The 60948-nt window shown below is 40.0% G+C and overlaps 2 protein-coding genes, 2 long non-coding RNA genes and 1 pseudogene across 11 annotated transcripts; 2 read left to right on the forward strand and 3 right to left on the reverse strand.

Annotated features, from left to right (window-relative positions):
* Window positions 1-7221: 7221 nt before the first annotated feature.
* Window positions 7222-23157, reverse strand: LOC143304313 (uncharacterized). 6 transcript variants are annotated; one of them, XM_076626771.1, is made up of 8 exons: window positions 23074-23157; window positions 18185-18269; window positions 17693-17844; window positions 17466-17607; window positions 17046-17147; window positions 15244-15311; window positions 14745-14843; window positions 7222-7323 (listed from the first exon to the last, which is right to left on the reverse strand). In XM_076626771.1, the coding sequence occupies exons 5-7, from the start codon at window positions 17064-17066 to the stop codon at window positions 14747-14749; spliced, it is 186 nt and encodes a 61-aa protein (XP_076482886.1). In that variant the 5' UTR covers window positions 17067-17147; window positions 17466-17607; window positions 17693-17844; window positions 18185-18269; window positions 23074-23157; the 3' UTR covers window positions 7222-7323; window positions 14745-14746. The 6 variants fall into 6 exon arrangements, 4 of the variants coding, with proteins under 4 accessions (XP_076482886.1, XP_076482884.1, XP_076482883.1 ...); XR_013061035.1 differs by lacking the exon at window positions 17693-17844; XM_076626769.1 differs by lacking the exon at window positions 17046-17147 and having other exon boundaries at window positions 17716-17844.
* On the reverse strand, window positions 9260-11921 carry LOC143304334 (uncharacterized). The gene is made up of 2 exons (XR_013061050.1): window positions 11348-11921; window positions 9260-11148 (listed from the first exon to the last, which is right to left on the reverse strand). It is a non-coding gene; the product is annotated as an uncharacterized LOC143304334 (long non-coding RNA).
* On the forward strand, window positions 19866-29804 carry LOC143304314 (uncharacterized). 3 transcript variants are annotated; one of them, XR_013061039.1, is made up of 3 exons: window positions 19866-20443; window positions 21069-27716; window positions 27916-29804. It is a non-coding gene; the product is annotated as an uncharacterized LOC143304314 (long non-coding RNA). The 3 variants fall into 3 exon arrangements; XR_013061037.1 differs by having other exon boundaries at window positions 21069-29804; XR_013061038.1 differs by having other exon boundaries at window positions 21075-29804.
* An 18870-nt stretch (window positions 29805-48674) lies between these two features.
* On the forward strand, window positions 48675-54462 carry LOC117162610 (uncharacterized; annotated as a pseudogene).
* A 3296-nt stretch (window positions 54463-57758) lies between these two features.
* LOC117162611 (uncharacterized) lies at window positions 57759-59596 on the reverse strand. The gene is made up of 2 exons (XM_033344447.2): window positions 58324-59596; window positions 57759-57896 (listed from the first exon to the last, which is right to left on the reverse strand). Exons 1-2 carry the CDS (start codon window positions 59506-59508, stop codon window positions 57759-57761), a joined length of 1323 nt encoding a protein of 440 aa, XP_033200338.2. The 5' UTR covers window positions 59509-59596.
* Between the last annotated feature and the right edge of the window lie 1352 nt (window positions 59597-60948).

Genomic DNA, 60948 nt, shown 5'->3' on the forward strand with positions numbered 1-60948 from the left:
TATCTGTCTGCCTATCTCTAACTATCTATCTCTCTCCGTCTCTCCCTTTTGTCTCTTCACGTCCTTTTCCTCTTTCTCTTTCTCGACCGCGAATGCACTCGCGAATGCACTCGACACGCACGTTCTCACACACCGACGTGTTCCGTTTCTTTCCTGCGAGACTGTGTCGTAGCCTTTCTCGTGGTAACGAGTTTCGTAACTTCCCTCGATACAAAAGTCACGAACTATCAGCTGTCAGCCTCCGTGTTTGTACCACCTGTCCTAGAGTCGATTATCCGCCTCTCCTTCCCTTTTATACTTTATACATCACAATTCTATCCCTTTTTACTCCGCTCTGTATATTAATCCATGGGACGGAATTGTTGACACAAAATTTTCATGATTCCGCGACTTTCGTCCGCGACAGAAGAACGAGAACGTGATATAGCCGCGTGTCTACGAACGGGGCGAAGTAATCGGAGCAGCAAGAGAGGCTAACCGAGTTGAACAGTCATGATATTTCGGCGCGCAGGCTTTCTGGCATGACGGCGTGACCGGTCTTGAGCCCCTCTGCGCTCCCCTCTTGCACTCTGCACCTCTATCCCCACCTCCCCGGGGTAATACACGATGCACAGTGCGGATCAGTGCTCCTTAACGCGAGATTCTTGTGGCTGAAGGTTTTCTTCTATCGCGCGCGCGCGCGCACGCTGACTTCTTTCTCTCGCAATGCGCTGTATATGGACGTTTCGTGTTCTAAGTGAATCCGTCAAGCCAAGAAGACGAGTTATCGAGCTCCAGTTCGACCTCTAACTCGTCTACGAAACCACTATGTTGACTCGTCGACGCTCGACACCTTTATGTGTTTAAAGATCGACATGGAAATTGGAATTCACCATCTCATGATGCAATTTGGTGACTTCTGTATGTGAAACGGAGCTATCGAATTCCAGCCCGTGCTTGTCTACGCATCCACTTTGTTATTATGTCGTTATAGATGTTTAACGTCTTTATGCGTTTAAACAACTACAGAAAAATTCGAATTTCGAACGTTGGAAAAATTCGAACGTTGGAGATTCTAGTATGTGGAAAGAAGGATCGTCGTGGAATAAGTAACGAATAAAAATGTGCAGAGATCATTTAATTGAAATCATTTTCATTTAAATTTTTGGTTGTAGTAATGCAGAGAAAAAAAGTAAATATTGTTTTAATATAGGGGGAAAGTATTTGTAGAGTGCTAGCAATATTTTTAGTAGTTTTAGTTTTATCTATTTGTGGAACGCTTTTATTAGTACTAGTATGTCGTGTTTCGTTTTTCTTTTAATAAGGATATCACTTTTCACGTGTATGAAATCTTATGTGAGTCGGTTTAATCGCTCCGCGTGAGGTGATAAATGCATTCTCATCGAAATGTTATCCTAACGTTATCAAATCGAAGGTCGAACGCGAAATCTAGCGCGTAGTCAAGTTATCTTCGATCAAGGAACTTGAAACGAAAGTCTGATATTCTATGATCGTATTGGATTTTAATTAATGTTCGCTAATGGAATTTCTGTATTTATTACCAAATCGTATTTTGATATACCAGAATTATGAAAACTATATAGAACGATGCAAGAATTACACTGTTATGTAGACTAAAAATTATGTAAGAATAATTAGCTGTCCTGTTTAGGTTATACGATTCTTTCATCTCAATATCGATCTTTTTTACTTTCCTCCGACCTAAACTATAGTACTTCTCATTCCCCCCTTTCACGATGAAGTTTTTATAATGGGAAGTTACTCGAATTAATAAAACACTCCATTTACAAGAATTATTTCGAAAATGTAAACTATCGTTGAATCGAATCGATTTAATATATAGTGTATAGCGTACAATAATCTTGTTATGCCAGAGTTTATAGTTTCTTGCTAGTTCATATATATATATTTATTTATTTATTTGAGTTCGTGACAAGAGAGTATAGGCAATTAGAGGGATCAGTAATAGCATATATAGATATTTAGTATAGGAGAGATAAAGAACAAAGGAGTAAAAATAGGGCTGTAGACTGATGAAGAAATTGGAAAAGAAGAAGAAGGACAGTGCGAAGATAAAGTGCGTAGCTAATTAACTAGGTAAATTAGATAAAAAGGTAAAGATTTGTGCAATAAATAATAGATAGACGTATACACATAATGGTTAGTAGTTGGATAACGTTCGAATACGTTAGATTGAATAGACAATAGCAAAATAATAAAATAGCAAAATAGCAAAATAGCAAAATAAATGTAATAGCAAGATAAGGGTAAAATAAGGTTGTGCATTAAGATAAGCAGTAAAGAAAATAATTAGAAAACGAGTTCATCTTACGACATATGGTGTACAATCAAAGTTATACAACTTTCTCAAACAATTTAATAATGCTTTCTGTTCTACAAAATGTATGTTACTAATAATTCTTTACTGAAATTGTATCGTATCGCATCGCATCGTATCGCATCGCATCGCATCGTATCGTATCGTATCGTATCGTATCGTATCGTATCGTATTGTATAGTATTTCCTTATTACATCGAGGCTTGCGCATATTACAATCAATCATTTTTGAGTATGTACACGAGCACGCTGGATGTATTTTGTTTCTGCTTTAATTTATTCCTTGAAGCTAAATCAATCTTCGTATAATAAATTAAGAAGAATTCGTACAGTAAATTCATTCTTCTTATATTCTTTATCGAAATAATGAACTAAATTGAGAAAGACAAAGGAAAACGGTTGAGAGAATAGGGAGAAGAAGTAGAAGAACACGAGAAAATCACTGACTCGAGGCTGGCTGTTACAGAAAAAAGGAAACGGGATCGAATGAATGGGGCGTTAGCCTATAGCGGTATACGTGAGAATAGCGAACACAATCAGTAATGACGTTATTGATACAAATTTTAGCACCGACATACTTTCTTCTATATCTATCATGTCGCTTGTCATTTTTCAAAAATAATACAAGGTCGTTAACCTGAGTAAAGCATTGCGAAGATTTCAATTAGATGTCGCCGTTTGTTAAAAAGTTATTGTCACATTGAAAAGTTTATATTACAATTATTTGATATTTCGATACAGTAGGATCAATATACATATATACATATATACATTGATTATTATAATTGAATATAATGATATTATACTTTATCATATATATGATAACAGTGATGCAAATCGAATTTTAAGTTAATCAAGAATCAGCTTGTATTTCAATGTAAATAATGTGCGAAAAATGATGTACTTTCGTTTAAACATTTTTTAAATAATAAGTTTTTAACGAACGGCGACACTCGAACAAAAGCTTTGTAACACTGCTCGGGTTGATGACCTTGACGACATGTCAAAGAATCATGGACATGTTTTGCGAACATTTACCAATAATAATGATAAAAATTCGCTGCATTTATTTATATATCTATTATATATTTATATCTACCTAAGGTAGATAATTGCTTTACTAAGATTACAGGAATTACGGTTGTTTACGTACTACTGCCCATTTCGGAATTAGCCACGTTCGAGCATAGAATCATTGACAAATTTTCAAAGCCGATTTTCTCGAGAACGAAGCGTCACATAAGAAAACTTGTATTCTATATGTCCTTCTTATTTCTGCATAAAGAATCGCCTCGTGTTATTATCAATTATTATTAATTACGTTATTCGGCCGAATCCTCTGTCGTATATACATATATGTATGTATTTACATGTGACATGTGAAAATAAGAAAAATGTTAAAAATTTAAAATAAGAAAAATAAATTAGTCGTGGAATTTGTAACATGTGAATAAATGTCTAGCGAAATGAACTAGTAAATTGAAAGCAATCGTATTAATCGTATCGTTTGCATTTTCAATTGTTCAGATTAAATGTAAAATCATATAGGAAATCCAATAATAACGTCTATAAGTTGTCAAATGTTGCTCATCCACGATGTTTCACGCTGCGTATCTGAAATTTCATGGAAACGCGTATTGCTATCAGACATTCCGATTTTGCAATCGCCTCTTCCAAAGCCTGCAAATCACTTTCGAGGTCATCTCGCGGATTTGCAATGAACGAACGGTACGTATTTCCTAACCTAGAAAAATATTCTGTAAACACTCGGTCGATTAAAATTTCTTCCTTCGAAACTTCAAATTCTGGATACTAGATAGATGGGAAAAAAATAAAAATGTAATGGCAACTATTACGCGATACATGCGATAGAGATAGCCTAGCCTCGTTGTATGTATCTCGTGTTAACGTAACCTTTAAGCACCGACTTGAGAATATGGCAATGCAAGATAAAAGTAGAGTTACCGTTGGAAACATTACGAAAGTCATTTTTATTAAGAAGTTTCATACGATTCTTGTATCTATCTCTATATCTTAAAGTTTTAAGGTAACGAGTAGTTTCTCCGTTAATAGAATAGAAAATACAAGATACAGGTAAAATCTATCGACAGTGGCGGCGACGGGTCTGTCCACGACAGTGGTAATCGCAACTCGAGATTGCGCAAGTTCCTTCTCGATCTTATCACGACCGCAAACTATATACTGTACATGTGTATACATTACACGTGCAATACGTATACGAATACGCGTACGCATACACGGACTGTCATGACTATATGTACAAATACATATGATCTACATACGTATGCGCGTATGTATGCACGTACAAGTAAACGAACGAACTAAGTAAATGTTATAAAGACTATGTTAAAGAGAAATTGGCATTAACAGAGAATGTTTTTTAAAATTATAACGTAACGTAGGATTGGATAAAATTTGGTAGGTATTTTCGGCGAGTATCAAAAAGGAGTGAGCAAACATTTTGTTATAAAGAGATTAAATGTTAAAATGTAAAATTAAATGTTGAAATAATTATTAAGTGGTAAATGAATGGAATTTCGAAGAAAAATTAAATTGTCAAATATTTATTTTAGATTAAGTCAATGTTTATAAGCCATCTTGTACAATTAAGGTTATTAAGAATATGTTAAACTTTTAAAACAACTCGACTCTTATTGTGATACACAGCTTATCCATTATACATTCTAAACGCACCTATCAACGCACATTTAAATACAACTAATTCGTAAATAATGATTTCTGATATAACTTGTTTGGTTTTAAAAAGCAATAGAAATACAAAGAAAAATAAGAAACAAAGACATCTATATTCGTATTATCCAAATATAAAGAGTCAATATATTGAAATTATTATGGAAAAGTTGATATCTTTTGTTTGGCTGAAAAATAGTTGTTGACAATACCGATATTACATATTATCTAGTCTCTGCGCATGCATGCATACGTTTTAAAGTTAATTATTTGAATAATTTCCTTCTAGTTGGAAATCTAGTTGGAAGAAAAATTTGCAAATGCCGTTACCGTTTGGTCAACGTAATAAAACGTAATAAAACGTAATAAAAATGATTAAAGTTCGTTATTATAATATCGAAATGTACAGGTTGTTTTGCAAAATTTTCTTATTAAAACTGAATATTATTTACATATAGAATATATACATACTATATAATATCGAAACGAATATTTCTTAATTAATCTTGGTCCTGTTTGTTTAAACGGTATTAGATATTTTTGTGAAAACGACGTAATTCCAGATACAGCTAACTTGAACGATGAGAAAGCGTGAAATACTTTAGATTCAAATATATAGCACAGCTGATATTTCAGAGTATTTGTCTTTGTTTATTTTGCGATTTTATCAGAGGTAGAAGGAGTATTGAGGTAGAAGGAGACATCCAAATATATGTTTGCCCCGACGCACACAGGGATATGAAAACGGTAACGCGATATGACAATGTCGATATAGAATGCAGTTTATGCAGTGGGAATAGGTATGCGCGCATACGTGCAATGTGCGCATTACGAAGACAAATCCGTGTCGCGCGAATGGCTTTCGTCGGGTATACGTAGTCGCACACGACACGTACATGAAAAGAGAAAAAGAGAAAAATAGAGATAGGGAGAAGGAGCGTGTACTGGAAACTCCCTGGATCCTTGAGACGTGGATAGGCCTAGTGAGACTTATGAATATTGATGAACCTTTCCCGACGTACTTACTGGCCCGACCGCACCTCGATCATTTGTTGCTACTCGACGGCAATCTTCCTCTTTTCTTCCTCCTATTTGTTTTCACAAAGTAAGTTCTTCGAGCATGCCGCGTACTTATTGCTAGCTACACTTATTCCTCCGCTCATCTACTTTCTTATCCAATCGACTTACGACGATTGTAAACGTACCGCCCCGTGTATTATAAATATTGCCAACAGAGAAGCGTTAAATACGAACGTGCTTCGGTTGCACACGATGATCGTTAATACGAATCCCTTTTAAATCTGTTTGTTTCCCATTGCCAATTTGCTATTAGCATTTAAATGTTTTTGGTGAAAATAAATTAGCCTGAATGATTTTTTAAATTAATCAACCTAACCCCAAGGGGTTCTGGAGGACAATTCTTCGATCTCATCTATATGACGATGAACGATGCGTTTGGAAATATGCAGGATAATAAATCTGTATTTTTGATTCAGCAGATACGCGACTGTAAATGCAATTAGGCGGTGATGTGGACAAGTCGAGGGGAAAGTAACGCAGAAACGCAACATTCCTTTACGTTCCAGTAGAAACGTAAGATACGCGACGTTATAATTAGTTTTTATTTATTTTGGGGTTAGGTTGACAGGACTTGACAGGATTGGACAGGATTTGACAGCATTTGACAGCATTTGACAGCATTTGACAACATTTGACAGGATTTGCCAACATTTGACAGCATTTGACAACATTTGACAACATTTGACAGCATTTGACATCATTTCACAGCATTTGACAGCATTTGACAGCATTTGACAACATTTGACAGGATTTGCCAACATTTGACAACATTTGACAACATTTGACAGGATTTGCCAACATTTGACAGCATTTGACAACATTTGACAGCATTTAACAGCATTTGACAGCATTTGACAGCATTTGACAGCATTTGACAACATTTGACAGGATTTGCCAACATTTGACAGGATTTGCCAACATTTGACAGGATTTGCCAGCATTTGACAACATTTGACAACATTTGACAACATTTGACAGGATTTGCCAACATTTGACAGCATTTGACAACATTTGACAGCATTTGACAGCATTTGACAGCATTTGACAGCATTTGACAGCATTTTACAGCATCTGACTGCATTTGACAGCATCTGACTGCATTTGACAGCATTTGACAGCATTTGACAGCATTTGACAGCACCTGACAGTATTTGACAGCATTTGACAGGATTTTACAGGACGCGTGATATAACCTGGAAAAGAAAATTGCGAATCGAAATATTATGATTTACATTTACTTATTTCTATATGAAATAACTTTTTTGTCCAGTTGTAACTCGCGTCTTGCCACACCCTATATATATTTTATATATACATCGGATTTTCCTTTTAAATAAATCATACAACAATAGGGTAGAGGCTGCGAATGTTACGCTATCTGTATATAATGGGAATCATGGGAAGGCGATCTAACTAAGCTATTAGGCGCCGCTACCGATCGTTTTCTATCGGCATCGGCGGTGTGAATTTTGCCGAAGCGCGAAACCAATTGGACGCGATCTCGTTGAGCCAGGCGAAAACAAAATGCGGTACTGTACTTACACGAGACGACGGTAGCTGGCTATTGCAGCCGATGCCAAAGCGAACCGGTTTCCCGATGCTGCTGAAAAATGCTTCTCGACCGGCTATAATAATTTTAATTGACACTCAGACCAGACCGCTGAGTATCCTCGATCGGCATGCATGTACATATAACCTCGTATAGTGTCGTATCCAGCAAATGAAAAATGGGCATTGTTCGTATTTTTATGTAATCTTGGTCGTCTTATCTAGAACGTTTTTATGTTTTTCCACCGCTTTCGATCGCTCGCCGATCAACTATCGTAGAATATATCGTAATACAAGATCGATCGCGAAAGCAACGTATTTGAAATTTACGTTGATTATAATTTTTCTTAAAATGATCTTTAGCTGTGAAAGATAAATCCTATCGAATATGTTACATTTTGGCTCGATCGCGGATAACAGTTTTATCTTTAGCGCTGTACAACGCCGATAATATATTAATTATAAAAATCTTGATTGTAGCAAGTATTTTGAAATTTGTTTGGTATTTCGATTTCGATTTCGATTTCGATTAATCGTCGTCCGTAAGTAAAAGGAGAAATCGGAGAATGCTGAGAATGGGTAAAATAAGAGAAAAGAGGAAAAAGAAGAAACGAGAAAACGAGAAAACGAGAAAACGAGAAAAAGGTATATGCGATTAAGGTTAGAAGGCGCGTTCATAAGCGCGCAGCCATGGAAAATATTCCTGTGAAGTTGTTACGTAGGAACGTATGCGCGTTCAACGAGATATTAAGCGTGTACGTATGTATATGCAGTTAGGCCTACTCGAGCTGACTGGCCCGGGTGAAAGGAAAACCCGCGCCTACCTTGCAAGTGAAGCACAGAGAGGGGGCAGAGAGATTCCACGTCGAATCTAGTACTTTTTGTACTTACGTGGAACGCGATTGCAAGGAAAGCTTCTATGAAATACCTTAGTATGCTCATTGTGTAACGTACAGTCTTTGTAAACGTGCAATTATCGCACGTTATCGTTCGGTAGAAGCAGCAAGACAATCGATCGTATGAAATTTTTCGACTCGCTCGCATGTTTCTCCTTGCTCGCAGCTTTAGCGTGTACTTTCTAAGTTGAGTAAAAGTGTTTCTTCTATCGTATTTAATTCTTCTATCGTATTCATTATTAAATAATTCGATTGTTAAAACGTCTGCTATAATTTTAAATATAAATGTTAGTTTCTCACTAAACTATCGACTCAAATATCGACTAGGCTATAAATTTATAAAATGTTGTTTCCTAGCAACCGAGTCTAGCGATTCTCTCGTAGTAAGTCTCTCGGTAACTTTACCATACAATCTGATAAAGTAACTTTAATTTAGATACGCCGATATTTTGTTATTTTGACGTAACAGAAAAATACGTAGGTGAATTAGAAAAAGGATTACATAGGATTACAAAGGATTGCATTGTGCGATACCGTTTGTACCGACATTTGCTTAAAGAAGCATACGTTTCGAATACGTCAATTCTTTTTACTTTGACATGGCAGAAAAAAATATGTGAAAAAAGTTATATGCGTTCTGTGTACGTAATTTTTGTATTAATTTTTTTATTCATTTTTGTATTCATTTTTGTTCACGGGACGAACGCATTCGTTCGTTTTATATAAATTTGAGTTTGACAGTTTGTCTGATTTATGCACTTCGTAACTCGTTGCGCACGTATATCCTTCTTTGATGTCCGTTTAGAGAGGGAGATATTACGTCGCCGATACGCATTTCCGCGAAACATGGCGTTTTTTTTGGTAATTAAAATTTGTCTCTTGGACCCAACCAATTAATCCGATAGTTTTTAACGATTATAAGAGAATCAATGTTAATAATAAGTTGCATTTGTTGCAAATGTTAATAATAAGTAACGTAGCATTTACGAAAGAAGACGCGTTTCAGTCGCTCGAACGTAAATTAACTTTTGTTCGCGCCAGCGTCGATTAAGAGAAGAGGTACGGGAGGAGGTTGTAACCCTTTTTTCTTTACCTTTTTTTTAAATTTACCCTTTAAAAAGATACATTTGAGGGAAAACTAAACTAAACATTTTTGTTTATATTTCAAAGACCATTTAAAGAATGTTTCTACGAAGGAGGCCTGCGGAAGCTTTAGTCCGACACTGTCTTTGCGTCATTCTGTAAGTTATGAAAATCATTCTGCAGCGTAACGTTAAAACGACGCGAAACGTTAACGATAATCTCTAACGAAAAGTCTGGACGTGGAACGAACGGTGGATGTGCTCAACGATAACGTCTTACTTGGCCCGCGTATTATCAGCATTGACAAGACTAATGTAATAGGAAAACAAACGTGGCTCGTCGTACTTGCTTCTTTCATGGTCATTCTGAATCTTAATCGGGGCCTACGGTATATACATATGTACGACCCGCTCGAAATAGAGCCGGCGTCGTGTACTCTTAAGGTCATCGATCCCTCTTCCGCGTCACCTGCCATCCTCGTATCTTTTATCTAGGCATGAACCTAACATCGATCGATAAGCAAATCGAAAATACCGTAATTATGCGATTTCCTAACTTTTCCCAATTTCCACTTTTTATATTTTCAAATTCGATTTTATGGCGAACGAAGCGTTGTATGAAAAGAAATTCTCTTTTGTATTATCGATTTATTCCCTTTTATTATCGTTTCTATTCGTTCATCGCGAATCATACAGACCCTTGTCGATCGTGCGACATACGATTACATAATCGTGCCGATTAGGGGCAAAATTTTGTTTGCCCTGTAATCGAAAATCGATTCTCGGATATAAAAACACCGATGAATTTTTCAAATTAGCGACAGAAAGTATAGCCAGAAGCTTACTTTTTTTCCAAAGCTTTATTCTATTACCAAATGGACAAGTGAATCGGCAGAGTTCGAGAAACTAACGTACTTTTTAATACACGTTTATAATTCGCATAAAGAGAACGGAGTAGGTACCTGTGGAATACTGATAATCGATACACTCGATCGATAACGAATCTTTGTATATTTACAACCGTAGATGAAATATGAACGTCGTAATTACGCTATAGGACGATTCAGCAACGTTATTCGTTCCACTTGAACGTATTAAAGTTACTTTTTTTTACTAAAGCTTTTACTATCGTTTACTTACTATCGTCCAGTTATAAATAACGTTAAATTCAAAATTCAAGGATTTTATGGTATATCGAAGTATATAGTTATATATAAAAATAATAATAACAAGTATACAAAAATAATTTTATTTCCTTTTGTTAATTATCATATAGGAAAATTTGCATCGTTTGTATGTCTATACACTGTACACTGTACACTGTACACATAAAATACATGTACATATACGGATGGTTTTTGAAGAATGCGTAACTATACGAAACATTTTTCAAGGATCATTTTTCCAGTAGAATGGTAAATTGTGCGATACTGTGCAACGTAACGATAACTTGTATCAAGGATTTATAAATAATTGCGTACGGAAAATCAATCTGCAAGTGAAATAGTAGTACTGTTAATAATATTATACCGCTTTTACCGTATAAAATATTCGATTAGAACGAGGCGGCTGGCTAAGGACGCGATCATGCCGCTCTCTGAGCGGCGGACGCTGAGCGGCGAACGCTAAGCGGCAAAATTGGCATGTGAAACGGTGGCGTTGACTGTATCGTCGCTCCTTCTGCTGCTTACCGTTTACCTCTCTGTATGATCACGGTGTTGGCGGTTCTGCAGTTGGCATCTTTTTCCGCCAAACGTTCGTAAGGCCGAATTTTCATAACCGTCCATTTCCGTGAACAGCGATCCTCGTTTACGGCTTTAGCGACCCAAAATACCCCCGAAAAGACACATCCGAATGAAAAATTGTCCATTCCGTGAGAGAATAATAATTCTTCGTCGCCAAATTAAAACATGTACGCAGATAATCGGACTAAGGTAAAAAAACGACGTGTTTTAACCACTTGACTAATTAACTGCCATTCTTATATCTTGATATATATATATCGATATTTACGAATCGAAACTATACGATATCCGATACCATATCGATAATATGCGTAATACGTATGATATATCTGATAAAATATATACCCGTTCTCGTTGGTTCGTTGCGTTTTATTATACAAAGTCTTCGCTATATTCTTCTATATCGCTATATTCGCTTCGCTAATAAAAGAAAAATTTATATTAGAAGAAAAATATATGAACATTGTATGTAGAGTGTTGGGACAAAGAACAAGTTTCGAAGTCTGCGGATAGAAGCGAAACGGAGAACTTGGAAAATAGGCTGGAAAATGAGAGAGAGAGAGAGAGAGAGAGAGAGAGAGAGTGACAGGAACGAGAACGTTTTCTCAAGTTCTCGATAAAGGTAAAACGTTATGAGACTGCGTTCGTCCAAATATACGAAAAAAAGTGCAATCCTGGTGCATCGTGGTGGATGGCGTGGTTAAAGTAGGGAGAAAAGACCTTGAGTCGCGTCACGTGACCACGAAGCTGCATGGGAGTTGGGTAGGGCGGTTGCAGAGGGCCTTGACCTTACCGTCGGCGTCGCAGCCATAGTTGTAACTACCATCGTCGTGGCCTTTGCGAACATCCGAGAAGAGGCCGATATAGCCGCGTGACGCTTCATTTTCCTACGGTTTAATTCTTCCCGTTCTCCCGCTCGTTGGTTACACCAAAATTTCCACTCTTCCACGATATCCTACCGACTAGTAGTTACCGCTGTACGAAGCAATGTCGTCCGTTCGTCGAACAGATGTTTTTAAAAACTTTACGAGTCACAAGTTAGTAGTATGAAAAATATATACAAGATCGTATACTTGAGATTTCAAGTGTATAATCTAACTTTACGTAACGTAACGTAACGTAACGAAAATAGAATTAAATTTTATGCGAACAAAATTATGTATAAAATTGGTAATTTATATAGAAATAAAATGAAATTTTCCCCCGAGTCGCATAGCTTTATGCGAAATTCAACGCGCGAGCGAAAATTTATTAATTAATTAATAAAAAGCATAGAAAATTAGCTAGAAAATTAGCTAGAAAATTAAATAGAAAAATAGTCGGTCGTAGTATGTTTTACAATGTTTCTTGTCGCTTTCTCGCTTTCTCGCTTCATTTAGCGAATAGTTCTTACGGTATATGATGCATATTACGTTACGAAGGAAAGAAAAGACTTGTATCATGAGTATTTCTGGAATATGTTCAAGGACTGAACGGTAATTGCAAAAGAAATAAGGTAATACGAAATTTATCGGTAATATGAAATTTAGCATATACGCGTAGTTAGGAAAGTTATTTTCTTTTTATCGTACGATTCGGTCCGTCCTATCCGCCACAGTCCGAAAACTATATTTTCTGAAACTGTATTTAAAGATAATATCTTCCGTAGAAAATGACAAAACCGAAACAATGTTTTTTTCTCCTTTCGTATCTGATTAATAAATAATCTCGTATAAAGATATATTATACGTTTTTGTGTGTGTGTGTGCGTGTGTGTGTTTGAACGATATCGCAAATTTCTTCGCATCTTGGATAAATATTTGGTCACTGTGATTTACAATACTCGATTTACAAAGTAACCATGGTAGTTTTTAGTAGGTATTAAGATTAAGCGATTTGGAACGAATTAACGACGAATTGGAGGTAACGTTTAAGCGATAGCGTTTTTCACGAGAAATCAGCGTATTATAAATTTGCGTCTGTTGAAAGACGTAGCAACGTGTTGCCTGGACATACGTAATTAACGGTATTGACGCATCCAGAGTATCACGCGCATCCACGTTCTGTAACGGACAAAGAACGGAATTTCGTATAATAATTTTTGTTTTCCCTTGCTCGGTGCATTATATCGTGTTGCATGATCGCCGAGTTACAAACAAAAGATACGAGTACGAAGCGCGTTTATGTTTCCGCGCGAAGGTCGATCGATGGTTCTGCGGGACCGGAAGTGAACGGGATGAATAATGTACGCGCTCACAAACTCTAAGTCGGACTCTTTGTTAATAAAACGCCTAATATTCACTGGCCGTAAGGCGTTACTCTTTTCGTCGATGAGATCGCAAGAAAGAATGAGTTTCCGTCCCGATGATGCCACAGAGGAAAACCATAATGGGGTGTGTCTAAGGACATGAGGATTCGTCGAGGATAACCTTCGTTTATCAAGTAAGGGAAATTGGCGTTGCTGATAATTGGTCAATCTCCATATCGGTGGTTAGAAAAAAATGCTAGCCGCTCTCGAAGGAAAGTTGCTAGTGGGAGACGCCGCTCGTTGAAAAATATGTCTCCCCTATCTTCCCGTAGTTGGGACAAAGACTGTTTGTCTGTTTGAAGGACTTTAGTTAACTATACCTTAAGATTTATAACGGGCCCTCGAGCTAGCCGAACATGTACTGCGGAGACGCATCGACATCTGGCAATCATCTTACTCGAAGAATAGGGTCTGCGTGTGACGAGCCACGGGACAGAAACCGTTGGAATGTTTACCGTCGCGTGTCGCCACGAATATTTCTTTTAAGGAGAGCTATAGAATTACTCCATACCTTTGTTAGGCAAAGCGTTCATCCCGTGACCGCGGCTACGTTCGGCAACTGACTGTCGCCTCGAGCCCAAGCTCACTATCACCAATCTCGAACAATTACAATCGGATTGAATAACTACAATTGTTCAGTTACAGCTATAGTAGACTCTAGGTTACAATGTTGCGGGATTATCCAAAATTCCAAAGGCTCCGGTGTTCTTTCATCTCCGACATATTTATGTGACACAGGTATATTCGTGTCGATACTTGTCTATTTCTACCGAATATTAATATACATATTTATAAGTACCACGAGTATATTCTCAAATGTACATGTTTCAACTAACTATTAAAAAACTAATTATTATAATCGCGATGTGCGAGAAGACCTATCCTGAACTAATAAATAAAGATTTGAGAAAAATGTTACTACTCACGAGTTTAAAAAATATCCGCGGTCATTATGCTCGCAAAAAGTTCTACGTAATACAACCCCACGCCGATTCGCATCTTTCCATCCTATCACACGATTGAGTGACCGGAGGAACAGAAATGCATGCGACTCACCGTTAGGAGGAACAGAGGAACAGAAGCGTTACGCCATCGAACTGCCGTGCTATCCCAGCAGAACAAAACACGATGAATGACTGCTGATTATTTGGAAAGCTGGAGATAATGAAAAATGCAAGTTTATTGAATTTGTAACTTTGCTAATAATAAAGATTGAAATGCTAATAAACTTCGATAGGTACAAAAACTGAAACTCTGATATGAAAGTTTAAAATCTAGAATAATTTCTGAAATATGTTAGTTATTTGTTTTACACTTCGATATTAAGGCTTTAACTAACACTATTTTTATTTTAATAGAAGAATAACCCGAGAAGATCCTAACCTCCCAAGTTTTTAATCAAATTGTATTCCTTAATTAATAGCGTTCAAAGCAAAATATACAAAGTATACAAAATATACAAAATATACAAAATATACAAAATATACAAAATATACAAAATATACAAAATATACAGAATAGACATAATTAAAGTACGATATGTAAAGATACTTACGTTCTTGGCTTCTGAGCCACTGTTAGAACATTCCCAAAGAAGACGGAAAAGTTGAAGCTGTGATATGTCTACAACAAAACATAAGATATCGTTTATATCGTTAATACATAATGTTACGTCCGGTGACTCTGTACACAAACCAGGCCCCAATCCGCGGGCAACATGACAGCCAGTTGTCTACGCATCGTTACTGCGTACCCTCAATAGTCTTCAGGACCCACCATAAATCTCGGCATTTTCATAGTTCTTTTATTTCAAGTGTTCCTTAAATTTATTGTCTACTACGGAATGATACGGGAAAGTTGGTTTTTCTCACGTTCGGTGTCTCCGGCTAGCAACTTTCTCTCCGGGGCGGTTAGAACATTTCCTTGCCCACCAACCTTTTTCTCATCCAATCAGAAGCAATGACTATTGCCCTCACTTTCCTAGTCAAAACTGTCATCTACAAATCCGATGGTCCCGTGCGCTAGACACACCCATCGCTAGCCTTCCTCCGCCATAGTGTCACGACCGGCATACTTCAAATCCGACGGACTGACGATAGAGATAGAGATAAAGATGTGGCGGCACTCGGCAACAATGTATATCGCTGAAGTGCCTAATGAACCATCAACATCCCAACGGTCCTTCCACCGAAGGTTCTAGAAGAAAGAGCACGTGGCAACGATCGCGGACGCCTAGCAAATGCATGGACGGTAGGGATGTTGAGGGATGACAAAAGAAAGTAATCGAATCCGATTGAAAGTAAAATCGTAAGAGTCAGTCTTAGAAAGTCACGCCTAGAGTTCGGAAGTAGATTGTAAAGTGTATTGATGTTAGAAAAAAAATAAAGTTTTCTTTTTTTTATTTTTTACCTCAAATTCCTTTTTTATTTTGTTATTTTACGTGACAATAGCATCGTCACCGAACTTTACTGATTTTCCATCTTTAGAACAGTCGACATCTCTTGACCGGGTTTCCACCCTTAGATCAGTCACCTACTTCACTTATCTATACGCACCAGCTCAACTATCTTCTCTACAAAATTGTTGGAATAAAGTGCGAATTGTAAACCGTTATCTCAGTGTAATACTTCATATAACCACCTCTATTGTCCTAACCGAAATAGGGAATCGATCATTTCATTTGCGAGAATCATACCACGAATGTTCGTTATTAGAACACGAAACATAGTTAACACACAACGGTCGCGTGTTATAAATATCCGAAAATATTTCCAAGAATTCAAAAGTTCACAACTAAAAGAATGCTTAAAGAATGCTAGAGAAACGCGCGCGAAGTCTTGCTTTGAAGTATTTCAGTCTATTTGCGCGCCACCTCTATGAAAAAGACACAAGTTACAAAGTTGCAATATATGACGGAAACTATAGCAAATTCACGTAATATAGAAAAATAATTTGAATTCGATATACCAATACCTAGTGTGTTACAATACCTATCGATATAGTTAAAGCTATTATTGTTAAGATTTCTATGTTTCAAACTGTCTACACGAAGCTATCGTTAAATTATCAAGGATTCTACATTATGAATTACATTGAAACAATAAAATAATTTGTTACAAGTTCGTTTGAAATAAGAGAATGATTTCATATATTTGAATGAAAAAAAGTGATTTGTTTAATCGTATTTACTTTCATTTTAATATTCCAAATAATTACGAAACGATCTATTATGAAATATGTATCAAGTATATTTTAAAGTAGACATAAATTGTATATCAAATGTTACCCATGCTCGAATAAAAAGGCAATAGAACCGTTCATACACAGCTGTCTTAGTTAAAATAAATTAAACGTTACCAGATTTCCATGAAAATTCATCAGACTGATCGTTGATCGTCGTTGCGTCCATATATTAATATTCCTGTTACTTCTATATTATCCCTGCCATCGATCGATAACCTGCACAAAAACAAACTAGAAATGTATAAAATAATTACATGAAAATACGATTAAACGATCAATAACGATTTTATTACGAAAGCTTACGATACAAGCTACCAGTAACAGTATCATTTTGTAAATAGACGATTAAAGAGAGATACAAACAAAAAATTTCAGAAAACCACCTAATTTCATTATCTGAATGTTCGACAAATCGTTAAATAAACGTGGATTGATTAAACGATATTAATAACGAGATATAAACGATAGTAAAAAATATAGTAATGACAGTAATGAAGAAGTGACGCCGCTAATAGGTTAGAATAGGTTACAAACCTGACGCAACGTGATCCATGTTATCGATAGAAAAGAAGACGACTGAATGGACTCGTCGCACCTTAGTTTCGCTGAGCAGCTTCCAAAGTGGCGTGGTGGGAAGGATGACGGAGATACAAGCAGATACGGAAAGTCAAACGATCTACACAAAACGATCTTACACGAATCTTTCCAAATTTCAAACAAAGGATACATCGCGCAATATCTATATCTCACACAATGATTACATCGATCTTTATAAACATCGTACGATAATTCGTAGCCCCACTGGTTTGCATTCGGCATCAAAGACACATTTGTCTAACCTGGGACGAGAGAAAGAAAATGAAGCTACTGACGCTGTATGTGCCCCTAAAAGTAGGCAGAAGCCAAAGAGAATCTGCAATCAATCGGAAAATCAAATAAAAATCACGGCACGAACGAACGAGTTTGCGATCTTTCGGAAAAATCAATGGACGCGTGTTTCGGCAGAAAAAGAGAATAGAATTTTAATTTTCCTTGCAAGATGGATAAGTATCATTGTACACGATGAGCTCACAATGCTCTTAACATAGACTAATCTATCTTACGAATAATTAAGGCTAAAACGCACGCATTCCACGGTGTCTCACGGCGTATGTATTGAAATTTATCAATTAGAATAGGTACAGCATGTGGTTCCAAATAATTATACATGAACATTGAACTTATCGTCGAAGAAACGAAACCATGCGACTTACCAATGGTAGCACGCATCAATGGATGATGAAAACTGGTTGGCTTTGATCTAAATTGCACTTGCTCCCTTGATTCCATGAATACATTCTATGAATAAATTGATATAAATGAATAGAGTAATTATCATAAATTAATAGTTTAACTGTAGGTAAGGAATTAATTAGGAGAGATAAATGATTTTCGATATCTTACGATTGGTATAAAAGAAACTAGAATGCTTTTGCAAAAATATCTTAACCGCAGAGAGAATTGTTTTATCAAATGGCCGTCATTGAACGCTTGGATCGATTGATTAGGACGGAGTATTTAACGCCACCCTTCGGTGCAAACAATAACTGTGTACGCCGAAGGTAAAGAATAATGAACTAAACCACCGAGCTTACTCAATGAATAAACCAAACTATCGTTCATCATTCATCTAAAGTAGTAAGTAATAATAATATACATAGTATCTGATTATTAATATATACGTATTGTTATTGGCAACGAAAATGTTTAAAAAAATAGCAACTTGCAAATCAAGTATGCATACATATATCTAATATTTTTATATTCCAGATTAAACAAATTATACCCTGAAGCGCAATCTTATTTCGATCTTATCTCCAATTATTCTCCGATATTAATTGGCTAATTAATACATAGAACTATATTCGCAAAAACAACACCATAATACCTGCTATTGCAGTAACAAGTACAGTATCAATTAACTAGAGTAAGGGAAAAAATGAAAGAAATAGGCAGAAGAAAATATCCGTATTATTCGTTATCATAACTCGTTTGAAGCAGTCGACTAAAGTGGAAAATTGTTCGAAAATAATTTATTTGATCTTATAACTTAAAGTTAGTTTGTTTCTATGTTATATTAAAAATAAACATAATAAAACAGTTAAAATGTTGGTTTCAAGCTCGTTCGGCTTATTGGGCTTATTAATAATAAAATAAGCAATATCGAATATTTATAACATTGTATATTTTGCCGAATATAATTAAAAAGATGTAATCTAGATAGAAAATTATTTCATCTAATAATTTGTATACTTTGGATAATTTCGATATTTTTGCATATTATATAAGTTCTATGGATCGCTTCGCTTTTAGATCTGTCGTAAGTGCAGAAGAATCTCGCGCTACAATGCCTTAAGAATTATACTATGCGAATTATATTATTGACAAAGTAAATAGATGTTTTTAAAAATGTTATTTCCACATAGCGTAGCATAGCATAGCATAGCATAGCATAGCATAGCATAGCGTAGCGTAGCATAGCGTAGCATAGCGTAGCATAGCATAGCATAGCATAGCATAGCATAGCATAGCATAGCATAGCATAGCATAGTATAGTAATAGCGGTATAATTTTTAAGCAACTTTTTTAATTCAATCTATATGTAATGCTGGAAAAATGTGCAAAGCGCAGAATTCGAGGAGGATAAAAAGTTTGGCCGATATAAAACGCGAGGGAGAGAGCGCGTTGCGGTGCGGCGTCGCCGCGTCGCCGCGCCGTCACGTAGGTCGGTTGGTAGGGTAGAAGGAGACAGGCGTATGCATAGAGAGAGCACGCACGTACAGGTCGCGAACAGAAAAGGAACGAAGCCACCGCGGTAAGACAGAAAGCGTACGAGATAGATCTCTTTGGAGAGGGGCGGAGGGCGTCAGAGGAGGGTCGCGAAAGAGAGCCAATGAGCTCGACGACGTGGCGCCAGTCGTCGAGTCGCCGTGTTAGTAAGAGTACTTGCTCTCTGATCGTGACTCGCTGCATCCTCGTTCGGAAAGGGTCGTGTCCTGACTCTGTCAGTAGGGGTTGGAGACCCGTGACAAATTCTTCGATTTTTCATCCATCCGATACTCGATCGATTCGTCACAATTTATCGATTTCGTGCTTACCGACGCGGTAACGTCACTGCTACCGTGTGTTATCGTTTCACTCGCGTTTTCTATCCGCGCCTTTTCGTTTTTCTTTTTCCCATCGATACGATACGTAGGCTGAATCGACGACGGCCGAGATCAAGGTCGTCCGGACACGAACTCGACGACAGTGGCTATGTGCAGCTATTACGCTCGAACGAACCGTTGATCGTCGATGATCGACCGTGAGAATCATCGATAATGAAACTGTTTGGTGGCTATGTGACGGGTATGAGGCTGTAAGAAAGCCTTTCCATTGGAAGATAATGTGAGATCGATTCGTTTTAGAGTCGTTCGACGATCAAATAATGGTGACGGTGGTCGCAATGGGACGAAAAGGGCATCGTAAAATAGGTATTGAAAACGATTGCCCGAAGATCTTGGCACTTTTCGCAGTGTGAACGAAACTGCATAGAACGTTACGAAATTCGTAAACGAAAGATTTGAATTTTTGTGTATTTAACCAACGAGTATATGCCCGTTTGATACTTTGAAGATTTTTTTTACGAGAAAGGGGAGAAAAAACGAAGGGATCGACGCTTTGTTGTTGCAAGACGATCGATATTTTTGCGAATTATACGGTGTCATTTGAAATAGTTGGGAAATTAATAACGAAAAGTGAAAATTATTGATATCGATATCGTGAATACCGAAGTAATATCGTTCCTTAAAACGTTCTTTCTTCGTTCGTTCTTAAAACACGCGCACGTCTCTATCGTCGATAACGATCGATAAATAAAATTAATCGAATTGAAAATGAAATTTTTTACAGTCAAGCGAACGCTCGATCCCGCGTTGAGAAAAATCGTAGGGTTGAAGAAGTGGAAAGGCAGAAATTATATTAACCGATTCAGCATCGAATATCTTTTAGACTGTGAGAAAAAGATCTCTCTTGTCAATTATCGATAATAGAATTACATTTTTTTTTATCTCTCTTACTTTCCTACATCGAATAATCGGACGCATTTTTTTTGTGGAGGTGGAGGAGGAGGAGGAGGGCGCTTACAATCCAGGCGCGATAACCGAGCTTCAACGTGCCAAAGCTGAGTGAAAGGGAGAGAGAGAGAGAGAGAGGAAGTGAAGTCTGATTATTAAAATCAACCTATCGACTGCCGCTTCGTTCAACGTGAAAGATCTGGTTAAGCAAAAAGTGAGAGGAGAGCAAAGGCAAAGGGACTCGGTCAGTGTCGTCGGTACTCTTTTCCATTATGTAGCCACGATCTTCAAAAGGGTTAGAGACCTGCGGAACAGGGAAACTCGGTCAATGATATCGATGTCCGCGCGCGTCCGGCAGCCAGCATGTTTAAAAAAGGTGGTTTGTCGATGGTAATAAATCACGCAACTTGGCACCAATGCTACGAACCTCGAAGCTTTCAACGGATAACTAGCGATGGTATCAAGTTCGTTATATACTCGGAGATCTCTGTTTAAGGCTGTAGTTTAGACTGTTATCCAGATTTCTTGTTACATTTGCTACTTTTGCTACTACTTTGCTACTTTTGTTCGGAATTGTCGCATCTTTCGCCCTCGAGCGATTTTCGAGCTACGTATATACAAAATTCAGCATCTACGTATAAATCGGAATGAAATGTAAAACTCGCTAACGCTCGCTTTGTAGCGTTCGAATTCGTTTTTGGAAAATAAATTTCTCGCTGTCGTATGAAAATACATACGACTAAACGAGTAAAGATACGAAACTTTGTATATTCGAGCGCAATTAAATAGTAATAAAATAGTAAATGCTGTAATACTTAGAAGGGCGTACAAATACTTTTCGTAGCCGTTGCAACAGTTGGTGGCTACAGTTACGCTGGCCAAGTATTGGAATTCGTTGTAGCTCTTAATGAGGATGAACCGAGAAATTATTATAATTATGCGAACGGAATACTGGCCGTGGTAAGGTGTTGACAGAGTAATTCCGACTCTGTTTCTGGAAATACGGATTCGAGGCGAGGGAATTCGAATCTGGTTATCGATCGACCTTCTCTTTCTTTCTAATTAAATAATGAAATTTCGGAAACGATCCTCGAATCGGATCGATTCGACATCTCTGAACAATGTATTCGTTTATCCGTTTGCCCTCTGCTCGATATTTTGTACGCTCTTACAAAAAGTATTTACATTCTACGACATCGATACGAAGATAATATCTTGACTGGCTGATTTTAGTAAACGAGACGAAGCAAAGAAGAAACTAGAATTCAGAAATTAACAAACGTTCTTTTTCCTTTGCAAATGGTAAATCTACGATCTTCTTAGCGTAAATCGGTGGTTAAGTTGGTATTGTTCGTCGTTGAACATAGTAATCGTTTGTAACGTATCTAATACAGCGATCGATTTGAAAGAGGCAAAGAACGTAACAGAGCTACGGGGGAAGCTACGGTATCGACGTATTATCGGAAGGTTGCAGTGTGCAAAGTTTTCGCACACGACGAAAGTGTACGACGTGCTTTCTACGATTTTCTGTCGTTGCTGTGGCTTTGGTAGGAAAATGACGCTGTACACGTTAATATCTCGCGTATAATAAGACGGACGTTTTTTACCGGATCGGATTAAAGGTGAACATTTCGAGTAGAAGAAAAGTGCTGTTTCGAGCAATTACGAGATCGTGGAAACGGAAACGGAAACTGTGCATCGGTAAAGATGGCGGGAAAACTATTTAAAGGGGGAAATTAAAGAGGAAAGAGAAGAGAGAGTGGAAAGATGTTGTGCTTGGACATAAAGCTGGTGTCTCGTTTGCGAGGAGTCTCGTTGACGAGCGGCTCGTCGACGAACGTGTCGGCAGTCTCGTTGTCGGTGAGCTCGACCTCGTCGACGACCGTCGGCATAGAGAAGAAGAATTTCTCGAGCAAGCGAAGCAAAGGGGGAAGGGAGAGTTGCGCTGGAAATGGGAATTCGGTGACGGAAAGCGACAGCGACGAAGAGACGTTGCCTGCTTCTCGGACGATCCAGAGGAACAGGTCGAGATCGGTTTGCGTGCCTACCTTGTCGTCTGCTGCTCGTTGCGCGCATCTTCACCGACGATCCAGCCATCATGCGTACGTTTCTTTAAACATGGTCTATTATCGTTGTGTCGGAAAACGGCTGAGCGATATGCGAGTTTGCGATACGATATAGCAGTTATAACGCGTGTCGTATAGTAACGCGCGCTATTTTATATATTCGATATATTGGCTCCGCTCTTGGCCACTTCCTCGCATGTTTTGTTTGTATTTGTTTTAGGGTGTAAACCTCTGATTACTGCTTTGTAGCTTTTGTCAGATTTGGGTTGGTAAGTATGATACCCAGCGTTTCTTTCCTTTAGCGCTTTTGTCACTTTCCTATAGGTTTCTGGGGTATTAGTTTGTACTTTTACTTGATCCAGTTTGATCTGTTTAATGGTGTAGTTTTCTTTTCCTGCCGTGCTGTTTAGCAGGTCAATGAGGGGGTCTATTATTTTAGCGTCTATGTAGATTGGTGGTGGCTTGGGGGTGTGTTCTTGGTTTTTCTGTAGGGCCTGTGTCCATTTCTTCTGTCAGCGAGCTGAAGGAGTTTTGTGTAGGAATTTATTGTAGCCATTGTTGTTTTTCTGTTTCTGTAGTCCTCCTATCGTTTGTGTTTGTATTTTTTTTTTTTTTTTGCTGGGAGTTACAGTCTTCCAGCTTTCGTTATGTTGTGGTAGATCCTTGTTGATGTTGTTCTTTTCGTCGTCTTTTTGTATTATTTCCATCTCTATTTCGTTTGTATTTGAGCAGTTCTGTACTTAACTTGTTGGTTTATTTGGGCTCTGTTGGTCTACTGCCCTGTTTATAGCGTATGTTTCTCCTTTGTTTAGTATTCTTATTGTTGGCATCTTTTGGGTGTTTTCCATCATCGATTGGTTCGGTCCCTTTTCTTTCACTCTTGTCGCGCTTACGGAGGCACTAGTTTTTACGTCTGCATAACTCGACTGCTCGGGCAGAACTGATAGCAATTGAACTGACTGACTTTCCGCTCTCATGCAATTACGGAGGAAAGCTCGGTGTGGGTGTGGTTTTTTGAACGGAGAGACCGGATTCGTTGCCCACACTTTTCGTTAGTAAGGTGAGGGCGACGATCTGCGATGTCCATTGGTTCTAGTCAATGTTAATGAGAGATAAGAGGGAAAGGAACCCCCCTACCAATGTTGCTAGTTGGTGACATTGTTTAAGCGAAAACCCGGATTTTCTGTCAGGCGAATAACCGCATTTTTTGTTAGGTCACTACCCGCTTTCTCCGTAATTTTTAAGAGCACATAATAAACCCAAGAACTTTTCTAAATACCAGCCATAAACTGAACAACTTCTAGAATTTGAAAATCCTCCAGGACAAACAGATTAACTGAAAAACATGTGTTGAAACAATGAAGTTAGAAGTTAAAGGATTGTGGTGGGTCCTTAGATTTATTGAGGGCCTGAATGACGGTACGTGGACCGTTGGCTGTTCAGCAGCGAGGGATGGAGTGCAGATGTTTTACGCGACATAACACCAGGTATTGATAATACTATCGACCGTATGCGATCAATATTCAAGAATTTAAGTACAATATTGACGAAAATTTATATATGTCGGAGATGAAAGAACACCGGAGCCTTTGGAATTTTGGATAATCCCGCAACATTGTAACCTAGAGTCTACTATAGCTGTAACTGAACAATTGTAGTTATTCAATCCGATTGTAATTGTTCGAGATTGGTGATAGTGAGCTTGGGCTCGAGGCGACAGTCAGTTGCCGAACGTAGCCGCGGTCACGGGATGAACGCTTTGCCTAACAAAGGTATGGAGTAATTCTATAGCTCTCCTTAAAAGAAATATTCGTGGCGACACGCGACGGTAAACATTCCAACGGTTTCTGTCCCGTGGCTCGTCACACGCAGACCCTATTCTTCGAGTAAGATGATTGCCAGATGTCGATGCGTCTCCGCAGTACATGTTCGGCTAGCTCGAGGGCCCGTTATAAATCTTAAGGTATAGTTAACTAAAGTCCTTCAAACAGACAAACAGTCTTTGTCCCAACTACGGGAAGATAGGGGAGACATATTTTTCAACGAGCGGCGTCTCCCACTAGCAACTTTCCTTCGAGAGCGGCTAGCATTTTTTTCTAACCACCGATATGGAGATTGACCAATTATCAGCAACGCCAATTTCCCTTACTTGATAAACGAAGGTTATCCTCGACGAATCCTCATGTCCTTAGACACACCCCATTATGGTTTTCCTCTGTGGCATCATCGGGACGGAAACTCATTCTTTCTTGCGATCTCATCGACGAAAAGAGTAACGCCTTACGGCCAGTGAATATTAGGCGTTTTATTAACAAAGAGTCCGACTTAGAGTTTGTGAGCGCGTACATTATTCATCCCGTTCACTTCCGGTCCCGCAGAACCATCGATCGACCTTCGCGCGGAAACATAAACGCGCTTCGTACTCGTATCTTTTGTTTGTAACTCGGCGATCATGCAACACGATATAATGCACCGAGCAAGGGAAAACAAAAATTATTATACGAAATTCCGTTCTTTGTCCGTTACAGAACGTGGATGCGCGTGATACTCTGGATGCGTCAATACCGTTAATTACGTATGTCCAGGCAACACGTTGCTACGTCTTTCAACAGACGCAAATTTATAATACGCTGATTTCTCGTGAAAAACGCTATCGCTTAAACGTTACCTCCAATTCGTCGTTAATTCGTTCCAAATCGCTTAATCTTAATACCTACTAAAAACTACCATGGTTACTTTGTAAATCGAGTATTGTAAATCACAGTGACCAAATATTTATCCAAGATGCGAAGAAATTTGCGATATCGTTCAAACACACACACGCACACACACACACAAAAACGTATAATATATCTTTATACGAGATTATTTATTAATCAGATACGAAAGGAGAAAAAAACATTGTTTCGGTTTTGTCATTTTCTACGGAAGATATTATCTTTAAATACAGTTTCAGAAAATATAGTTTTCGGACTGTGGCGGATAGGACGGACCGAATCGTACGATAAAAAGAAAATAACTTTCCTAACTACGCGTATATGCTAAATTTCATATTACCGATAAATTTCGTATTACCTTATTTCTTTTGCAATTACCGTTCAGTCCTTGAACATATTCCAGAAATACTCATGATACAAGTCTTTTCTTTCCTTCGTAACGTAATATGCATCATATACCGTAAGAACTATTCGCTAAATGAAGCGAGAAAGCGAGAAAGCGACAAGAAACATTGTAAAACATACTACGACCGACTATTTTTCTATTTAATTTTCTAGCTAATTTTCTAGCTAATTTTCTATGCTTTTTATTAATTAATTAATAAATTTTCGCTCGCGCGTTGAATTTCGCATAAAGCTATGCGACTCGGGGGAAAATTTCATTTTATTTCTATATAAATTACCAATTTTATACATAATTTTGTTCGCATAAAATTTAATTCTATTTTCGTTACGTTACGTTACGTTACGTAAAGTTAGATTATACACTTGAAATCTCAAGTATACGATCTTGTATATATTTTTCATACTACTAACTTGTGACTCGTAAAGTTTTTAAAAACATCTGTTCGACGAACGGACGACATTGCTTCGTACAGCGGTAACTACTAGTCGGTAGGATATCGTGGAAGAGTGGAAATTTTGGTGTAACCAACGAGCGGGAGAACGGGAAGAATTAAACCGTAGGAAAATGAAGCGTCACGCGGCTATATCGGCCTCTTCTCGGATGTTCGCAAAGGCCACGACGATGGTAGTTACAACTATGGCTGCGACGCCGACGGTAAGGTCAAGGCCCTCTGCAACCGCCCTACCCAACTCCCATGCAGCTTCGTGGTCACGTGACGCGACTCAAGGTCTTTTCTCCCTACTTTAACCACGCCATCCACCACGATGCACCAGGATTGCACTTTTTTTCGTATATTTGGACGAACGCAGTCTCATAACGTTTTACCTTTATCGAGAACTTGAGAAAACGTTCTCGTTCCTGTCACTCTCTCTCTCTCTCTCTCTCTCTCTCTCTCTCTATTTTCCAGCCTATTTTCCAAGTTCTCCGTTTCGCTTCTATCCGCAGACTTCGAAACTTGTTCTTTGTCCCAACACTCTACATACAATGTTCATATATTTTTCTTCTAATATAAATTTTTCTTTTATTAGCGAAGCGAATATAGCGATATAGAAGAATATAGCGAAGACTTTGTATAATAAAACGCAACGAACCAACGAGAACGGGTATATATTTTATCAGATATATCATACGTATTACGCATATTATCGATATGGTATCGGATATCGTATAGTTTCGATTCGTAAATATCGATATATATATATCAAGATATAAGAATGGCAGTTAATTAGTCAAGTGGTTAAAACACGTCGTTTTTTTACCTTAGTCCGATTATCTGCGTACATGTTTTAATTTGGCGACGAAGAATTATTATTCTCTCACGGAATGGACAATTTTTCATTCGGATGTGTCTTTTCGGGGGTATTTTGGGTCGCTAAAGCCGTAAACGAGGATCGCTGTTCACGGAAATGGACGGTTATGAAAATTCGGCCTTACGAACGTTTGGCGGAAAAAGATGCCAACTGCAGAACCGCCAACACCGTGATCATACAGAGAGGTAAACGGTAAGCAGCAGAAGGAGCGACGATACAGTCAACGCCACCGTTTCACATGCCAATTTTGCCGCTTAGCGTTCGCCGCTCAGCGTCCGCCGCTCAGAGAGCGGCATGATCGCGTCCTTAGCCAGCCGCCTCGTTCTAATCGAATATTTTATACGGTAAAAGCGGTATAATATTATTAACAGTACTACTATTTCACTTGCAGATTGATTTTCCGTACGCAATTATTTATAAATCCTTGATACAAGTTATCGTTACGTTGCACAGTATCGCACAATTTACCATTCTACTGGAAAAATGATCCTTGAAAAATGTTTCGTATAGTTACGCATTCTTCAAAAACCATCCGTATATGTACATGTATTTTATGTGTACAGTGTACAGTGTACAGTGTATAGACATACAAACGATGCAAATTTTCCTATATGATAATTAACAAAAGGAAATAAAATTATTTTTGTATACTTGTTATTATTATTTTTATATATAACTATATACTTCGATATACCATAAAATCCTTGAATTTTGAATTTAACGTTATTTATAACTGGACGATAGTAAGTAAACGATAGTAAAAGCTTTAGTAAAAAAAAGTAACTTTAATACGTTCAAGTGGAACGAATAACGTTGCTGAATCGTCCTATAGCGTAATTACGACGTTCATATTTCATCTACGGTTGTAAATATACAAAGATTCGTTATCGATCGAGTGTATCGATTATCAGTATTCCACAGGTACCTACTCCGTTCTCTTTATGCGAATTATAAACGTGTATTAAAAAGTACGTTAGTTTCTCGAACTCTGCCGATTCACTTGTCCATTTGGTAATAGAATAAAGCTTTGGAAAAAAAGTAAGCTTCTGGCTATACTTTCTGTCGCTAATTTGAAAAATTCATCGGTGTTTTTATATCCGAGAATCGATTTTCGATTACAGGGCAAACAAAATTTTGCCCCTAATCGGCACGATTATGTAATCGTATGTCGCACGATCGACAAGGGTCTGTATGATTCGCGATGAACGAATAGAAACGATAATAAAAGGGAATAAATCGATAATACAAAAGAGAATTTCTTTTCATACAACGCTTCGTTCGCCATAAAATCGAATTTGAAAATATAAAAAGTGGAAATTGGGAAAAGTTAGGAAATCGCATAATTACGGTATTTTCGATTTGCTTATCGATCGATGTTAGGTTCATGCCTAGATAAAAGATACGAGGATGGCAGGTGACGCGGAAGAGGGATCGATGACCTTAAGAGTACACGACGCCGGCTCTATTTCGAGCGGGTCGTACATATGTATATACCGTAGGCCCCGATTAAGATTCAGAATGACCATGAAAGAAGCAAGTACGACGAGCCACGTTTGTTTTCCTATTACATTAGTCTTGTCAATGCTGATAATACGCGGGCCAAGTAAGACGTTATCGTTGAGCACATCCACCGTTCGTTCCACGTCCAGACTTTTCGTTAGAGATTATCGTTAACGTTTCGCGTCGTTTTAACGTTACGCTGCAGAATGATTTTCATAACTTACAGAATGACGCAAAGACAGTGTCGGACTAAAGCTTCCGCAGGCCTCCTTCGTAGAAACATTCTTTAAATGGTCTTTGAAATATAAACAAAAATGTTTAGTTTAGTTTTCCCTCAAATGTATCTTTTTAAAGGGTAAATTTAAAAAAAAGGTAAAGAAAAAAGGGTTACAACCTCCTCCCGTACCTCTTCTCTTAATCGACGCTGGCGCGAACAAAAGTTAATTTACGTTCGAGCGACTGAAACGCGTCTTCTTTCGTAAATGCTACGTTACTTATTATTAACATTTGCAACAAATGCAACTTATTATTAACATTGATTCTCTTATAATCGTTAAAAACTATCGGATTAATTGGTTGGGTCCAAGAGACAAATTTTAATTACCAAAAAAAACGCCATGTTTCGCGGAAATGCGTATCGGCGACGTAATATCTCCCTCTCTAAACGGACATCAAAGAAGGATATACGTGCGCAACGAGTTACGAAGTGCATAAATCAGACAAACTGTCAAACTCAAATTTATATAAAACGAACGAATGCGTTCGTCCCGTGAACAAAAATGAATACAAAAATGAATAAAAAAATTAATACAAAAATTACGTACACAGAACGCATATAACTTTTTTCACATATTTTTTTCTGCCATGTCAAAGTAAAAAGAATTGACGTATTCGAAACGTATGCTTCTTTAAGCAAATGTCGGTACAAACGGTATCGCACAATGCAATCCTTTGTAATCCTATGTAATCCTTTTTCTAATTCACCTACGTATTTTTCTGTTACGTCAAAATAACAAAATATCGGCGTATCTAAATTAAAGTTACTTTATCAGATTGTATGGTAAAGTTACCGAGAGACTTACTACGAGAGAATCGCTAGACTCGGTTGCTAGGAAACAACATTTTATAAATTTATAGCCTAGTCGATATTTGAGTCGATAGTTTAGTGAGAAACTAACATTTATATTTAAAATTATAGCAGACGTTTTAACAATCGAATTATTTAATAATGAATACGATAGAAGAATTAAATACGATAGAAGAAACACTTTTACTCAACTTAGAAAGTACACGCTAAAGCTGCGAGCAAGGAGAAACATGCGAGCGAGTCGAAAAATTTCATACGATCGATTGTCTTGCTGCTTCTACCGAACGATAACGTGCGATAATTGCACGTTTACAAAGACTGTACGTTACACAATGAGCATACTAAGGTATTTCATAGAAGCTTTCCTTGCAATCGCGTTCCACGTAAGTACAAAAAGTACTAGATTCGACGTGGAATCTCTCTGCCCCCTCTCTGTGCTTCACTTGCAAGGTAGGCGCGGGTTTTCCTTTCACCCGGGCCAGTCAGCTCGAGTAGGCCTAACTGCATATACATACGTACACGCTTAATATCTCGTTGAACGCGCATACGTTCCTACGTAACAACTTCACAGGAATATTTTCCATGGCTGCGCGCTTATGAACGCGCCTTCTAACCTTAATCGCATATACCTTTTTCTCGTTTTCTCGTTTTCTCGTTTTCTCGTTTCTTCTTTTTCCTCTTTTCTCTTATTTTACCCATTCTCAGCATTCTCCGATTTCTCCTTTTACTTACGGACGACGATTAATCGAAATCGAAATCGAAATCGAAATACCAAACAAATTTCAAAATACTTGCTACAATCAAGATTTTTATAATTAATATATTATCGGCGTTGTACAGCGCTAAAGATAAAACTGTTATCCGCGATCGAGCCAAAATGTAACATATTCGATAGGATTTATCTTTCACAGCTAAAGATCATTTTAAGAAAAATTATAATCAACGTGAATTTCAAATACGTTGCTTTCGCGATCGATCTTGTATTACGATATATTCTACGATAGTTGATCGGCGAGCGATCGAAAGCGGTGGAAAAACATAAAAACGTTCTAGATAAGACGACCAAGATTACATAAAAATACGAACAATGCCCATTTTTCATTTGCTGGATACGACACTATACGAGGTTATATGTACATGCATGCCGATCGAGGATACTCAGCGGTCTGGTCTGAGTGTCAATTAAAATTATTATAGCCGGTCGAGAAGCATTTTTCAGCAGCATCGGGAAACCGGTTCGCTTTGGCATCGGCTGCAATAGCCAGCTACCGTCGTCTCGTGTAAGTACAGTACCGCATTTTGTTTTCGCCTGGCTCAACGAGATCGCGTCCAATTGGTTTCGCGCTTCGGCAAAATTCACACCGCCGATGCCGATAGAAAACGATCGGTAGCGGCGCCTAATAGCTTAGTTAGATCGCCTTCCCATGATTCCCATTATATACAGATAGCGTAACATTCGCAGCCTCTACCCTATTGTTGTATGATTTATTTAAAAGGAAAATCCGATGTATATATAAAATATATATAGGGTGTGGCAAGACGCGAGTTACAACTGGACAAAAAAGTTATTTCATATAGAAATAAGTAAATGTAAATCATAATATTTCGATTCGCAATTTTCTTTTCCAGGTTATATCACGCGTCCTGTAAAATCCTGTCAAATGCTGTCAAATACTGTCAGGTGCTGTCAAATGCTGTCAAATGCTGTCAAATGCTGTCAAATGCAGTCAGATGCTGTCAAATGCAGTCAGATGTTGTAAAATGCTGTCAAATGCTGTCAAATGCTGTCAAATGCTGTCAAATGCTGTCAAATGTTGTCAAATGCTGTCAAATGTTGGCAAATCCTGTCAAATGTTGTCAAATGTTGTCAAATGTTGTCAAATGCTGGCAAATCCTGTCAAATGTTGGCAAATCCTGTCAAATGTTGGCAAATCCTGTCAAATGTTGTCAAATGCTGTCAAATGCTGTCAAATGCTGTCAAATGCTGTTAAATGCTGTCAAATGTTGTCAAATGCTGTCAAATGTTGGCAAATCCTGTCAAATGTTGTCAAATGTTGTCAAATGTTGGCAAATCCTGTCAAATGTTGTCAAATGCTGTCAAATGCTGTCAAATGCTGTGAAATGATGTCAAATGCTGTCAAATGTTGTCAAATGTTGTCAAATGCTGTCAAATGTTGGCAAATCCTGTCAAATGTTGTCAAATGCTGTCAAATGCTGTCAAATGCTGTCAAATCCTGTCCAATCCTGTCAAGTCCTGTCAACCTAACCCCAAAATAAATAAAAACTAATTATAACGTCGCGTATCTTACGTTTCTACTGGAACGTAAAGGAATGTTGCGTTTCTGCGTTACTTTCCCCTCGACTTGTCCACATCACCGCCTAATTGCATTTACAGTCGCGTATCTGCTGAATCAAAAATACAGATTTATTATCCTGCATATTTCCAAACGCATCGTTCATCGTCATATAGATGAGATCGAAGAATTGTCCTCCAGAACCCCTTGGGGTTAGGTTGATTAATTTAAAAAATCATTCAGGCTAATTTATTTTCACCAAAAACATTTAAATGCTAATAGCAAATTGGCAATGGGAAACAAACAGATTTAAAAGGGATTCGTATTAACGATCATCGTGTGCAACCGAAGCACGTTCGTATTTAACGCTTCTCTGTTGGCAATATTTATAATACACGGGGCGGTACGTTTACAATCGTCGTAAGTCGATTGGATAAGAAAGTAGATGAGCGGAGGAATAAGTGTAGCTAGCAATAAGTACGCGGCATGCTCGAAGAACTTACTTTGTGAAAACAAATAGGAGGAAGAAAAGAGGAAGATTGCCGTCGAGTAGCAACAAATGATCGAGGTGCGGTCGGGCCAGTAAGTACGTCGGGAAAGGTTCATCAATATTCATAAGTCTCACTAGGCCTATCCACGTCTCAAGGATCCAGGGAGTTTCCAGTACACGCTCCTTCTCCCTATCTCTATTTTTCTCTTTTTCTCTTTTCATGTACGTGTCGTGTGCGACTACGTATACCCGACGAAAGCCATTCGCGCGACACGGATTTGTCTTCGTAATGCGCACATTGCACGTATGCGCGCATACCTATTCCCACTGCATAAACTGCATTCTATATCGACATTGTCATATCGCGTTACCGTTTTCATATCCCTGTGTGCGTCGGGGCAAACATATATTTGGATGTCTCCTTCTACCTCAATACTCCTTCTACCTCTGATAAAATCGCAAAATAAACAAAGACAAATACTCTGAAATATCAGCTGTGCTATATATTTGAATCTAAAGTATTTCACGCTTTCTCATCGTTCAAGTTAGCTGTATCTGGAATTACGTCGTTTTCACAAAAATATCTAATACCGTTTAAACAAACAGGACCAAGATTAATTAAGAAATATTCGTTTCGATATTATATAGTATGTATATATTCTATATGTAAATAATATTCAGTTTTAATAAGAAAATTTTGCAAAACAACCTGTACATTTCGATATTATAATAACGAACTTTAATCATTTTTATTACGTTTTATTACGTTTTATTACGTTGACCAAACGGTAACGGCATTTGCAAATTTTTCTTCCAACTAGATTTCCAACTAGAAGGAAATTATTCAAATAATTAACTTTAAAACGTATGCATGCATGCGCAGAGACTAGATAATATGTAATATCGGTATTGTCAACAACTATTTTTCAGCCAAACAAAAGATATCAACTTTTCCATAATAATTTCAATATATTGACTCTTTATATTTGGATAATACGAATATAGATGTCTTTGTTTCTTATTTTTCTTTGTATTTCTATTGCTTTTTAAAACCAAACAAGTTATATCAGAAATCATTATTTACGAATTAGTTGTATTTAAATGTGCGTTGATAGGTGCGTTTAGAATGTATAATGGATAAGCTGTGTATCACAATAAGAGTCGAGTTGTTTTAAAAGTTTAACATATTCTTAATAACCTTAATTGTACAAGATGGCTTATAAACATTGACTTAATCTAAAATAAATATTTGACAATTTAATTTTTCTTCGAAATTCCATTCATTTACCACTTAATAATTATTTCAACATTTAATTTTACATTTTAACATTTAATCTCTTTATAACAAAATGTTTGCTCACTCCTTTTTGATACTCGCCGAAAATACCTACCAAATTTTATCCAATCCTACGTTACGTTATAATTTTAAAAAACATTCTCTGTTAATGCCAATTTCTCTTTAACATAGTCTTTATAACATTTACTTAGTTCGTTCGTTTACTTGTACGTGCATACATACGCGCATACGTATGTAGATCATATGTATTTGTACATATAGTCATGACAGTCCGTGTATGCGTACGCGTATTCGTATACGTATTGCACGTGTAATGTATACACATGTACAGTATATAGTTTGCGGTCGTGATAAGATCGAGAAGGAACTTGCGCAATCTCGAGTTGCGATTACCACTGTCGTGGACAGACCCGTCGCCGCCACTGTCGATAGATTTTACCTGTATCTTGTATTTTCTATTCTATTAACGGAGAAACTACTCGTTACCTTAAAACTTTAAGATATAGAGATAGATACAAGAATCGTATGAAACTTCTTAATGAAAATGACTTTCGTAATGTTTCCAACGGTAACTCTACTTTTATCTTGCATTGCCATATTCTCAAGTCGGTGCTTAAAGGTTACGTTAACACGAGATACATACAACGAGGCTAGGCTATCTCTATCGCATGTATCGCGTAATAGTTGCCATTACATTTTTATTTTTTTCCCATCTATCTAGTATCCAGAATTTGAAGTTTCGAAGGAAGAAATTTTAATCGACCGAGTGTTTACAGAATATTTTTCTAGGTTAGGAAATACGTACCGTTCGTTCATTGCAAATCCGCGAGATGACCTCGAAAGTGATTTGCAGGCTTTGGAAGAGGCGATTGCAAAATCGGAATGTCTGATAGCAATACGCGTTTCCATGAAATTTCAGATACGCAGCGTGAAACATCGTGGATGAGCAACATTTGACAACTTATAGACGTTATTATTGGATTTCCTATATGATTTTACATTTAATCTGAACAATTGAAAATGCAAACGATACGATTAATACGATTGCTTTCAATTTACTAGTTCATTTCGCTAGACATTTATTCACATGTTACAAATTCCACGACTAATTTATTTTTCTTATTTTAAATTTTTAACATTTTTCTTATTTTCACATGTCACATGTAAATACATACATATATGTATATACGACAGAGGATTCGGCCGAATAACGTGATTAATAATAATTGATAATAACACGAGGCGATTCTTTATGCAGAAATAAGAAGGACATATAGAATACAAGTTTTCTTATGTGACGCTTCGTTCTCGAGAAAATCGGCTCGAGAAAATTTGTCAATGATTCTATGCTCGAACGTGGCTAATTCCGAAATGGGCAGTAGTACGTAAACAACCGTAATTCCTGTAATCTTAGTAAAGCAATTATCTACCTTAGGTAGATATAAATATATAATAGATATATAAATAAATGCAGCGAATTTTTATCATTATTATTGGTAAATGTTCGCAAAACATGTCCATGATTCTTTGACATGTCGTCAAGGTCATCAACCCGAGCAGTGTTACAAAGCTTTTGTTCGAGTGTCGCCGTTCGTTAAAAACTTATTATTTAAAAAATGTTTAAACGAAAGTACATCATTTTTCGCACATTATTTACATTGAAATACAAGCTGATTCTTGATTAACTTAAAATTCGATTTGCATCACTGTTATCATATATATGATAAAGTATAATATTATTATATTCAATTATAATAATCAATGTATATATGTATATATGTATATTGATCCTACTGTATCGAAATATCAAATAATTGTAATATAAACTTTTCAATGTGACAATAACTTTTTAACAAACGGCGACATCTAATTGAAATCTTCGCAATGCTTTACTCAGGTTAACGACCTTGTATTATTTTTGAAAAATGACAAGCGACATGATAGATATAGAAGAAAGTATGTCGGTGCTAAAATTTGTATCAATAACGTCATTACTGATTGTGTTCGCTATTCTCACGTATACCGCTATAGGCTAACGCCCCATTCATTCGATCCCGTTTCCTTTTTTCTGTAACAGCCAGCCTCGAGTCAGTGATTTTCTCGTGTTCTTCTACTTCTTCTCCCTATTCTCTCAACCGTTTTCCTTTGTCTTTCTCAATTTAGTTCATTATTTCGATAAAGAATATAAGAAGAATGAATTTACTGTACGAATTCTTCTTAATTTATTATACGAAGATTGATTTAGCTTCAAGGAATAAATTAAAGCAGAAACAAAATACATCCAGCGTGCTCGTGTACATACTCAAAAATGATTGATTGTAATATGCGCAAGCCTCGATGTAATAAGGAAATACTATACAATACGATACGATACGATACGATACGATACGATACGATACGATGCGATGCGATGCGATACGATGCGATGCGATACGATACAATTTCAGTAAAGAATTATTAGTAACATACATTTTGTAGAACAGAAAGCATTATTAAATTGTTTGAGAAAGTTGTATAACTTTGATTGTACACCATATGTCGTAAGATGAACTCGTTTTCTAATTATTTTCTTTACTGCTTATCTTAATGCACAACCTTATTTTACCCTTATCTTGCTATTACATTTATTTTGCTATTTTGCTATTTTGCTATTTTATTATTTTGCTATTGTCTATTCAATCTAACGTATTCGAACGTTATCCAACTACTAACCATTATGTGTATACGTCTATCTATTATTTATTGCACAAATCTTTACCTTTTTATCTAATTTACCTAGTTAATTAGCTACGCACTTTATCTTCGCACTGTCCTTCTTCTTCTTTTCCAATTTCTTCATCAGTCTACAGCCCTATTTTTACTCCTTTGTTCTTTATCTCTCCTATACTAAATATCTATATATGCTATTACTGATCCCTCTAATTGCCTATACTCTCTTGTCACGAACTCAAATAAATAAATAAATATATATATATGAACTAGCAAGAAACTATAAACTCTGGCATAACAAGATTATTGTACGCTATACACTATATATTAAATCGATTCGATTCAACGATAGTTTACATTTTCGAAATAATTCTTGTAAATGGAGTGTTTTATTAATTCGAGTAACTTCCCATTATAAAAACTTCATCGTGAAAGGGGGGAATGAGAAGTACTATAGTTTAGGTCGGAGGAAAGTAAAAAAGATCGATATTGAGATGAAAGAATCGTATAACCTAAACAGGACAGCTAATTATTCTTACATAATTTTTAGTCTACATAACAGTGTAATTCTTGCATCGTTCTATATAGTTTTCATAATTCTGGTATATCAAAATACGATTTGGTAATAAATACAGAAATTCCATTAGCGAACATTAATTAAAATCCAATACGATCATAGAATGTCAGACTTTCGTTTCAAGTTCCTTGATCGAAGATAACTTGACTACGCGCTAGATTTCGCGTTCGACCTTCGATTTGATAACGTTAGGATAACATTTCGATGAGAATGCATTTATCACCTCACGCGGAGCGATTAAACCGACTCACATAAGATTTCATACACGTGAAAAGTGATATCCTTATTAAAAGAAAAACGAAACACGACATACTAGTACTAATAAAAGCGTTCCACAAATAGATAAAACTAAAACTACTAAAAATATTGCTAGCACTCTACAAATACTTTCCCCCTATATTAAAACAATATTTACTTTTTTTCTCTGCATTACTACAACCAAAAATTTAAATGAAAATGATTTCAATTAAATGATCTCTGCACATTTTTATTCGTTACTTATTCCACGACGATCCTTCTTTCCACATACTAGAATCTCCAACGTTCGAATTTTTCCAACGTTCGAAATTCGAATTTTTCTGTAGTTGTTTAAACGCATAAAGACGTTAAACATCTATAACGACATAATAACAAAGTGGATGCGTAGACAAGCACGGGCTGGAATTCGATAGCTCCGTTTCACATACAGAAGTCACCAAATTGCATCATGAGATGGTGAATTCCAATTTCCATGTCGATCTTTAAACACATAAAGGTGTCGAGCGTCGACGAGTCAACATAGTGGTTTCGTAGACGAGTTAGAGGTCGAACTGGAGCTCGATAACTCGTCTTCTTGGCTTGACGGATTCACTTAGAACACGAAACGTCCATATACAGCGCGTTGCGAGAGAAAGAAGTCAGCGTGCGCGCGCGCTGCACGTGCACCGGGAGTCGGCCTTCCCAGAGAGTTAGGATGAGTTCGTCCGATGTTGCAGGGGTGGCGAGGCTTTTCTGGTCCCGATAAAATTGAGAAGGCGTCCTGTCGCCTAGTAGTTCGTTCTCTATTATTTTGCGTAGGCGTCGGGCGTCTGACTCGCCCAGCTCTTAATGAGTTCCTTTTTGAGGAATTCGTACTGCTCGCTCTCCGGTGGATTGACTAAGATGTCGCGGATGAGTCGGACATGAGGTTTATCGATATTCGAGATGGCAGCATTATATTTGGCCTCCTCGCTCGTAATCTGGGCGTCTTTGAACTGTGCCTCCAACACATTAAACCATAGCTCTACATCGTCCGCCCAGGACGGTGGTATGCGGAGCTGAGCGTTTACCGCGTCCACGTTAGCGAGCTCGTTCTTGTCGGTAGTCGTCATCTCGAACACTCTAATACTCGCGTAGTTCGAAGTCTTGTCGGCACTCTCCCGATTATTTCTATCACTCAGATCACCTCGGGGTCACCAATGTGGAGGATAGATCTGTTTTGATGTAGCGAAATAACGTAGACGAATTATTGCCGTCGCAATCCGTTAAATATATCTTCAATCAAATAGTTAATTACAGACAAATTACGAGTCCGCTGGTATAATTTTGTGTCACGGAATAAATACCCGTGAAACACTCAGAGAAACTTCGTAGATCTGTGCGATGCCTGTTTAAGCGTCAAAATGCTTCGACTCTGTTCGATGAACTCTCACGCTCGTGATTGCGTCTGCTTATTTATACTGGTCAGGGGACAGCCGGAAAATTTGAACTCGACTGCGTTTGACGGTTGTAAGTAGCGGAGTTCATTACTCCTTACAATACTTGTGACCTAACGGTCTTGATACTCCGAAGCAAAACAACAACAGGATTTGACTTGTCCTGCTCACGTGCCGCTACAGTGCTTTCCGGAATGGTTTGGTAGAGCAGGTCTTGCGATCGTCTGGACAGTTCCAAGTTGGTCTGAAGAATGCGCATTTTCTCAATCACCTAAAGTTTCCATGGCTTCCTCCGTGCCAGCCTCCTTCCTCGCGGGCTTTGAGTGGGGCATTCCCTGCAGCGGCGAGCCCTTTTCGTTGTCACGTGCCACCGCAGATCACGCTTGCTTCCGCGTGTCGCAAGGGTGACGCCACGAGGACCTTGCTCGGATCCAGGGTCTGCGACAGAAGGCGACCGGCCTTCTCCCACTTCTGGTCCTCGGAGACCTCCAGAACGACGTCTTCGGTCATAGTTTTACGTATCCTTGCCACTCTGATGCCGACCTCGGCCACAGGGACCTTGTCCTGGGCCGCGGTCGACACTTCCGCGTAAGATTGGCCTGATTGTCCTTCAGCGTGCTCGTTACCGCCGATGATCGCGGTGTGTTTGGGGGAGGCAGCTTGTCTCCCGCTCCTTGTACGTTCTCCAATTCTCTCTCCGGGGCTTTCCTCGTGCTCTTCGCCCCTGTCCCCGGAGTTCTCTTTGTCGGTTGTTTCCCTGCCAGCTCCTTCTTTTTGTCTCTTCCTCTTTCAACGGTCTGCCATTCCATAGCAACCGCTTGTCCTTCCTTGGACGCCGGAGTGTGCGGAACGCCAGGCTCCACCCTTCTCGTGGTCTCCTCGGAGACGACCTCCATTTCCCTTCTTCTTTCCATGTTTTGGAGGCGTTCCTCCATCAGCTGGATCAGCAATGGGCCTAGCTCCTCCATTTTGCGTTCGATCGCGGCGAGACGCGCTGTCCCGCCGTTCTGCTCTTCCGTGGAGCGCGAGGCCAGCACTTTTCGGAGCGCCTCGTTCTCCGCCTCTAATGCCGCTATGCGCCCTTCCATGATCGGGAAGGCGCCAGGTGCGGTGTCCATCTTTTTCACAATCTCTGTTGCGCCAGCGGCGATTGACCTCGCCGCTTCTCTCAGCATCTCCACGTGTGTGTCGTTGAGGTTGCGAGATGTTTCGACAACCTTGGTTACCTCGGAAGCGGGACGGAGCAGTTCCGCTCGCCTGTCCGCCGTAGTAAATGTCCTCATCTCGACGGCCAGTTCCGTGGAAAGATATGGAGATCCGTTGGCCTTTCTCTTCTTCGCGCGGGGCGCTCCGACAGAGCAGGTCTCTTCTTCCTCCGAAATTTGCTCGGTCCGTAGGCTCCCCGTGTTCAGTGAGGAGCGGAAGGACCCCTCCTCAAACCCCACCGTCTTCCTCGTACGTCTGGAGCTAACGTGTATAGGCTCAGCAGCCAACTTCGCTTCGTCCCCTCTTCTCATGGTTTCATCCGCCTCTTTCTCCTCCTCTAAAATTGTGTCCTTTGTTCCCACTAGGCGCGCAAAATGAACACTCATACCCGCGCCTGCCACTGCCACCAGTCACTATCACTTTCATATGGCCGGCAGGACGCATTTTCGGCGCGCATACCAGTATGGTTGTGTCCGTGTAGTTCCCCTGGTAGCTCGTGCTGAGGCACTATTGTCACGTGTTCCAATATGGCTTTCACACCATCACAAACTCACACGTGATTTTATTTCACTTGTCACGTCCTTTCAGGACCGAATTCCGCTACTTTTACACCCACTATCTTTTACAGGCACTATCCCTTCATTGGCTAACTTCCTTGACCGAATTCTCCGGTTTTCCCGGAGATTTCGACCACGCTGACAGCTTCGTCCTCTCTACGACTGCTCCACACAGGTGCTCATCACAGACACTACCTATATTTCAAATATCCCAGAGCGGTCGATGCCCGTATGGAATCGATAAAGATTGGACCCACATAAAAATAAGTATTAAGCTCAGGAGTACGTCGTTCGGGTATTCAATTGTGTGTTCACTATCGTTACTATTCACACTCCGCACATCGTAGTACAAATCGACAAATTTTTACAATTTATTAATTTATCAACCACAGTTGATCATTTTACAATCCACAGAAAAATGCTCGATATTCTACTTTGTGTTTGAAGATACATAAAAAATATATATTTGACGGAGATGAAAGAACACCGGAGCCTTTGGAATTTTGGATAATCCCGCAACATTGTAATCTAGACAATTGTAGTTATTCAATCCGATTGTAATTGTTCGAGAGTTGTGATAACGAGCTTGGGCTCGAGGCGACAGTCAGTCGCCGAACGTAGCCGCGGTCACGGGATGAACAAACGGGGTCTAACAAAGGTATGGAGTAATTCTATAGCTCTCCTTAAAGGAAATATTCGTGGCGACACGTGACAGTAAACATTCTAACGGTTTCTGTCCCGTGGCTCGCCACACGCAGACCCTATTCTTCGAGTAAGATGATTGCCAGATGTCGATGCGTCTCCGCAGTACATGTTCGGCTAGCTCGAGGGCCCGTTATAAATCCTAAGATTTAGTCAACTAAAGTCCTTCAAACAGACAAACAGTCTTTGTCCCAACTACGAGAAGATACAGGATACCTATTTTTCAACGAACGACGTCTCCCACTAGAAACTTTCTCTCGAGGGCAGCTAGCATCTCTTTCTAACCACCGATATAGAAATTGACCAATTAGCAGCAACGCCAATTTCCCTTACTTTCTAAACGAAGGTTGCCCTCTACGAATCCGATGATCTCGCGTCCTTAGACACACCCCATCATAGTTTTCCTCGGTGGCATCATCGGGACGGAGATGCATTCTTTTTGCGATCTCATCGACGGGGAGTAACGCCTTACGGTTCGTGAGTGTTACACGCTTGAGTTAGTGTATCGCGCAAGTAGATCTATCATCCCGTCACATATATTCTCCAGATATTAGTTCCTATCTGTATACCCACGTCGTTATTAACAAGATGTTTATGTATTTCCGTTATCCTTATTTTAAAATTTACTGTTATTTTGGGAATTTGTTAAAAAATCTCTTAATCCTTTTAGGAGATGTATGGCTAAACTCAGATCACAGGTTTTTTTTATTTTATTGATTACATTCACAATTTATCCAGTTTGGACATTTGGTAGAACTTTTTAGCTGTTAGATTATCATGTGGGTGGCTACCCCCAGTGGGATACCATCTTCGTGTTTGTTAGGTTGTGTCCTTTATGAGGTCTGCTGGGTGTTTCCTTTTCAATCTTCTATCCATGTGTTGATCATTTCCACAGCTAGTCGGTTTGGTTTCCTATTCTTTCTTTATATTTTCCTGCGTGTCTGTTAATTTCCTCTTTGTCCGTTGGTATTCCCAGGTCCTTCCGTATATCCTCGTTTCTAACGTACCACGGGGCGTTTTATACTATTGTTCTAAGAATTTTAGCTTGTACTGTCTCTATTTTGTTTATATGGCTCATTGCTGCTGTCCCCCATAGTGGTATTCCTTACGTCCAGATTGGTTTTATGATCGTTTTGTATATTTTTAATTTATTTTTTATGCTTAATTTGGATTTTCGACTTGTTAGCCAATGCATTTGTCTCCTTGTTGTCTGTATTTTGTCTATTATTGATTTTGTATGCTGTTTCCATGTGAGTTGTGTTTCTAGGTGGAGTCCTAGGTATTTGACTTGCCTTGTTTGCGGTATGTGCGTGCCCTTCAGTAGGATGTTTGGTGGTGCCTGTTTTCGCAGTGTGAATGTAATATGGTTGCATTTATCGGGGTTTGCTGTTATTTGTTTATCTTGCAGCCACTTTTCTATTTTTGTGACATGTTCTTGTAGTAATTTGTTATTGGCAGTATTTTGCTATTGGTAGTTGTTGGTATGTTGGCCGTGTATAGTGTGTATAGTATTGGTCCTAAGACGCTTCCGTCCGGAATCCCTGCCTTGATGTCTTTAACTTCCGAGTATGTGTCCTTGATTTTTATTACGAAGGTCCTGCTGCTTAAGTAAGATTTTCTTAACTGGTATATTTGCTCCGGGAATTGTTTCCTGATTGTTTGTAATAGGCTTTCGTGGTTTATTTTGTCAAATGCTTTCTCTATGTCCATATAAGAGGGCTGTACAGTATTGTTTGTTTTCTAATGCTAGTATTATTTCGTTAATGAGCCTGTGCATTTGCTGTATAGTGGAGTGTTGCTGTTGTTGATATTATGTGGTGTAAATGTGTTGTACAGGTAGTTGGAAAATTCTTCAGCTTGCTCTTCGTTGCTTCTTGCCCATGTGTTGTCTGCTCTTCTGATTGCTGGTACCATTTTTGTTGTCTTCTTTATTCTTTTTGTGGCTTTCCATAGCTAGTAGTTGTAGTTCTCGTGAGCAGATAGTGACTCGATGAACTTTGTGAACTCGTTGTTGTTGTGCTCTTTTATTTTGTTTTTTGTTTCTTTTGTGAGTTTGTTTAGGTGTTTTTTTTCTTTTGTTCTGTGTTTTTGCCATTTTGCTTTCGCTTTTCTTTTTTCTCTAATTTTTTCAAGTATGTCTGCTGGAATTATTTTTGTTTGTCTGTTGGTTGCTTCAGGTATAGTGGTTGCCCATGCTGCTTCTTGGATAGTTTCTGTCAATGTTGTCACTGCCTGTTCGATGCGTTCGGGTGTTTCCAATGGGATGTTGCAGTTGGTTTTGCTCTCGATTATTTCTTTAAAAGTTTGCCATTTGGTGGTTTTGTTGCGTGGTGTCTCTGGATTGCTATAAAGTATTGGTTTGTATCTGTATGCAATTATTATGCGTGTATGATCGGAGCTAAGCTCGAGACTGGGTGTTATTTTTAGTTTATTTGCGTTTAGTCTCCTTGTAACTGCAAAACTGAGTAGGTCAGGGATTTTGCTCAGGTCTGTCGGCCAATATGTCGGTCTTCCTGTGGATAATATATTGAGGTTGTTGTTTCTAATGTATTTTTCCAGAGTTCTACCTCGAGTGTGGCAATTCTTGACCCTGATCTTGATGTTATTGCCACTATTGTCGATATACGCTTTTGGCAGGACGATAATCGCCGATTGCGTGTCCATGGCGCCCTTCGTATCATCTGCACTTCCACCTCTCCACCATCTTTAATTTTGAGCTCTTTTATCAGGGCCTCAACAAGTTCCTCCCTACTCACCAGGGGATTCACCTCCTTGATCTCGGTCGACACCTTATCCTGTAAAGGCGTCGCTCGCACCTTATCGCCTATGAGCTCATTTAGCTTATTGGCAGCAATTTCCACATCGCTGTCAGTCCTCATCTCTATCAAAATATCATCAACTCTTGTTTTTCGTATACCAGATCTTTCCTTTAGGATGTCCTTCGCTACCATTAACTCTTTGTAAACTTGCAGCCATTCCTTACCCTCTCCTACTTTGATAAGAATGGCCTCAGGCCTTTTACGGGCTCTCGGCATCCTCGGCCCTCGATCTTCGATAGGCAGAGGGAGATGAGCCGGTTGCGATGAACATAATCGCGGTAACGTCGGGTGGAAACAACACGGATGGTTGCGATGAAGTTTTCGTAGAATGTACAGAGTATCGTGCAAACTATAGAGTCGAACAGACAAGGCCTAGTTCTAAGACGCGAAGGAAAAGCGAGAATAAGGCGGCTACGAGCAAATTTGAGGTAGTGCGAATACGAGATATCAATCTGGCCTCTTGTTGGCGAAGGACGTTTAACAAGAGGCGCAAGAAGGCGACAACATACAAGACAGGGGATCTAGTGAAGGTCGAGAGGACGTAGGGTGGTCCTGGGCTGAAGTTGCAGTCAAAGTTCCTTGAGCCGTACCGCGTAGTGAAAGTCTTGCGGAATGGTACAACGAGAAAGCGAATATGAAGGGCCGCCAACGACCTCCACGGCGGTTGATCACATAAAATGGGGGGGGGGGGGCGTTGTTGAAGTGATGCGGCAAATAATAACAATTGTTTGAGGGACGGTTGTGCGTAATCTTCGTCATGTGATCCAAGTCTGCATACTCTTGGATCACCATACTATACACGGCTTCGAATTGCTTGTCGCGTTGGAATCGGCGATAAAGAGAGGCGAGTCTACTCATTGCAACGGACCTTAACGTCCCAAGCGTGGGAAGCTTCTCGTTGAATGGCAGGGCGACGATGTATCGCCCTTCCTTGTTGCGTTGGACATGGTTGCGGAAATGCTCTTCACATTGCAATTTCGATTCCGATAAATGTATGGTGGATGGTCCTTCATCGATTTCCCAAAATCGTGCGAGATCCGCTTATATGTCGGTTGTGGTAGCGTGAAACGAGTGTGTACATCGATTGAGCGGGTGGGCTCCCCCCGATAACCCAACCGAATCGAACCTTTTGCAAACACAACTCAGTATCCATGGAGTGGGATATTTTGCTCTGCCCGACACATAATGATGCTAAAGTTGGTCTCGAACTTAATAATATTTCGATTGGGCTTGGTATGTAGAATGCTGGGTCGGCTAATCTTAGATTTTTGGGTATCTGGATGGCGGACCGATCGATTGGTCTGGGACTAACGACGATATTGTTGGGATTATTAAGAACGTTGCTGTACATTCATATTTGCCATCCATAGAAACAATGGTTGCCGTTATCTGGCTCCTAGCGACTGTAGTCAAGTCGTCGAGGGCGCCGATTGGGACCGAACTGTTAAGGTAAAGAAAGGATTCGGAAATACAAATAGTTTACTTTATTTCACACACAGCAGCTATGCACATATCTTACACTCTGAAGACCTCGACAACCTTGTTGCACGCACGCTTGTTCTCAACCGACTCTTCCAGATTCTTCTAACATCTGGCAACAGTCTTTTGTCTCTATTAAGACCTGGACACCCTCTAATGCTTACACACACATTCACATGTACAGTATAAATGTATCATCTACCCAACACGAACATCTCCTTCGTTTCATGCCGAGGGAGTTTGCGAATTTCTCAGTCATGAAATTCATACTATATCCAATGTCTAGCTCGGCTCGGATTGGTAATGCTCTTTTGTCTAGCACATCGATCTGTGCTGTGACCAGCAGATCATGATGCAGTGTGACGTTTGGAGATGTGTTTGTCAACTCGGCCCCCCTTTTTGTGGTCTGTTTCTTTAGTCAGTTTTGCTCCGGTTGGGATTTAGACGAGGAGTTTGAGACGGTGCCCTTGGTCCGTGATGGGCGTGACTCATACGAAGCATGAACTTTCGTATCTCTTGGAGCCGAAGGTGTATGTTTCTGTGAAGATTCGGATGTCCGTCACGCATGGTGGAACGAACTCGACTTCGATGATCCAGATGGCGATTGTCCATTAGAGGATCGTTTGTGCGATGAACGACTGCCCGACGACCGACCGCTCGATGAACGGCTGCCCGACGACTAACCGCTCGACGACCGTGAAACTGCCTGTGTTTGTTGTCGGTTTAGGTCAGTATGGTGTCGCTGCCAGCAGATATGACACGAACTCGCTGTACACTGTGTCCTCGAGTGTCCTCTGCCTAGACAGTTTGTACATAGCGATGCCTTTTTTATGAATTGAAAACGTTTTGTAGCCGATTTGGCTTTGAAGACCTTATAATATCTGAGTTCGTGGAGTCCGTTGCAGGTCGGACACACCAGCGTCCTGCTGGTTGTGGTAAAGGTTCGCCCATGCGGTGTGTTTTGTCGGTGACGATGATGTTTGTGGGTTGACCCTTTTGTTTCCTTTGCTTTAGAGAGGAGTTGATTTCCGTTTTGAGAAAATCCATCAGATGTTGATAGGATGGCACTTGTTGGTTTTGAAACGTGCGTTGCCATTTATGCATGCTGGCCGAAGGTAATTTCGACGCGAGCAACTCGATAAACACTACATCTGATGTTACAGGTTGTCTTAATTTTTCGAGCGCTTTGAGATTAACGGTGACGGTTTCTAGCAAATTCTCTATGGCTTCTGGAGTTTCCTTTTTGATTTCGGGATAACTGCGCATCAATTCCCAATGACGCATACAGATCCTGAGGGAACAATTAAATTTCTCCTTCAAGGTGTTAAGCGCGATGGAGTAATTGGCCTCTGTGAGTTCCCATGATTGGATACTTCGTGCGGTCCGTCCAGTTATAGATGAGCGTAGATGTTGGGACTTTTGGACCTTTGTTAAATTTTCATTGCGGTTCACTGTGGATGAGAACGTGTCGTAGAAATAGGCACCGTCAAATTGGGGCAAGCGGACCTCTGGTAAAGTGATTGGTGTCGGCTCCGGTTTTCCGCATGTATCGCGTGTTTTTGTTGGCGAAGCGGTTATTGCTGGTATTTGGTCAAAGAGATTTAGGATCCGTATTTCAATCTCCAGACGATCTTGCGATAAAGAATCTGCACGAGCAATTTCCCCCTCATCTAACGCTTCTAATTCATCTTTAACCGCGCTGATCTTCCTCCCATTCTCGTCGAACGATTTACGGCAAGCTATTAAAAAGTTCTTGTCTACCCGTCCAGACGCTTCATATTCGTCGAGTTGACGCTTCGTGGTTGCAAATCGGCTGACTAAGGCGCTTCGTCTCCGCCGCGATGTGCTGATCGGTTCAGCTTGGACCATATTTGATTTTAATAATAGGAACGAGTTTACCTTAGTCGAATGGACGTTGTCCGGTCGCGAGGGCTGGAGTGCAAATGTTTTAGGCGACGTAACAGTTAGTATACCATTGTATAAATATCTCAACACCTGATCGTTATTTTTACAACCGCGGACGCTAACAGAAAATTATTTTACGTGAAGATACAATTATGGAAATTGATAATTGTTCGACTAATCAAATTACATCGGATGCAATTTAAATTCTAGAGAAAAATGACGCGCCCGGGAGAATAGATGGCGTTAAATGCAATGATCCAAATTGAACTGAAAAGTCGTTATGTATTTAGAGGACTTGTGTGTAGAGGATGGTTGATCGTGAGATTTATTAGACGAGATTGCCCGTTGTAGAAACCGTCAAGTATATTTTAAAATGATTAAATAAATAAGAACAGATAATGTTCGCAAAGACACTCGCACTAACGGATTCGCTCAGACAGTGTATAATCGCTCGCTGATAACTTGTGAGTAACTGATCAATACTCGGTAGATAGTCGGTAGAGTCATAGGACGAGGCGGATCGAGAGCGACTCATGTTGTTGTTGTGCCTTGCAACACGGACTCCGCCTTGATGAACGAAACATATCGATAGGTAAACTCCGAACAAAAGAAAGTCGCAATAATAACCGATCCACCAGCGCAAAATGAAGCATCGAAGCAAGCATGGCTCGCCGTTTTCAACACGTTAAGCGATCAGATGAACCAACTGATGGCTCAGATGTGTGCGACGAGTATCAACCATTATTCGCGTCGGCGATCGAGATTGAAAAGTCGGAGTAGATCGAGGTCGCGAGAAAGAACGTACGATTCCGGCCTGTGCTATTATAACCAGACATTACGAGAACGCGCGCGAAAATGTCGATCCCCGTGCAATTGGAAATAGGGAAATGCGACCAGCCGTCCGTAAACGCGGCATACGACGACGGCTTGGAAATCCGCCGCATCTGCGTCAAGGAAAAGCTGACAAACATTTCGGTTTTAGTGGGCACTGGTGCCGACATATGTGTTTATCCGCGCAATAAGGTACGTGCGAAATCCTGCGACCATACGTACCGGAATCGTTACGACGCACTGTATTTCAGTCGCTGCATGGGCTTTCCCATCCGGGGATACGAGCTACGAAAAAATTGGTGACGACGCGTTTCGTCTGGCCGTCCATCAATAATGATTGTCGAACGTGGACGCGACAATGTATACCGTGTCAAAGGTGCAAAGTCACCAGGCATGTATCCTCACACGTCGGAACGTTAAGAACGTTAGCAGACCGGTTCGAACACATATACTTAGACATTATCGTCATGCAATATTCGCGAGGTTGTCGATATTGTCTAACGAGTATCGATCGTTTTTCGTGTTGGCCCGAAGCCGTTTCCATTGCTGATATGGAAGCGCCACCCGTTGCCTCGGCCCTCCTTTCGACTTGCATAGCTCGTTTCGGCGTCCCCTTAAAAATAACGACCGACCAAAGACCACAATTTGAATCGCGACTGTTTGAGGAGTTATGCCGGTTGCTCGGTGTCAAGCACTTAGGCACGACGGCCTATCATCCCGCGCCTACACAGACAACTGAAAGCGGCAATCGAGTGACACGATACGAACAACTGGGTCGAAATTCTGCCGATAGTACTATTAGGCATTCAAACCGAGATAAAGGAGGGCCTAAATGCAACGGCAGCCGACATGACTTACGGCACCGGCATACGATTGTCGGCGGAATGTTTCTTAGCAACCAAGCAGCGGGCCAACTCGGAATACGCGAACCGGCTAAAAGAACGGATGGAGAAGGTCAGGCCATACCCAGTGACGCGTCATGGCGAAAAGAATATTTTCATTTTTAAAGAACTAGAATCATCGCTGTATGTTTTCTTGCGCTATAACGCAAGGCTCTTTACAGCCGCGGCACAACGGGCCGTTTAAAGTTGTAAAAAGGGATGAAAAAAATTATATTATTAAAATAAGTAATCGCGACGTGTCCATAGACCGATTAAAACCCGCGTTTGTAGTACCGGACGATTTAGAGGAAAAAACCGCCGAATCTCGTAACGTACTGATTCCGGTAGGTTAAGCGAACGCCCGCGACGAAAGCGATGCAAACAAGAACAATCGAATAGCGGAAGAAAACACCAGGAATGAGTACGTTACGCGGTCTGCGCGAAGAGTACGTTTTCGCGATTGGTTTCAGGCAGGTTTCGTGTAAGAACCGTAAATTGTCGGACACAGAATATATTGTATATGTTCAACTTTTAAAATTGCGACGACTTGCGAGAATAGTGTAAATAATTTTTTTACGAATATGACCTAATAATCACGTTATCACTGGTAGGGGGTGATGCAGCGGCACATGAGTCATAGGACGTGGCGAAAAATATCGATAGGTAAACTCCGAACTAAGCAAAGTCACCGTTATGGGCAACCGTCGATCTAAGATGAATTCAAATTTTCTGACTCCCCCCCCCCCTCCCCCAATATAAATAAACGGACGCGATCAGGAGAGAGTTAGTATATACAGAGTATATACGAATTATCGATCAATATCTACGAGTTATTATCCGAGACATTATCCGAGTTATAGTTATCGAGTTTTTCGCGAGTGATCATACCCTAGCTTCACGAATATATTTGTACGCGCGCCTCTCGACGGTATTTATGTTTATTCTTATTTATTTTATTTATTCTAAATATATTTGAATCCGTTTAAACTGGTGTAGTTAAACTGTAGTTAAACTGGTCGGGGGAGAGTCGGAAAATTCAAATTCGTATTCATTCGACAGTAGCACGTAGCGGCGACATTGTTTTGCCTGGAGTTTATTTACTATTACATTATGTATGTCCTAACGATATTGATACTCCAAGGCAAAAAAACAACAACATGATTTGAATTGTCCTCTAGCTCATGTGCCGCTACATGTACTTTCAAGGACCAAAACTGGCACAATTCCGCTTGTGACGCGAAACGGAGATTATCATTTCACTTCCTTGAACGCATTTTGCCATTGAAAGACGCTAATTTCTGTGACTTGCTTTATCTCTGTCATAAATGTTTATATTTAAAATTTCATAGTTTTTGTGCAAACGTAAAAGGTAAGTAAATATTAATAAATATTATAATAATATAATATAGTACTGTATAATAATATTAATAAATACTTTGCTATTTACTTATTTTATTTCCATTAAAGTGTATTGTATTTTTCATTGCATTACTTTCATTTTTATTTAGTGTAATAATAAATGCATACGTTAATATTCATTGGCATTAGTGTAATTGTAAGCTTCACTGTAAATTTAATAAAATTGATAAGAACGGAATTGTTAAAAGGGTATATATGTATAATTAAACTAGATTTTATTCTCAACGTTACTCCATTATTTTACTATTGTTCCATATAAATATTTTTTTTTATATAATTTACATATGTTTCTAAGTTAAGTGTTTGTATTAATTTTATATATGTCATAATTTCAACCACAATATTAAATTATGGTATGTATTATTAAAAAGTGTAGTTTAATGTATATGTCGGAGATGAAAAGAACACCGGAGCCTTTGGAATTTTGGATAATCCCGCAACATTGTAATCTAGAGTTCACTATAGCTGTGATTAAACAATTGTAGTTACTCAATCCGATTGTAGTTGTTCGCGAGTTGTGATAGTGAGCTTGGGCTCGAGGCGACAGCCAGTCGCCGAGCGTAGCCGCGCTCAGGGGATGAATCCTTTGTCTAACAAAGATATGGAGTAAATCCATAGCTCTCCTTAAAAGAAATATTTGTGGCGGCACGCGACAGTAAACGGTTTCTGTCCCGTAGCTCGCCACACGCAGACCCTATTCTTCGAGTAAGATGATTGCCAGATGTAGATGCGTTTCCGCAGTACATGTTCAGCTAGGCTGAGGGCCCGTCATAAATCTTAGAATTTAGTTGACTAAAGTCCTTCAAACAAACAGTCTTTGTCCCAGCTACGGGAAGATAGGAGAGCCCTATTTTTCAACAAACGGCGTCTCCCACTAGCAACTTTCCCTCGAGGGCGGCTAGCATCTTTTTCTAACCACCGATATGGAAATTGACCAATTAGTAGCAACGCCAAATTCCCTCACCTTCTGAACGAAGGCTATCCTCGACGAATCCGATGATCTTGTGTCCTCGGACACGCCCCATCATAGCTTTCCTCTGCAGCATCATCGCGACGGAGAGTCATTCTCTCGTGAGGTCGTATTAGCGAGTTACTTAGAGTCTGTACGCTCGGTGGATATTCCACGTTTTCGCAAAGAGTCCAACTTAGATTTTTGTGAGCACGTACATCTATCATCCCGTTGACCGCGGATTCGTTATTGAACCAAAGACCAACATCACTAGTATCGCGAGTGTCCAACCGCCACGGTTGATTGTCAAGTCGGTAGTATCCATACTCGTATTAACAGACCGTACCTTCGTTATAACCCAACGATGGCCAATTCCAATGAAGATTTATCAAACGTCCACAACCCTACTCCTGACGCTTCTCCGACATATATATTAAATACTTATAAAGAATTTATTTGTAGATTTTAAATATGAGTACTAGATCAAAGAATGAGATTAAAGCAATGATTACCAAAGATATATCGAATATACATGTCGGAGATGAAAGGACACCAGAGCCTTCCCTTTGGAACTTCGGGAAAATCCGTAAAACTGTAATTGAAGTTTACAGTCGTAATTAAACAATTTGCCGTCATCCTGCCCAATTGTACTTGTTTGCGATTTGTGATAATAAACTTGGGCTCAAGGCGACCATCCGTCGCCGAACGTAGCCGCGGTCAACGGGACGGGCGCTTCGCCTAACAGAGGTGTGGAATTATAGTATGACCCTCATTAAAAGAAATACCAACAGAGGTACTTGACAGTAAAACATTCCAACGGTTCCTTCGGAGAATGAATACCTGATGTTGAGGCACGTACACAGCACAGGTCCAGTTAGCCCGAGGGCCCGCTATAAAACCTGGGTTTTGCCGGCAATTAAGATTTTCCAAACGGACAGACAGTCTTTGTCCCAAACTGACCAATTGACAGCGACGCCAATTTCCCTTACTTTCGGAACGAGGGCTATACCCGACGGATCCGATGATCTCGTGTCCTTAGACACACCCCGTGATAGTTTTCCTCTGCGGCATCATCGGAACGGGAAAGGCATTCTCGCTCGCGATCTCATCGATTAAAGAGTAACATCTTCGCGATCAGTGGTTATTTCACGTTTTACTAACAAAGAACCAGACTTAGACTTTGTGAGTACGTTCTTTTGTCATCCCGTTGGCCGCGGATTCGTTATTGTGCCTGAGACCATCGTCACTAGTGTCGCGAGTGCCGAACCGCCGTGATCAATTGTCAAGACTGTAATTATTCTATCATTGCAATAAACTACACCTGTGTGTACTGTACCAATGGCTAATTCTCGAGAAGATTCATTTGACGCCCACAACCCTACTCCCAGTGCAAATCCGACATATAGATACTATTATAACGTTGTTAAATACATTCTAAATTTTTAGAGGAAATGTGGAAACCGATCTAAAAAAAATGAAAGGGGTAGAAGTAGTTCAGATGAAAAAAACACACAAGGTCCTACAAAACATAGTAAAACAGAAAAGAATGTTTTAAGCGAAACAATTTCAAGGAGGATCGCTGGTACTTCACAGATACATTCACAGGATCATCTTTTTATAGTGGAAGATGCAATACAGCCAGAAAAGATGGAACCATTAAAGTCTTCAATGACAACAAGAAATAGTAATATAAAGAGAATTTTTTCACAGAGTGAAAACACGGAGAGTAAAAATTCTAATACTATTGATGATACAGTAATCGCACCAACAGGAAATGATATTGAAGAACTTTCAATGTGCGAGAATGCACTTGAGATATTTACTTCTCTTATGAATTCCACGATGGACATCAATTCTACTTGTACGCAGAAGATTAGATTAGAATCTTTATCACCAATAAAATTAAACGAAACTGTAGTAATTAATAAAAACTTGACTAGTAGTATAGGAAAAAATAATGAACCTAAATTTACATCATCGTCGTCAATAACATTGCAGGATAAGATGCAGCAGATAAAAGAAACGATGACAAACAAAGAGTTTGATGAATTACTCACAGAAGATGAGTCATCCCCTGAAGCGAAAAAGTCTAAAGCAAATATTAAGAAACAAGGAATTAAAAAACGACAAAAACGGCAGAACAGATCTATGACATCGAGCGAAGATTCGATACTTAATACTCCAACAAAACCATCTCCGAGGGAAAAGAATACAATTACAGGATTCCAGGAAATAAGAAACACGTATAAATCGAATTCTCTATTGGATCAATATATCAAGGTATCTGTAAAAAAAAGAATTGAGGCATTTGAACAGGCAGGCATGAACAGTCCAAAACTTGCTGTTGATATTGATGCACCAACTAGAATAACTCGAACAAAAACATGAGAACAAAACACTAGAGCTGCTGCACAAACAGAAGCTTCGGAAAATGCAAACATTGCGGAGAAAGCGATTGCTCATAAATTAGCACGATAGTCGCTTGCAAAAACCAAAAAAATTCTATTAGCAAAACAGAATAAGGACGTCGATTGTTGACGACTTGGCGAGTCTTGTTGGTTTATGAGGAGATATATTTGGAAGGTTTACTGTGAGATATTATGACGACCGGCTACGAAAAAGGGCATTCTTAAGTTAAAAATAAGGATAAAGTTAATAAAGGAAAGAAAATTACGACACAGGGGTTTCGGAGCCCCCAGGCCCCGTCGGCGACTGGAGTAGCGTCCCAGGCTCGACCCGACGGTCATTATACGACTGGACGAACGACGAGAGATTTAACGAAGATTATCGTTGTAGCTGTTATACATGCGTGTAAAATTAACAAATACGAGTAGTTTTACTGTAACGTTATTACATACTTCCTGATAATTTCTCGTTATTTATACCATGAGAAAGAATCAACGAGGAACTCTTATCTCGAACGTGGATCTATTTGTCGATAATGCATGCTTGTAATGCTCGTTCATACAGTGTAAATATACGTGTAGATACGTAAACCTTTTATGACTTTTGTATCAAAGGCAGACATGCTATAATACTCGCAAGTGAAATATAATTCCACGAAAGAAAATGGAGAAAAAGAGTTTCTTTGGCAGTATGTTCTTCCTTGTTCATTACAAGTTTCCACTTTGTTGTGCTCCTGTTACATTATAATCCTGCTAGATTCACGCGCGTAAAATTTCACTTTGTTGTACTATATCGCATCATCACCATCTGTCGAACATCTGTGAGAAACGCGGTTTACTTTGTCTAAAAGCGAGAAAACGTCTAATTTAACAAATAGGATTTTCATCAACAGCGAGAAGGACATATACGATGTAATGGAGGCTGTAATGGCGTCCTAGGTCTTACGGTGGTTATCACGATGCCGGAAGTAGCGTTGAGCAGACACGTCAAGGGGGAATCAGAATCGCTATTGGGAAAACCATCACGAACATTTGTTGTTTGCGTCATCAAAATTCTATCTTCTGAGATATTTTTCGCGTTTCCGAGGTCATCGCCACTGTCCTCATCTTTGCTTTACGACGTATAATATCTCGATTTTACGGTAGTTAGAAATTTGTATTAATTGGGAGAACCTTGCAAAAGTACGCAGATCTGCTACGATAGTTAGATAGAGAGTATCGGCAGAGATCTGTTCCTTTATCGTGAAACTCTCTCGGACAACTTAAATGTTATAGATATCGGTTCTCGCAGCCAACCATTCCGTAATAAACGTAGATCGTCCAAGAAATTTGTCCATTGTCATCCGTTAATTTCGCGCACTTTTGCTTTATTTTAGCTACGTGGGAACCTATGGGAACCTATCTTAATCCGTCTCCTCTGTGCTAAATATCGTTCACGCATAGAATCAAAGTTACATAAAACCGCGTACAATTGCATCAGGGAATAATTTTCTCGTCTCGCAGGGCGAAAACAGGCTCACGAATAATCCCTCTGTCCTGGCTATCGAATGTACCGCAAGCACGTAGTTTCAAGCGTCCGTTCTCTAGAAAATGCGAAACAATTTAAGGCCGACGGTCGAGTCAACGGTGCGACAGTCGAGTCGGAAAGATCAGAAAGACAAATCGTCATAGTCCGAACACACCGGGGAGTAGAAACGCACTTCCATGATCATTTGTATCGTTGTTCGTAAGCTGTTGATTTTTCTTTTTCTGCGACGCTGCTATACCCTACGCTCTATGCTCTATACCGTTCTTTTGCACGCTATTTGCGTTGTACGCGAACTTTTTATCACTAGTAGATTGCGAAAAGGTCGAACCCGCGGTTGCGATCGCCCGCAATAAATATTTTACGTTCTCGCTCGAGTTTTACTTTATTTCAAGGACAGTCAAGTTAAGCTATTGCTCAGCTTCTCCTTTTGTTACGACCGATCGCGGAGAGACGCGGTCGCGAGGAAAACGCGTCAGCGAGAGGCGTAAATTCTCGCTACGATTCGGTGAATCGACGCCGCGAAGTAGTCGTTCCCCTGTTTCGGTTAAGATAACAGAGGTGGTTGAATGAATATGACACAGTATAGTAAGTTATATTTCACCGTTTATTCCACAACTTATAACGAGGATAGTTACACTGGTGCGTATGTACGAGATGAGTGAGTGACTGATCTGCGGGTGTGTATACCCGCTCGAAGGATGTTGACCGTTCGAAGGATGTGAAATCAGTGCCCTTGGGAGACGATGCTGTCTCGGTGGAAGGCTAAGGATCGGTCCCTCCAGCGCACGGAACCATCGGATTTGTTGGAGCCGATGTTATTTAGGAGAGTGAGGGAATAGGCTTCGTTTTTAATTGGTTAAACGAAGGGTCTTAACTGCCCTCGAGAGAAAGTGATTAATGGGGGGAAAGTTGCCGCGTGCGTGACAAAAAAAACAACTTTCCCTTGTCCTGCCGTGGTAGACAATAGTGTTTAGCAACTCCTCGGGACCAGATGTTTGTTTTGTTTAAAGGACCTTTTCTAAGAAATCTATGATTTATGGACGGTGCTTAAGGCTATTGAGGGTACGCCGTACGGAAGAGCGGACCTCTGGTGTCCGTCTGGCCCGCGGTGTGTGACCTGGGCCAGGCAGAGAGTCGCGCGGCGTAACATCCTCCCCCCGTTGAGAGGGTACCGATCAAAATTTCATTAAAGGTGGAGTTAATTGGAGCAGCCGTCCGACTCCTTGTTGATTGCTGATTGTCCTTATTCTGCGTGATCGGGTTGGCTCGTTGGTAGGACGCGCTGCGTGGCACGTCGTTCCAAGATGCTCGTTGCCGTATGACTTGTGGTAGTCTGGATGAGGCCGTTGTTGCCAGGGTGACTTCGAAGATACGGTCGAAGGCCCGTTGCCTGGATGGCACGTTGTCCCCTTTGTAGTCTGGATCGCCGTCTTCCTCGCCGATGCCGAGCGATTTCCAGGTGAAATTCACGACCCAAGAAGTGACGTGAATCTTGCTTCTGGAAGTGTCGTTAAACACCTCGGCCCAGGAGGGATCGTCGAAGGGGACGTCGGTGATGCTTGGTGAAGATTCATCAAGCGCGGTGCGGCGGTTTGAGGTTGCCTGGGAGGCTGGACTCCCCCGATGACCCGCTCGAATCGCATTCTCTTAGTAATGACCCTCGGTGGAGAATGACCGTTGGATGTCGTGACCGTGACTTGCCGTGTGCACGGTAGCGTTCCTTATGATTCCCTCAGCTCCTGAAGTGGTGCTTGATCGGGTGGATACGCTGCCAACTGGATGCCGGCATGGTAAAGCTGGCCTGAAATCACGCTCCCGTAAACTCGTTAGTGCGTCACCTATTGGGAAGTGACCGGGAATGAGGATAGGGAGATCACTCGGATTGGGTGATACGGGATGGAGAATTTGAAGGGTTGAAAATCCCTTTTATCTGCTGGTCGTCGAGAAAACTTGTGCCCCTTCTCTTGGGTTCGTAGGGTCCGAATTTTCAGCAGCCCTCTGTTGGCCTTGACGGAGTTGAGGCCGTTGTCCGTGATGATTTTCGCGCAGTATCCTCGCCGAGAGCTGAATCGGCGTAGAGCGGCTAGGAATGCGCAGGTTTTTTTGTTTAATTCTTCCTCGTCTTCGATTGGTGTTTGGGCGATGAGCTTCGGTCGGTGCCTTTGTTCCACGATGCTCGAGATTCATGTGGAGGATGAGATTCTCGGTCTTTTGGAGTCGACTGGGTAGATCTTCGCGAAAATTCGGTTGTGCGTCTCGATCGATGTGTAAAGTGCTGTTGCGATGACCCAGGTGGAGACCGTCCCTTAGAGGATCGGTTGTGCGGCGAACGACCGCCCGACGATCGATCTCCAGACGACCGACCGCTCGTTGACCGACCGCTCGTTGACCGACCGCTCGTTGACCGACCGCTCGTTGACCCACCGCTCGTTGACCCACCGCTTGAATACCGATCGCTTGAGGCCCGATCGCTTGAAATCCGTGGACTGACCTGAGTGAGCGCTGGGTGTAAATTTGTGTGATGGCGTTGCCCGCACATGTGACATGAACCGGATGTGCACTGAGTGAGTGAATGGCCTCTGCCTAAGCAATTTATACAGAGCGATGCCCGTTTTACAACTTCGAGGCGTTTTGTAGCCGATTTGACCTTAAAAACCTTGCAATATCTGAGTTCGTGAGATCCTTTGCAGGTCGGACACATCCACATCCAATCTGTAATGTGTGTTCGTTCATGTCGTGCGTTTTGTCGGTGACGAGTGTGTTGGTAGGTATCCCCTTTTCCCATTGGTGTTGGAGCGTTCGTTTGATCGCCGTTTGTCCTTGTTTGCAAGAAGTCTATTAGGTGCTTGTATGACGGTAACTTCTTGTCTGGTAAGGTGCGTTGCCATTTGCGAATGATGGCTGGGGGTAACTTTGATGTAAGTAATTTGAGAAGAACGGTGTCGGATGTGATTGGGTCACCGAGGTTCTCTAACGCTTGGATGTTTATCTTGAACGTCTCGAGAAAGTCGTCTATGGCTTCGGGTGTCTCTTTAACTATTTTTGGATAGTCCAAAAGCAAGTCGAGGTGGCGCATGCAGATTTGACGGTGGCAGTCGAATTTTTCCTTGAGTACGTCAACAGCGATGGCATAGTTTGACTCGGTGATGGCTAGCGATTGTATACTTCGCGCGGCCCTCCCAGTCAAGGCTGATCGGAGGTGATAGAATTTTTGGACTGGTGTTAGTTGTTCGTTTTGATCTATCGTTGACGAGAAGGAATCGTAAAATGACTGCCAATTCTCGAGCGTACCATCAAATGTGGGTATTCGAATCACCGACAGTTTCAGCGAAGCAGACTCGCGACCGGCAGCTGATTCGTTGTTTGTCGATTGTGACGTCGTAATTAGTCGTAGGTTGCTCAGTTGAGTAATTACTCGGAGTTCTAATTTCTCGTACTCGTCGGCTATCTCGAGGCCGCGCTCGATCTCTTCCTCATCTATGCTTACAATCTCGTTTTGGATGGCGCGGAGCTCCGTCTCGTATGTTTCCAGACGATTTTTGATTTGAATTAGCTCGTTCTCTCGCGGACAGCCGGATTGTTCAATTTCGTCTAGTTTTTTCGATAAGCGTGTAAAGTGGCCGATACAATAACCCCGGCGTCGACGCAAGGCGGTAAGCTCGTTTCCGGTGGCCATTATTTGTTAGATAATTGAGAGTGGAATGGTTATAACTTACTTCTGTTGAAGATTGTCCAGTTGCGGCAGGAGGTTGCGTGGTTGCGTGGTTGCGTATTAACCACCGAATAATACCTCTTCAAGGGTGACGATCCTTGACGTTACTGACCTCGCTGGGGGGGTAACGCTTCCGCTGCTGGTTATGTTGGATTCACGTGGCACTGTATGATAGTGGGTGTCACTGGTATGCGCTTTTCACTTGACGCGTGATGCGGCTTTGAGGATCGAATGATTTGACCGGTTACGTGTCCACACTTTTCACTTGTCACTGAATCCGGCTCGAAGGACCAAATGTTTCGACCGGATGGGTGACAAAACTATCCACTGCCACTGATGATCCGGCTCGAAGGACCAAATGTTACGACCGATCGCGGAGAGACGCGGTCGCGAGGAAAACGCGTCAGCGAGAGGCGTAAATTCTCGCTACGATTCGGTGAATCGACGCCGCGAAGTAGTCGTTCCCCTGTTTCGGTTAAGATAACAGAGGTGGTTGAATGAATATGACACAGTATAGTAAGTTATATTTCACCGTTTATTCCACAACTTATAACGAGGATAGTTACACTGGTGCGTATGTACGAGATGAGTGAGTGACTGATCTGCGGGTGTGTATACCCGCTCGAAGGATGTTGACCGTTCGAAGGATGTGAAATCAGTGCCCTTGGGAGACGATGCTGTCTCGGTGGAAGGCTAAGGATCGGTCCCTCCAGCGCACGGAACCATCGGATTTGTTGGAGCCGATGTTATTTAGGAGAGTGAGGGAATAGGCTTCGTTTTTAATTGGTTAAACGAAGGGTCTTAACTGCCCTCGAGAGAAAGTGATTAATGGGGGGAAAGTTGCCGCGTGCGTGACAAAAAAAACAACTTTCCCTTGTCCTGCCGTGGTAGACAATAGTGTTTAGCAACTCCTCGGGACCAGATGTTTGTTTTGTTTAAAGGACCTTTTCTAAGAAATCTATGATTTATGGACGGTGCTTAAGGCTATTGAGGGTACGCCGTACGGAAGAGCGGACCTCTGGTGTCCGTCTGGCCCGCGGTGTGTGACCTGGGCCAGGCAGAGAGTCGCGCGGCGTAACACCTTTTATATCACGAATTTTACGTAACAATGCGTAAGTCAAGGCGGATGTAGGTCGTAAGACAAAGGAAAGTGTAAATAAATAAGACAAGGTGTATTTAAAAATAATAAGTTATTTATTATAATTTATTTAATATGTATACAGGCCATTCGTATTATAGTGGCGATAGCTAGCGTTAAATTAACAATGATAATTGAATGATCGAATGAAAATGATCGAAGAAGAGACGAAGCGAATTAAAAACTATAGTTGCAAATCAAATCGCGCTCATACGCAAAATTATAAAATACGACAGTATTAAATTAACCGATGAAGTAAGAGTAGA

This window comes from Bombus vancouverensis, unplaced genomic scaffold, assembly GCF_051014615.1.
Source record: "Bombus vancouverensis nearcticus unplaced genomic scaffold, iyBomVanc1_principal scaffold0030, whole genome shotgun sequence".
Classification (NCBI taxonomy): Eukaryota; Metazoa; Arthropoda; class Insecta; order Hymenoptera; family Apidae; genus Bombus; species Bombus vancouverensis.

Coding starts and splice junctions, on each gene's coding strand:
- LOC143304313 (XM_076626768.1), bottom strand. CDS start 17,660: ATGTATCCTTTGTTTGAAATTTGGAAAGATTCGTGTAAGATCGTTTTG. Junction 15,312..17,465: donor CATGGATCACGTTGCGTCAG/GTTTGTAACCTA, acceptor GTTTTGTTGTAG/ACATATCACAGCTTCAACTT. Junction 14,844..15,243: donor GTGGCTCAGAAGCCAAGAAC/GTAAGTATCTTT, acceptor CATTATCTCCAG/CTTTCCAAATAATCAGCAGT.
- LOC117162611 (XM_033344447.2), bottom strand. CDS start 59,508: ATGGCCACCGGAAACGAGCTTACCGCCTTGCGTCGACGCCGGGGTTAT. Junction 57,897..58,323: donor TACACCCAGCGCTCACTCAG/GTCAGTCCACGG, acceptor ACGCCGATTCAG/CTCTCGGCGAGGATACTGCG.